The sequence below is a fragment of the Cibotium barometz genome, chromosome 21 (assembly GCF_041138505.1).
Source record: "Cibotium barometz isolate CiBa-2024 chromosome 21, ASM4113850v1, whole genome shotgun sequence".
NCBI classification, from domain to species: Eukaryota; Viridiplantae; Streptophyta; class Polypodiopsida; order Cyatheales; family Cibotiaceae; genus Cibotium; species Cibotium barometz.
The window spans coordinates 15,879,314-15,951,402 of NC_141066.1; the positions used below are offsets into that span (position 1 = coordinate 15,879,314).

Consider the following 72,089-nt stretch of genomic DNA (forward strand, 5'->3'; position numbering starts at 1 on the left):
TTTAAAATCTACAAATTAGATTTAGAATATGTGTCAAGTATCATCTTGACCTACACTACCAAAACTGTTTCATGTCAAAATTATATATCTAGAATTTGTTTTTTTCTATGAATGAGTTTTCTTTAATATTTTGAGAAGTAGGATTGACTATTCAACATATTGAATTGTTTGGAAGTGGGATCGTCTAGGAGTTGGATTGATGTATTTTAAAATTTACAAATTAGATTTAGAATTTATTTGTCGAGTATCATCTTAACCTACTCTACCACAATAGTTTCATGCCGAGATTCATGTCAACATTCTATATCTAGAATTTGTTTTTTGTTATGAATGAGTTTTCTTTAATGTTTTGGACAACAATATATAAAATGTATGATCAAAATATATCTAGAATTTGTTTTTTTACTATGAATGAGATTTCTTTAATGTTTTGGATGACAATATATAAAATGTATAATTAAAATATATATAATGTGCTTTCTAGATTGTCCATATAAGATCTTAGATTATTGCTTTCTACATTGCACAAATAAGGTTTCAAAACTTACGCGTGTTACATTATAGTTCAAACTTATAAGGCAAGGCAATTCAACTTAGAATAGGTAGTAGAATGAGATAAGTGGACATCAATATCTGGTAGGTTTGTGAGTCCAAAAACGTTACTAGATATGCGAATGTTATCCACTCCATTGCAAATACGATCTTGTATTGGTCTTTGGGATTTATGAATACTTAATTGTACCCTAAAAACTTGTCTAAGAAGGTATAACCTTATTTTCTTGATACTCCTTCAAGCACATGTTTAGTGTATGGAAATGGGTAATGGTCTCTCATGATAGCATTATTTACCTTTTTCAGTGTACACATATGTGGATAGTTTCATTCTTCTTTCGTACTATGACCACTTGTGACACCCAATTTGTGTGCTCTATCTCATATATGAAACCTACAAAGATAAGAATGTTGACTTCTTCCTTAATGGTTCTGAAATAGGCGTCATTGTAAACATATGGCCTCTATTTGACTGCCTTACACCATCCACAAGTGGAATTGTATGCTAACAGACTTCTGGAGAGACTCCTTTTAGATTAGATTTGAATACATATCTCTGTATTCCTTAAGTAGCTATGTTTATTTGGTCTCCTCCTCAAGGGTTAAGTATCTAGAGATCCAAACCTTTTTAGGTTCTTCCCTAGGTTACTTAAGTCTATTTTCTAAGCATCCTCAGGTTCATGGTCTCTCCGTGTGCACTACTTTTATGTTTTCACAACCTTTGTAGTTCCTAAAATGTGAGAGGACTTCTTCTTGGTCACCATCCTCGAAACTAAGCTTTTGGGATTTTTTTTGGATTCATCCATCATGTATGGCTTTATTTCATCTTCTCTATCTAGACTTGGATGCCTTTTTGGAGTCAACTTAGTCTGAATCCCTGGGATTATCATATGCTAGGGTTTTATCAATCTCAAGATCCATTCTCAAGGTTTCAAAATTTGTCTTCTTCATGAGATTCTTCCAGCTAACTCATCGGTGGATTTCAAGGCTTTGACGTTGTGAGGATGGTGGATGATGGCCTATATAACACAACTAGCTCACACACAAGAAGAATATGTAAAAGGATCTAAACTATGGGACACTAAATTCAAGCTCCAAGGGCACCAATCAACTCTGCACCTATCCTCATCCCTTTAATTAACACCTTTAGACAACTATACACACCCCAATCCGACTCAGCTAATTCCTCCAGCTATCCTCCCAAGTCAGGTCTAACTTTCAACACCTCTGATTTTTAACCTATATACCCCAGCTGACTTTCTCTCACAGCAATAAACTCACCTGAATCATTCCCAACTGACAAACGGCTGACTGTAAACTGATTCAGAAGGCTTACGTAGACCCCAGTCCAATATGAGTCCTCCTAGTTCTTCTATTATACTCCAACGTCAACTAATGTTAAACCCACAATCCTATAATCTTATTGAACACTTTGATGACCTTTTGCTGACATGTGTCTGACTGAAACTGACTCAATTGTCTGAAACAGACTCAGTCGATTTCAGCTGCCTCAACCAAATACAATTTTTTCACTTATGTGGTGTCCTCTGGCACTCCTTGACTCTCAAGCTACTCTAATTTCATAAAGATATAACATTATAGACTCTCAACTGACTATAGTAGACTCAAATTCGACTGTACTGACTGAATTATCTTAGCTGATTCAGCTAAATCATACTTCCTCTCCTCTACGTCCCTTGACACTTTTAGACTCTCAAAACACTCAAACCTTGCATGGATCCGACACTATGGATTCTAAATTGATTACAACTGACTCAAATCTGACTCCGAATCACCATTCAGTCCACTAACCAATCTATCTGACCACTGACAGCCTGCTAATTGACAGACCTAACCCAAAACCACTTCCCTTCAACCCATATAAACCAATCCTAGTCCTCTACACCTTTAGTTGATTACATTTGATGCTTAATTGACCTTATCTGACTCTATATCTTCTCATTTGACATTGATTGAGTCAACTCTGACTCAGCATCAGCTCCCCAAACATCAAATTAATACTCACAAGTGTTCCATTTCCATGAACTCAATCGAAGCAACACATTCACCACAACTAAAACATCAAATTTAAAAAACCTTTCATCCATTCAATACAAATTCAATCCAAACTCTCTATCTTCATCAAGTAGATAAAAATATATCAGTGTCTCAACATCCTTGAGACATGGGATCAAACATTCGAGAATAAGAAAACCAAAAAAATTTGGGATCCTCCACACAAGCAGACCTCAAAAAAAATTCTTCATTAAACCATCTTCACACCCATAACCTCGAACCTCACTGAATCCACAACCACAAACAGCATGTCTTTCTCACACACCAACCAACCAACTTTCATCTGACAGATAACATGTACAATTGAGCAAGTATTAGATAGACTAAGCCAAGTCTCAACAGAGATGTCGCACAGAGATTTTAGGGCAACCACATCCTAGCTAATTCTATGGTCCTTAGCACACCCTTCGATTGACTCAAACAAATCTACTCACACTATCTTGATCTTCTCTCTGCCACCTTTTTTTTCTGTAAAATCTTTAGCCCGCAGCAGACAACCCCTCTTTTGTAGTCTCTCTACTCACTCCTCCTTCGAAAACTTCTAAAATTCTCCCTCTCTTCAACCCGCCCTGCCACCTTGCCCCTCTTTTGTAGTCTCTCTACTCACTCCTCCTTCGAAAACTTCTAAAATTCTCCCTCTCTTCAACCCGCCCTGCCACCTTGTTTCTTCTAGAATGTTGCGCCACCCGACTCCCTCGATTGCCCATACTCTTTCCTTTTTTTGCACTTGTCATATCCACTCGGCTACCATGCGCTCATTTTGCCACCAAGGATCCACTTCACACTATCGTATACACTTCACATCTATCTTTATTTACAACATAATTAAACTAGGCTCCAAATTCCTCTCACAACATATTACAGATAATGCTCTTCATCAAGGCTTAGTGGTTCTAGTTTTAATCATACTTATTTATTTTATTTTATTTAGGTGTGCTTCTCTCCTCTTGAGTAATTCTTCAAGGAGTCCCTGGTGACACTCCCTCATCCTTCTCATCATTGTTTACCCATCTTGAGGTATAGCTTGGTTAAAAGCCTTCACTACACCCTCTTAGACGGGATGACCATATCCTCCTTAGAAGCATGTTTGGAAGAATGCTTTTAGGCACACAACAATCCTAAAAATGGACGATCTAAGAAATGTGGGACGATTTGGATCCTAAATTATCTAAAAGTCATCATGGAAGTCCCATTAGGGGAGGTAAAAGAGGCCAAGAGGAGTGTAAATCCCTCTTATTTGAGCCCTTTCTCTACTCTCAACCTCTAAGGCGGTTACCCTTCCAATGGCAATGGTTAAACTAGGAAGCTTGAACCACACTCCACTCCACTCTAACTCAATCACTCTCTCACTCAAGCTACCAAGCATGCATACTCTAATCACATTACAAGCAATCACACAGGGATGCATACCACATGCAAGCAAGAAGGTAAGAGCACAAGAAAAGAATAAAATTTTGCACCAAAGAAATGATTGATTCTCCCCATTCACATTATCAAAATTTGTATATATACACAAGGGCTTGCATGACTGCCCAACTTAAAAGGGTGCCCATAGCCTATATCTATTCATACATACAAGTCTTATGGCTAGGCAATTATTATATCAATGGGGTCCATGGCCATATATATAATATGAAATGTTCTTAGGCTAGAGGAAGGGATTTCCAATGTATGGAAAGTGTGAACAATGTAAAGTTGGTCTCATCTAACTTATTTTCACAAAACTGCGGTGGCCAAGCCCTTGTTTGCATTATTTATAGGCTGAGCCATTTCTCCAAATCTACTACCACATAGCCACTTACAAACAGGCCTTGTATAGAGCATGTGCTTTGATACCATGTAAGAAAATAAGGCTCTTATGCATGTGTACAAAAAGTAGAATATTTCACAAGACAAAGAACTTATAGTAAGAGATATGGAGAACAATGTTGAATTACTATTGGAAACTTTAAATTGATGTTATCTGCCCACCCGTGCATTTTAGTAAGGAGTTTTAATGGTGATCTAGGTAGATTTTGAGATGAAGAATGTCATATACTAGTAAGGGTGCACAACACATTGAAGAAAATTGCTTATATTAATATGACAGAGGAGGCTATCAAACTCATCTATATGGTACCCAAGGTTGGTCATATTATAGGTGAGGCACATTTGCCACCCTACGTTTGGTCTAGATAGACCAAACCAAATCACATCACTTGACTTAGGTAATATAAAGCCAAACAAGAGACTATAGGTTTTGGCACAACTTCTAGGCCCATCTAAGGATGTTCTTACCAACGACCCCCGTAACTCAAGGAGTAGGTGTTCTCGGGATGATCTTCTTTTACCCTTAAATGTGTTCTATCAACTTGCACTCTCATGCATCCTATTTGGCATGGTAAAAAATCTACTTTAGCCATTTCCTAACTAAATGGCCAATTCTAGTATCTAAACTTGGGCAATGCTGATGAGCACTTAGGTAATTCTAGTGTCTAAACTCGGCACTATTGAGCATCTAAACTTGGGCAATGTTGATGAGCGCTTGGCTAATTCCAATGTCTAAACTCGGCATTGTTGAGCATCTAGCCAATTCTAGTGTCTAGATTGGGCACTGTTGATGAGCACACCAACTATTGAGAGTCTGGACATGCTCAAACACAAAGTGGCTTCTCTTCATAAAGGGACCTTTCAAAATGAGCACCCCATTATTTGCATAGTAACAATAATGAGGGTGGATCATTGATTTCTAACAATTATGAGGGTGAAGCATTGATTTTTAACAATGTTACTATTTACATACCTTTGATCGATGGAAGTTAAGTTAGCATTAGATTACACTTGTATTTTCTCCATTGAGATTATTAAACTTGTATTACAAATGTTGGAACTTTAATTGTATTATTGATAGTTTGCCTTGAAATTTTTAGTCCATGGCACATGCTATAAAGAAAATAAATGATAGAGATCTTAAAAAACTAGAGGGAGAATTTTGTACACATGCATAGTGTCATAGTTAGTGAACACATTTGAAGCTAATATTATGCATGTTTTTGACCCAACCAAGAAAGATAAGATATCAACTTCAGTAGATCACTTAGCAACTATTGCTTGTAGATTCTTGTGCAAGAGGTGGCCCAAGTTTAAAGCTTGAACATAGCTTTTGAGTGGAGGCCAATTGCATAATGAGAATTAAATGATCTTTGGGTATGTAGTAATCTTTTGACTGGGGAGGCCAATTGCACAATGAGAGTTATATGATCATTGGGTATGCAATAAACATTGAATAGGGGCCAATTGTAGAGTGAGAGTTATAGAGGAGTTATACGATCATTGGGTATGAAATAAACATAAACCAGAGGTCAACTACATAGTGAGAGTTATATGATCATTGGGAATGCAATACACATTTGATTGGAGGCCACTTACATGATCATTGGGTATATAGTAATCAATTGTTTGGAGGCCACTTACATAATCACTAGATATGTGATATTACATGATCAATAGGTATGTAGTAATCATTTGGCGCTTTCTTCTTATGAACTTAACATAAGTTCTTGTTTATGATATTTCTTAGTACATCTTACCAAAACTAAACTTATATATGACAACATGATAAATGTTTTAACAACACCCACTATCTTACCAACATTTTTTCCATAATGTTGTTAAGTGAATAAAGTTTATGTGCTTCATAGCACCCATGGCATATTTGGGATTATTTACCACACACCATGTACAACATCAACCATAGTCACTTGCAATGCTTACATGCACCAACACAAGTTGTTCTAATTCATAACATGTAAATCTTATCACACATAAAATTACATGCATAGATGTGAATGAGTACAAAACATTGTGCATGTTCACATGTAATTTGAAACTCTCTGATAAACTTGACGATACTATTTCCATCCATCAATTTCGGCTTAATGAAAGCCATTTTTCTAATATCCATAAGTATTTAGTTCAATGTGTGTGCTACACAAGGATGTGATCTTAAGATATTTTAGTTCAATGGCAAGACCTTCACATTTATAATAAAATGCATTGCCCGAACAATATTAAATTTTGATGTCCACCAACATGCACAATTGCTCTTTCACTTTTCTTCTCAATGTACCTCAATGTTTTCTCTTTCAAAGATGTGCACCACCAACATGCACAATTTCTCTTTCAATTTTCTTCTCAATATACCCCTATGTTTTCTCTTTTAAAGATGTATCGATTGCCTCTAAAAAATTATGTCTATGGGATAAATGCCTCTAGGACAAATACACATGACATTAATCAAAGGTTTAAGAGATAACTTGTCTAGCCATCCATAGCAATAATACATCAAAAAATGGGCACAAAGTCAAACACAATGTGCTTTAAACTTTCATGAAATGTTCAATTTTCTCCAAGTAACTCTATGCACATTTTATTATAGCTAGGCAAAGAAAAACCAACCTTAGCAATACTCGTCAATGCATCTTGAAATACACGATTATAAATAACTGAAAGGCATGCCATAAAAATCTTGTGTCTACTTCAAATGCAATGCAACCACATTAGCAATACTCATCAATGCATCTTGAAATATATGGTTTAACTAAAAGCCAGGCCATAAAAATCTTGTGTCCACTTCAAATGCAATGCAACCACATTAGTAATACTCATCAATGCATCTTGAAAGAGATGGTTATAAATAACTAAAAGGTAGGCCATAAAAATCTTGTGTCCACTTCAATGCACCACATTTTGCTTATTATCAAAGATGACCCTTCCTCACTACCATATAGTATTACATTCATTAATTTTTATAGTTTCATCTTTATTCCTTGACATATGATTCTATTTCCTTAAATTGGGAACATTTATTTGACTAGTTACACTAGTTACATATAGTGGCCGTAGCATAGCTAGTAGGTAGAATATATAGCTAGTAGGTAGAATATATAGGCACAACTTGGGGTTAGTTGTCTATGGGGAAAATGCTTCTAGGACAAATGCACGTGACATTAATCAAAGGCTTAAGCTGATAACTTGTCTAACCATCCATAGCTATAATACATCCAAAAGTGGGTACAAAGTTAAACACAATGTGCTTTAATCTACTTCCATAGAATGTTAATTTTTCTCCAAGTAACCCTATGCACATTTTATTATAGTCAGGCAAAGAAAAACCAACCTTAGCAGTACTCATCATTGTATCTTAAAATATAGGATTATAAATAACTGAAAGGCATGCCATAAAAATCATGTGTCCACTTTAACTGCAATGCAACCATATTAGCAGTACACATCACTACATCTTTGTTTTAACAATCCTAATATGGGATTGATCATGGTGATATACACAAGATTAAGCATAAGATTAAGGTGGATTAAACCACACAAGAAACTTCATGATGAGAGAGAGAGAGATTGCACACTAAACACAAGTTCTCTATTGCATTCATAAAATGAACCATACAATGATATAGGCCTTCTAGCCTTATCCCACTTTACACATCATCATCCATGTGGCACTCTCTTTTCCACTCTTTTGGTCAACACTCACACACCATACAATATAATATGTGGCATTCTTATCTTACCACAATAGCTTGCACCTCTCACAATATAATATGTGGCATTCTTATCTTACCACAATAGCTTGCACCTCTCTTGCACCTCCCACACTCAACCAAATAACCCGTTCATTTTACATTGCACATTTCAACACCCCTCCTCAATGTAAACTTGGGTGTGTGCATACAATCTCTCGATTTGACCAACTCACCTCTCACTCCCATCGATTCGGCATTACCAATCTCAACACTCCCCATCAATGCAAATTGGAGTGTTAAACAAGTGTGTGTACGTGTGCCAAGCCAACCTAGGCATGAAGTCCTAATAACTCGTTCATTTTACATTGCACATTTCAACACCCCTCCTCAATGTAAACTTGGGTGTGTGCATACAATCTCTCGATTTGACCAACTCGCCTCTCACTCCCATCGATTCGGCATTACCAATCTCAACACTCCCCACCATCAATGCAAATTGGAGTGTTAAACAAGTGTGTGTACGTGTGCCAAGCCAACCTAGGCACGAAGTCCAAATAACCCGTTCATTTTACATTGCACATTTCAACACCCCTCCTCAATGTAAACTTGGGTGTGTGCATACAATCTCTCGATTTGACCAACTCGCCTCTCACTCCCATCGATTCGGCATTACCAATCTCAACACTCCCCATCAATGCAAATTGGAGTGTTAAACAAGTGTGTGTACGTGTGCCGAGCCAACCTAGGCGCACGAAGTCCATTTTGATCCCACTCGCTCACAACGGAACCATTGAGTCCAATTTAAACATAAATATTTGGGTGGGAACCAACCTATGAAGTGTGACGCCTATGTGTGCATAACTCAACACACACCACATTACATTCCTTTTCAAGCACACATGGGATTAGGCAGGGGACCCTCATAACATGGGCGAGAGAAAATACTCTCTTTTAGGCTCTTCTTTTTGAGAACTCTAATATGCAACTCCTTTTTGTTGCAACTTGCAACTCCTCAACAAAGCCTCCTTCATATGCGGTTCAATGTGACTACAAATTTGGCCTCTTCAAGCTCTCAATTGAGCTCAAAACTTGCATGCTTCTCCTCTTTGCATGCTAAACCTTCAAGGGTTTCTCTTGAACCAAAGGTGCATACCATCATGAATGCCATCAATAGCTTCCACACTAGTTTACTCATCTTCCATGAGCGAATTTGCAGCACTACCCCTTTCTTTTGCTGTACTCAAGATGAGCTCCATCCTCAGCCCATAACCACTTATCCCTTACTTGGATAAGCCTGCACACCTAGTTATGCTCTTTGCCAAATGCAAGAGCCGTAGGAATCAAAGTCCTACCACATAGCATTCCTTCACAAATACGAGCATTGCTTTGTGTGCATGTGTTTTTGGGTTTGTAGAAATCACGATGACCTAGCACATCATAGCCAAAATTCCCTATGCTATAGTGAAATCTCTATTTCCTACTTCTCCTCTAAGTGATATCTATGTTTCCTACTATTCCCCCCTCCCTTCTCTCTTGTTATGTGCTGTCTCCTTTTTGCTTCTTCTTTTTTGCTTGAATTTTTGAGAAGTGGAAGCTTCATAAATGCCCACCATAATCGAAGAGACCTTTATAGATTATCAAGGTTGTATCACAACCGTGGTGAGGTCATCGTTCATATGCCGGTTGTATTTCCTTCTCTGGTGTGTCCTTACCTTTAGTGTGTACCCTAATTTTCAAACAACCTCTCCTTGGCCTAAATGTTCATTTCTCTTTGTTTTCCCTTGCTTCAAAAGTGAGGGATTTCTACTCTAAGTCTATCAAAAAATCCTTATTTTTTTCTATAATTTTTATTTCATGCTTTCTAGTATAACATACCTTTTTATGCATTTTTTTGTTCTCAAATTCTAGATTTTTTGTACTTATTATATTAATTATTATATAAATTTATAGAATTTAATGTAATTATTAAAAGTAATATTTTAATTATAAATTTAATATTTATACATGTTTTTAGAGCATGTGAAGCCCCTTATTATTTTGCACTGGCAAGCTTTTGATACGAAAACCATAAATTTTGAAGTCGCAAGCGTCTGTTTTTTCCCCCCCAAAAAATGGAATTAATACATTCTTCAAATGTGCTCTGAATGTTGTAAAATACATTTTTACAATCTTGAAGGGTTAACATTAGGGAATTTTTAGAATATGTGCTCTGAATGTTGTAAAATACATTTTTACAATCCTGAAGGGTTAACATTAGGGAATTTTTAGAATATGCCACTTGTGCATTAATTCCAAGTGTGTGGCATGGTGCATTTCTCTAGAGTTAACTCATTATTATATTTAGCAATTCTAGTTAAATTATTGGTGCAAGTACGACGAGGTGGGCCATCAAGGAGAAGGGTTGGGGCCTTCCAATATTTTTTGTTTATATATATATATATATATTGCAAGCTATTAGGACGCACTAATCCAAAAATATCATATTTTCCTAAATATATATTTTCATCCATGGCCATGGTCCCCCCTCCCAACGGAGAGCTCCCTTCGTGTGATCTATGAACACCTAGTATACTAAAAGCCCTCTCTTTGGCACAATACTACATATGTAAGAGCTACCAATGCACAAGGATTGCATTGCATGCTTTATTGCTTATAAAAGCCATTTTGTAAAGGCAATTTGCTCAAAAAAGTTTGAGAATTGTGTTTCATCGCAACATTGTAAATTACTTTGTAATTAGAATGATGTATATTATTGTTTAGCACATGTAGTATTATTGTTTAGTAGATGTAGTTTTTGTCAAAAAAGTTTGAGAAGTTGTGTTTAACTGTAGCATTGAAAATTACTATGTAATAATTTATTGTTGTTTACAGCACTTGACAATTACAAAAGCTATTTTAATTACAATATTTTAATTATCAAATAGATAGTGAGGACTAGTTTCCTTTTTAAAATTCAATAAATTAATAAAAAAATTGATTGATTATTTCTTCAACTGGCCCAACGTGTGATGTACTTGATGAATGTCCCCAATTATGTGGGCCAAAAAGAGGAGTACTTTCATCAAGTTGTTTGAATTAAGAGGAAAAAACTATCAAGATTAGATCAGTTTATCAACAAAAAGTAAGAAATATTTAATGTACATTTTAAAGAGATTAAAGGGGGCTTTACATCTAACATGTCATGAAAGTTGTAAGTAGTAAGGTGTAATAGTCATTAGGCTCTTAACTTCATATGGATTTGCTAAAGCTACAAAGCAAATCACTTAATTAGTCTGTTGAATCTAAAACACATATTATCTATAGGTTGAATTCAAAGTTGAGAGCAACAAATCATACTTGAATGCGTTAACTAAGCTCGGGGATGCACTGCTCATACAAGGATCTAAATCATGAGTGTGATTAGTGTGAAATGCTGCTTGTGTAAGGTGAGCTAAATCATGAGCGTGATTAGCATTATGCTAATTCCTTGATTGCTTGATGTATAAGTGCTTAGCCACTTCTCACCTTTGCAAATCAAGTTGGATTATATTTGTTAGACATTTCCACATCCATGGCCATGCGAGAGCTATCTGGTATCCTTGGAGATAACATTGGACAAAGATTCAAGAAAGGGGTTGTGCATTGTGTCGAGCAAAGTGCTGCTAGAGGTAATAATGATAATCATTACCATTTGCACTGTGTTGAGCAAAGTGATGCAAGAGAGGTAATGATGATAATCATGTGATTATGAGCTATCAAATATTTAACTACATGTTCTTAATTTGAACCAATCGAATGCTTAAATCTCTTTAACCGTAAGCATTATGTCATGAGTTTAATGGAACATTAAATCTTTATAATTTTATTTTTGAAATGCGAGCAAGGGTATGTATGCCATTTAATGGAATATTATATCCTTATAATTCTATTTTTTTGATGTGAGCAGCAAAGGTATGCATTGCAGCCTACGTGCAGGCAATAGGTTGTCCAGCATAGGTTGTCTAGCATCCTATTCCTTGGAGAAAAACTTGGCAGGAACATTCTCCACGTGCTAGCTTGTTTCCATAGGGGTTTACTACGACCAAGTTAACATAGCCATGGGGCCCACATGCTCACTTTTTACAATTTTTTTTTTTGGCGAGAAACACAGGTTTATATATACTACTCACACACCAAACTCCGTTTACATGGGCACACATTCCAATTTCCCATATGGAGAGTTATTTATGTCAAATAGTGACCCAGTTTTGCAACGCAAATGCAACTAGGCAATGGCAAGCTTAGTAGCTATAAATAAATTATTCCCATATCATGTGCAAGGTTTGCAGAGTGACCATGCCTTCGGATTGTAGACTTTTTTTAACTTCCAGCAGCACTGAACTGAAGCTAAACGGGCGACATGAAAGGCGAGGCGGGAAGCTCGTCGGAAGAAGAAGGGCAGAAGGGCGAGGCAGGTGAAAGCTCCCAGCAGCAACAACTGCAGGAAAGCTTACAAGCACAGGACGAGGAGGAAGACGAAGGCAGCAAGAGTGGAAAAAACACACAGTTGAAAGCAGGCACTGCACCCTTTGAAGAAGAAAACCTATCAAAAAGAGGAGGAGGAGGGGCTGAAGAAGACGATGAAGATGAAGAGCAAGGGCAGGAGGGAGAAAGGCAGAAAGAGGACTTCCTGCCGCGCCTGTTCCAGAAGTTTGCAGAGAAGCCGATCAAGGTTAGGGTACACGATGTGAAGATCCAGGGCAATCTGCGCACCAAGGACCCTGTCATTGAAGCAGAGTTCGAGCAGGTCAAGAAAGTGCAGACCTCTCATGAGCTTCTGGAGGAAGTGGCCCTTGCCATTGGTCGCCTTGAAAGCCTGGGCATCTTCGAGGACTGTGTTATCTCGCTCGAGCCCGGCCCAGTTGAGCTTCCAGGCACTGCCAATGTTGTCGTGGATGTGAAGGAACCAGACACTGTCTACTCTGGTGGCGTCGGCATCTACTCCAAGCCTGAGGTATTGTTGCTTCATCTGTCCTTATGGGTATGTATCGACAAGTCTAAAGAAAGTGTGATTGCCACAATGGAATATTGGCAACATTGGCATCTTTTCCAAGCCAGAGGTAGGGTTTTGAGTGTTGCTTCGTGTGTCCCTTCAGCCCCTAGGTCGTGGTAGCTTCAGTTAAGGTTTTTTAGTTCGTTTTCAAGTGGGAGGTAGTGTTGTGTCATCTGTCCTTCAACCTCTTTATGTAGCAGTGGAATTTGGGTGAGACAAGATCACCTTAATGTAGTGCTCCTTAACTAGTAAGTGTGCCAACCCTGGCTCTTTTTCAAGCTGGATGTAGGGTTTTAGAGTGTTGCTTGTGTCTCTTAAGCCCCTTTATGAAGTAGTGGTATATATGACAAGCCTGAACGAAATGTGATTGCTTAAATGTAGTGCTGGTCAACCGGTAGATCTTGGTTATCATCTTAACACCTTAATTTGGTGATGATATCATCTAAAGCTTTGGTTGAGGTTTTTTCAAGCCTGAGGTAGAGTTTTCAAGTGTTGCTTCACTTGTCCCTTGTGCAGTAGAGTCTGGAATTTACTGACAGATCCAAGCGGAATGCAATCACCTTATTACAGTGTCTCTTAACCAATTAATTAATGGTCTTAACATTCCAATGTGTGACCAGTTTGAGTCAAGGTTCTTTTTTTCTTCTTTGAACCGGTAGGACCTAGGTCATTGCAATAATCTTAACACCTATTGTGGTGATGATAGCATCTTTCGAAGCTTGGATTTAGGTTCTTTATTTCTTTTCTTTTACTAAAGCTGCTTTTTAGTGTCGTGTCATTTGTCACCTCAGCTGTTTATTAGTACTGGTTGTTTTGACGAGTTGAAGCAAAAGTCACCCGAACATATGTACTATGTAATAAGTCTAACCAGAATGCCATGGTAATCAAATAATTGGATGTACTATGCCATGGTAATCACCTTAACATATGTGCTAGATAGTGCCCTTTAACCAGTAGCCATGGTAATCATGTCAACAACTCTATGTGGTGATGATGGCATCATTTTCAAGCATGAGGTAGGGCGTCTTCCTGTAACAGGGTTGTGTGAAACTTGGAACGCTTATTACTTAGACCTTATACTTGATTAAACACACACCATTCCAAATGAAAGCACAAAATCCACTGGCACAATAGTACAATACACCATACTAGGGGCTGAAGACTGACATCCCTCCCCAAACCCAAAAAAGGTATGTTTATTGCCAAAATGAGTAGAATTTTCTTGTACAAGATGTGTGTCCGAGAATCCCTGCACCAGCTAACATCAGAAATTCCAAGTCCATCAAAGGTATGAAAACAGGAAAACAAAAGGTCCATGTGACCACCAACCACGAGACCAAGAAGTACTCTGGAGTCTGAAGTCTATAACCACCAGTCACAGGACTTGCATACTCACATGTGTTTATGACAGCTTGTCACAACCCTCCAATGCTTCCAATGTCCTCATAGGCAGCACGACCTTGCTTCTACCTCGTAGGAGTCCCATGCTTGCCTAGTGCAGTGCTGAATTCAGCCCCAACCTCTTGGGGGAGCTTTGACCACCAAAAACAGGTTTGACTTGCATGTTATGCTTTGACTAGCATGTGTGAAGTAGGAGTGCACAAGAGAGCTTGAACAAGCCATACAATTTTACAGCTGTCCGTACAGGTCAGATAGCAGGAAGAGCAGTTCCAACGGAGAAAAATGATGACCAGCTCAGTTTCTTTCTGATATTTTTCATTCTTTTTATAAACTGTTTTATTGTTTTTCTCTCTTTTTGTTTAAGACATATACTGAGTTTTTCAATGTCCAGCTCCCTAGTATGCTTTGATACTCAAGGAGCTCTCTTTCAAGTTTCAATGGCGTATGGCTTTTGAGAAACTCTTATGTCTCGTTATGCTTGAGAACATAAAAACTTGGAACACATGTTAGGGTTTGATGTCTGTTGCCTTTGCATTTGTTTATACTATGTTGATTATATCCTTGTGTGACTTGTAGACCCGGAGCTGGACATTTGAAGGGTCCATAAAGTGGAAGAACCTGCTTGGATACGCTGAGACTTGGGACAGCACCGGTAGTTATGGCTGGGATGGTACAACGGAAATGAGTGCTGGACTCTATTATCCCAGGTTCAAGAAATTGCCAGCTGCTTTGGTGACTCGGGCCTCTATATTCAATCAGGATTGGCAGAAATATTCCTCTTACACAGAGCGGCTTGTGGGACTTTCTGCTGGATTGGTAACGGATACACATCATGATCTCAATTACAATCTTACATGGCGAACCTTGGAAGATCCTGATCACATGGCGTCTCGCTCAATCCGCAGACAGTTAGGACACTCTCTGCTTTCATCTATCAAGTACACTTTCAAGATTGATGAGCGGGACTCCGCCTTTAGGCCAACCAGGGGTTATGCTTTCAGATCAGCTACCCAAGTTGCTGGCATCGGGCCTGATAGTAAGCTGCTACGCTTTGTTCGTCAGGTTTGCAGCTCTTGCTACTCCTCATAAACTTCTTGCAGCTGTAGTTTATGTCTGAATCTAGAGCTAATGTGAAGGGCTGCTTAGATGATCATTGATAAGGTTTGGCCATTAGTTACAACTCCATGTTAAAATGTGTGGAGTGGAGTTCTTTTGTCTGAGTATCTTTATTTAAGATTTGTTCAGCCACTTTTCACGCAGTGGAGTTTTTTTAGACTTGTGACTTGACCATGGTAAAGCAAGTCGAAGTGCAAGAAAATGCTTCTACAAGCTAATCATTACATCCTTGGCATGGATTGGCCATGGGATGAGGTCAATACTCTATGCGTTATGCATTGTGTAACATGGGTCAGCAGTTGGTTACCGAGGGGTTAGAACTTAGGTAATAAGCCCATAAAAGCTAGGATATCAAAAATGCCTGGGGCTGCAGTGTATGGGTGAAGCCCTTGGTAGTGTTACAACCACGTGTAGCCACTCATAATCCACACACGAGGAACATATGGAAAGCAGTTGACAGATTGACTGACCCAACCATAGGCCCAACAGCTCTGGAGCACCCCGGAGGAAAGTAGAGTTAGATTGGGTGATGCACCCCAGGATGAGCACAAGCCACCTTGCCTATGAGGTGCACACTTAGCAACCAGCCAAGCCAGGGGCTAGGATTGTGTAGCTATTATAAGACTATTGACGGGATGCAAGCATTTGACATAGGGAAAAAACAGCTGTGGAAGACTGAAAACACACAAATACAAGCACATCCACTAACCTACTACTGGTCTCTTATATTATTGTGTGAGCAAATGCTTCAAATTACAAAGATCAAGATTAACCTCAAGAAAAGGTTGTCAATTGTTGAAAAATGCCCAAGTTGGTGAAACATAGTTGCTTCCCCCAAATATTCGCTAACTCTGTAGCTTCCCGGCTTCTAATGCATGATTGTGAATGCTTGCTTGATGTCATGTGCATCACCGTTGTGAGTACCTCATGGACATGATCAGCATTAACAGACTCAAAGGCAGATTTATGGGCAGAATCGGGACATTTTGGGGCAGGTTTGACAGCCTGATAGGCGCCTCATAAGTGTGTAGGTCATCCACCTCTGATGCATCCAGAGGTGGGACATCGTTTGAGCAGAGTATGAACACAATCAATGACTTTATTGTAATATTTTTGGTTTTGAAAAGTGATGGCCGATCAACCTAGGACCATCCCTAGGAACCTATAAAAAGGTGCTTCATGGTCGTTATCCAAATACCTGGTGCTAGATTTGCACCGTTCAAGCTAGTAGTTGTAGTAGTAGAGGCAAGAGTTGGATTGGTAGGAGAATGTCACATGCGCCTTGCACTGTGGTGCTATGTGACACAGTGGCTCTTCATCAGTACATCGTTTGTACAGTAGAATACCTTTTTAGGAGATATTTTGTCGTATGCCATGGCCCCATTGTGAGCTCTAGTCTGGGACATGTTAGGCACAAGCTATGTAGGTTAGTCTCCCAAGCCTTAGAGAGTCTGCATGTGTCAATTCTCCTACCCACTTGGAGAATTCAGCATATAGTGCATGTAGATATGAGCCTCAGCATTATGTATTGCATTAGAAAGCATGTGCATATAGGCCAAGGAGAAATCCCGATGTGCAGATCTCATCTGGCACGACTCTTGGGATAGCAGTACCCTTTTGTTCATGCTTGGAGCATTAACGCTAGCATGATAGGAGTTGGGATTCGAGTCCAGATCCCAGATTAGCATTGTACATATTTAGATTTTGCAATATATACAATAGCTTAGGTCTATCTTCTTGTTTGTGTGTGTATTTGTAGACTCAGCGATTAAGTCTTGTGATAGCCCCCCATCTTCTGGTCGGCTGGTTAGTTGGCTGCCCAACCTATTGCCAACCTGCCTGAATAGGGTGCCATGTTCACATTTGTGTGTTTGGACTATTGGTCCACATTTGGACATCTGTGCACTACTGTCCGCTTGTCTAGTGCCCCGGGCCGCCTGCCCCCATGGGAGCTGCCCGGCCTAGGGTTCTACTAGTCTGTAAGTGGGTCACATTCTCCCCTGCTAAAACTGCAGCAATGTGGTATCCATATGGGTGCCATGCGCAGGAACTAAAAAACTCCAATCACCCAAAGTATTGGATGATGTGTGATTTGTCAGACCACTTGCGTCATGTTCTTAAGCTAACATTGTGCCTTGCCTTGTCAACACAATGCAAATGTATATTTTGTCAAAATTGCATCCTGTGCTGAAGTAACGGACAAAGAGAGAGAGAATGTAGAGATGACACCAGATTGGGTCCTAACCTACCCACTTAAGGGTACCCTCCCGCAAGTAGGAGTATTTGCTTTATTGCTTTGGAGAACTTCTTTAATGCCGAAAACTTACTGAAGATGGTTGGCGAGGAATGCCAAATGCAAGGATGATGTGTTGGTGTGGAGAGCAAGGTAGCAACACACATAGAGATGCAACAAGCAAGGAGAGAGATGAAAGCACAACACTCAAAGTAGATTGATAAGAATGAGTGAAGTACATGTGAAGTGACATGATAAGGTCACTTACACACTCATAAGAGTGTGTACATACGGTCGGGGAACAAAAATCTCCTAAAAAGGAAAAAAGTTTTCCATCTATTATTATTAGCCTACGTCCACACATCACTACCATATCAACAGTTACAAATCCCTCTTGTAGTGATGATGTGAACATGTACAAAGATCATGTGGTTGATCAATCCCCAAATGGCAATAAGCCCAAAGCTTTGCGAAGCTACAAGCTTCTCTTGTGAGAGAGCCTTTTGCCACATAGTCATGTGTAGAGACATAATCTAGGCTAATCTCTGCAATGAGCCTCCTGACATAATGATAATGCTTTGTGTGAGCATGAAACATTGGATTCCTTACAATGGTTGATACACTCTGAAATTTTAATGTTATAAAAAATGGTTTTGCTGTAGGTTAGTTTTTTCGTGGAATAAAGAAAGGCTACGTGGAGTGAAGTAGAGCGCATCTACGTGGACGGTGGGGTGGGTGTGTACAGCCTGTACCCTGGTCCCAGCCGGCTGATTTTCAATGTAGCCGGTTGTTGCTGTGGTGCCATTCATGCACACAATTTGTGCGAAAATAATTTTCCAAAATGTTTTTGGGAAAAAAAACAACAATTAAAAAAAAAAGGATTCATACTCGCGACCTCTTTCCTCTTACTTGCCAAAAAAAATGCAACCTCATGTAACCTGCAATAAGCCGTGTACAAAGAAATTTGCAGTGTAATCTTACCTCAGCCTCACACAACCTGCAAGCTGAGAGGTCACTTCCCTTTTATACCCTCTCATGCTTCCGGTTGGTCAGCTTCCTGAAGTCGGCCTGTAGCATATTCTCCACGACCAGCTAAAATAGCATTAAATGCAATTAAAACCCAACGTTTCACACCATGTAATGGCTGGCCACCCCAAGCACACATGCTGGGCTGTTAGACAGCCCATGTGCTGGCTGTGTGGGCTGCCCCACACCTGGCCGACAGGCTGTCTAGGACCTGGGGCCTATTGGTTGTTTGGCCAGAGCCCCTAGGGCTGGCCGATGGCTCTCCTAGTCCAAGCCAAGGCTGATGGGCACAGCCTGGGGCCCTCCTGGCCCCTTGGGGGTGGTTCTACACCTCCCCCATGCCCGCAGCAAGAGCCTTAGGCTCTACTTTGGGGTAGGCCTATGGGCTGACCCCTTCTCTACATGCATCTATGGGCCAGGTGGGCTGCCCCACACCTGGCCGACAGGCTGTCTAGGACGTGGGGCCTATCGGCTGTCTGGCCAAAGCCCCTAGGGCTGGCTGATGGCTCTCCTAGCCCAAGCCAAGGCTGGTGGGCATAGCCTGGGGTCCTCCTGGTTCCTTGGGGGTGGTTCTACACCTCCCCCATGCCCGGAGCAAGAGCCCTAGGCTCTTCTCTGGGGTAGCCCTGTGGGCTGACCCCTTCTCTACATGCATCTACAAATGTCTCGCAGACGAGATACTCAGATCACTTGACATCATTCCTAAGGGAGACTTACAGTACGGACTGGCAGTGCTCCATGTGCAAGACAATGCACACCTGACCTCGGATGCATAGTGTGGAACCTTGGCTGACTCGTCCTGGTTTGTGCTCACATGGGACTAGTTTCCACTGCAGGTCCTGCACCTTCTTGTTTAGATATGTCGACGTGGCATCCAAGTGCAGGATGCACGTGACATCCCCTTCTGCTTAACTTGACGGAAGCTGCATAGTCTTCGATAAAGCCTAATAGTCGTCGAAAAACTCTTTGTCAAGCCATACCGCTTCGTGGGTCCCTCGGTCTTGAAACTTCATGAGGAACTATCTTTGTCTTCGGCGTGAGCCATGCTTGAAGCGATGCAAAAGGATCTGTTTTGGAACCATCACCTCAGCTTCGTCAACTATATCTAGTTCGGCTTCATCTTTCACTTTTGAAGAGATTGGACCTGCATACGGTTTTCGCCAACTGACATGAAACACATCGTGCATAGTCCAGCTCGGAGGTAGCTTCAACTTCATTGAAACCTCGTTGATCTTTCTCTGGATAGAAAAAGGTCCGAAGCTCCCGAACGATAACTCTGGACATCGCTTGTCCATTTGTTTCAGTCTTTGCTTCATGATCCGAAGATAAACCGAATCTCCTTCTGAAAACTTCACATTTCTTCGATCTTTGTTGGCCTGTCGATTGTAGGCCTCCTGTGCTTTAGCCAGCTTGTCTTTCACTGACTCCAAAATCTCTTGGTAAGACTCTGTCATTCTGTTCGCTTCAGGTACTGAAGACCAGGTTTTGGTCAATAGTGACTGGAATGGTCTTCCAAACGCTGCTTCATATGGAGTCTTGCCAATAGCTGAAGAAATGGAATCATTCAAAACAGCTTGAACTAAAGGCAAATATGATTTCCACTTACCTTGCTGATCGTGGACATAACGCTTCAGCACATCAAAGGCCAACTGGTTGTAGATTTTTGTCTGGTCATGAGTCTGTGGGTGAAATGCACTAGAAAACTTCAATTTAGTACCAAAGTTATCAAACAATGCCCTCCAAAAATGACTGGTAAACTTGGCATCGCAGTCTGACACTATGGTCTTAGGAATCCCGCCAATTGGATATCAATGCTGAATGAACAAATGGGTAACCTCTTTGGCGGTCACATTGACCCTGCATGGGATAAGCATAACAAATTTGCTAAATCTATCAACAATAGTTATGCACTGAGTATTACGCTTATCCGGACTGGGAGGTAGATTCGTGACAAAGTCCATCGATATATCTTGGAAAGGTTCCTTAGGAATTGGTAAAAGCTGTAGCAACCTTATCTTCTTCCCACGAGGAGCTTTCACTTTTTGACAAATGTCACAGTGTTGCACATGTGCAAACACATCTCGCCTCATTCTTGGCCAATAATATTGCTTTTCTAACTTCTCCAAAGTCGAATTCATGCCCGGTGACCACCAATGGTGGCATCATGGAGAAGAGCTGCCCTGAACGACTTCATGACACAAAGTCGGCCTTTGTAGAAAAGCCAACCATCGTGTATCAAAAAGTGGCATGGTCTTGTGGCATCCAATGCCTGTTCCCACTGTGTACTGAATTCCACGTACGTGTGCTTCATGTCATCTAGTCTTGTATCAGCGAGGTCGAGTCTAGTGGTCTGAATCAACATCTTTTGTCCCCTTTTGCTCAAAGCATCGGCCACTCGATTGGCCTTTCGTGGAAGGTAATCGATCATACCACCAAAATACTGAAAAATTTGAGACTAGCAATGTTGTCGGTCACTCTACTGTGCACTTGGCATTGTCTAAATCCAGTGTAATGCATGATGGTAAGTGTGAATCTCAAATTCACGGACATAGAGAAAATGATTCCAATGTTTCAGGGCGTGAATAACTGCGAGGAGTTCTCGATCGTAGATTGAGTAATTCTTTTCCGCGAGCAGTAACTTACGAGACATGTAAGCTACTAGATGACCATTCTGTTGGTCATGTCCACTCTCGGTTAGTTCAGGTGTGAACCCAGCTTACTCACGGGCACTTTTTCCGTGTGACTGGACACAGGTTTTTTCCCCGTGTGAACACACTTATGTGTGTTGGGCGCTTTGCCCTAGGCCTTTTAGTACTCACTTGTACTTTCATTTCATATCATTATTGAGTACATCTTTTCCAGCACTCACGTTTCTCTGTGCTTGAGGTTGTGTGTGTGTGTGTGTGTGTGTGTGTGTGCAGGCTAGCTTCCCTCCTACCCAACATTGGTATCAGAGCTTGGTTAGGGTTAGCATTAGCATTAGGGTTTGCTCCTTGCTGCCCTTCAGAGCTTGAGCCTATTGCACACATCAAGGCATTAGGGTTTTGCTGCATTAGGTTAGGGTTAGGGTTTTGCCTTCAGCTGCCCTGCAGCCACCCTGGCGCCGCCCTCAGCTGCCTTTGCATGTCGCCGTTGCTTTGTCCGTACGTTGTACTGTACCGCCTTGCCGCCGCCCTCAGCTACACCACACCGCCACCGTTGTCATCGGTCCTGATCTGCTTTGTGACGCCCAGCCGCCCCAGATCTACTTCGGGCTGCTTGGCCGCCCTAGATCTGCTTCGCGTTGCCCTGATTTGCTTCGCGTTGCTTGTGTCGCTCCAGATCTGGCGCCGCCCGTCCTCTGCGCCGCCTTGCGCCTCAGATCTGGGCGCCCTGCGCCACCTGCAACAGCAACTGTCTGCACCGGCCTCGATGCCATCGCCGCCGCCTGTGCCTACCGGCTTGAGCGCCGCCACCTCTGTCGTCGCCCTCACGGGTAGCTGCCGCTTGCGTTGCCGTCGCCGTCGCCGTCGCCGTCCTATACCGCTGTACGACTGCACGACTGTACTTGCTCTGCACTGCCCAAAGCAACTTCAGATTCACCTTCAGATCTACCCAAAATTGGCAATGTTTGAGGGATTTGCAATTTTTTGACCTTAAATTGCACATTTTGCCTGTTAAAAATTAGGGCTTTTCACCATTGAGCCTGCAATTGCAACATTGACACACATTGGCATTGATTTCAACAGATTTGGTGCATAATTGCACTAGAAATTTGGGGATTTTGCATAAATTGACTCAATTTTCCAGAAATTCACTTGATTTTGCAGAAATTGGCACTATTTGCAGGCAATTTTGGGTATTACAGGCACATTTGGTTGGCATTGGGGCATTTTTCCCAATTTTTTGGGTATTACGGGCACATTTGGTTGGCATTGGGGCATTTCCCCCAATTTTTGGGCATTGCAGCACAGGTGACAAACGCATTAGCAGATTTACAGGTGAAGATCCGGTTCAGATTTGGTCTAATTGGTTGCCTAAAAATTAGGGCTTTTCTACATTGAGCCCATTTTTGGAGCATTCGACCAATTTACATTTGATTTGCCAGGATTTGAGCACTTGCAGCTCTTACAGGTGTCAGCTGATTGTGTTTTTCACGGCACATGTATACATTTGTGGTTTGTTGCAGTATATGGATGCCATTGTGGACACTTTGATAGATTTGCATCATCGTGCAGTACACTTGCAGATTTGGGACATGCATATGTATTTCTCATGGTGAAGGAGTTCCCTTTCAGTCCATTGGTTATCCTGCTATTTATCTCCCGCATTCTTACAGTTTTGTTGGGCATTGCATACTCGTGGTGACTTGTGACAGATTTGCTGTGCTAACATGGCCAACAGTAATAATGACCTCTTTGGAATCCTATCTCAAGAGGACAAGCTCAATGGGGACAACTACCCTATGTGGGCTTATATAATGCGTCATGTTTTGGTTGCCAAAAATGTATGGTTGTATGTGGATGGCACTGAGGAGCGTCCTCTTGCACCTGCTCCAGCGGAAGGTGAAGTGATTTCCGCTCATCCTCTTGCAGGTCCACCTCCTCGTCTGCCTCCTACTCAACAGCATCGTACTTGGGATGCTCAGGCCCATGCATTGATTGCTCTCTCGTGCCGCAGGCATTCGTTCTTGCACCACTGCAAAGGGTGCTTGGGATAGATTGGCGGCGTTGTATTCAGGTTGCAATGAGGCTCGTGTAGCTTACCTTCGAGGCAAGCTTGAGACTGACCACATGCTTGAAGGTGACTCTATCGATCAGTACCTTAGGCATGTGAAGGACCTACGAGAGCAGCTCATTAACATTGATGAGGTCTTGATAGATAGCTATCTTGTTCAGATAGTTTTGCGCAACTTGCCTGACTCTTATCAGACATTTGGCACCACTTTGCAGTTGTTGGTTGGCAATGCACCTAATGCGGTCACTTTTGACAACCTTGTGACTCTCTTGCGCAGTGAAGAGTAATCTCGTTCCAACAGGAATAACATGATGTCTGCTGAGTTTGCAATGGCTGCTCCTTTTCGTGGGAATAGATTTGGGCCTAAACCTAGCCCATCGAATCCTCCCAAGACAGAGGACAAGCCTGAAAAGAAAAAGCGCTGTAACTATTGCAGGAAAGCAGGGCACACCATAGAGGAATGCGGGATGCGGGAAGCGTATTGAGAGTGAAAAAAAGAAGAAGCTGGCATCTTCTTCCACAGGTTCAAATCAGGCCAATTTGGCTACACACGTGTCAGCCTTGACACTTACATCTTCATTGCCTGCAAAGATGTCTTCTGATGCCATTGCTTTTGATGACTATGCTTTATAGTCTATACTCCATGGTATGCATTGTCTGGCAGATGCATTTTAGGGGGGGATTCTACTTGCCCACATGCAGTTGGTGATGCCTCATGGTCACTTACGCTTGTTGACCCTTATGCTGGTCTATGCTAGACGCTTTCTCTCATGTGATGTCTACTGGAGATCATGGCATCGTTGAGAGTTTACCTATCCTCTCATAGCATTGGCTGATGCCTGCCTCGAGCCCCCACTTTCTCTCCCCATTTTCAGCTTTTCCCATTGCTGAATTTTTACTTATATCAGCCCTACCATTGCTGATTTTTCCTCATTGGATCCTCCATTGATGAGTATCACTTCTGCAGCTTACATTGCATGTCTCACAGGCACGACTTCTTGTCATGTGCATGATCAATGCCATGTACTTTCTTACGGCTAATCCAGAAGGGGGTAGCTGGTAAAAGAAGAGTAGAACCAGAATTTAGGAGCCTCAAGTGCAGAATCTGTGGTGGACTTGGAGCAGGGCATGGGGATCATGGAGGAGGATGCTGTCGGCTGTTTCCAGAGAGACAAGGGGCTGGAGCGCATCAAGAAAGACAAGGCGGCTGATGAAGGGGCTTGCGTTTTTGTATTTATGCCAAGGCTGCTGGCTGATGGTCGGCCAGCCCTCCAAGGGATCCAAGGCCTATAAATAGGCACTCATGCTCATTGTTCTAGCCATTCAACCCTCTAGGGGTTTGGGTCACTAGGAGTCCCATAGGGGGACAGTTTTGGGTGTTAATCATATTTTATTCAAGGCAGCCTAGGGTTGTGTGTAAGAGTACCTTTTTGTACTATAGCAATATACTGAATTTCCAGCACATCTCTCTCTCTCTCTCTCCCCTCTCTCTCTATATCTGCGTTCTGCATCAGCATGTTGCCAGGAGTGTTTAGGGCTGAAAGAAGACTCCCAGAGCTTCCGCGTGTTACATTGGTATCAGAGCATCAGGCTCAGCAAAGCTAAACACTGATTCAGTCCCATATGATGGTGTATAGGTCCAAGGTACAGGAAAGTACATGGATACGAAGCCCAAGGCAAGGAACACAGAATCGGGAAGAGCTCCCAGGAGGTTTGTTGGTGGTGTTCCACAAAGCCAGAGGGGATGGCAGTCCTATGAGCTAGATAGGTTCTCGGGCAACGGTCCCAAGGGAGGTTTATCCTCCAAGGGTGATGTGAGAGTGACAGACTCATTTCTCAGGAATGAAGACCAAGACGGTGTTTAGAGTCAGGGCAGGAATGGATTGTGGACTAGATGGAACAGATGCATAGATCTTCGTCTGAGACAGAGTGGTTTGGAGAACAGGCCGGGCTTTCAGAGAAAAAGGGTTGCGAGGGATGGATGGATGACAAAGGGACTTCGGGAAAAGGATTGGGATGATGACAGTCATCCAAGAGCAGGTTGGATTCCCGTCATCAAGTTTAGCAGAGGGGCCCCTTGTGAGAGGAGGGGTATGGCAGATTGACAAGGGTTGAGACAGAGTTTGGACAGCATATGTATGTATGAGCTGAGATGATGTATCATGCACTTGAGTTATGCCAGATGTATGCTCATGGCTGCCCTGCTTAGTGGTCTTGGCTGATCAGAGGGAGGCACATTGTGTTATTTGGAGACACAGATCTGTGTGCATAGATCCTCTGTGCTAAGAAGGATTTGTGGGCCGTCAGATTGGACATACAGGTGTAATCTCTTGGCTGATTTTTGTTGTACTCAGCCATTCATATTATTTTAATTGAATAAAGAAATACCGCAAGGGGCGCCAAGCTTTGGGACCAACAGGTGTCGCCTTGTTTTCAGATTTGGGCACTCTAGCTCCAATCTGTTTTGTTTTCACATCTAGACTACAAGTGGACGGGTGACTGCTAGTCTACCGCACTCTGGTTTCTATCAGAGGCCGGTTTCAAGGTTGATTTTTGTTGTACTCAGCCATTCATATTATTTTAATATGAATGGCTGATTTTTGTTGTACTCAGCCATTTATATTATTTTAATTGAATAAAGAAATACCGGAAGGGGCGCCAAGCTTTGGGACCAACAGGTGTCGCCTTGTTTTCAGATTTGGGCACTCTAGCTCCAATCTGTTTTGTTTTCACATCTAGACTATAAGTGGACGGGTGACTGCTAGTCTACCGCACTCTGGTCTCTATCAGAGGCCAGTTTCAAGGTTCCGTTGCCGGGAACAATCATCAACTTTCTGAAGGGAGTGAGCTCGTGGTTGCTTTGAAGAAAGCCATTGCTGAAAATTCAGCAAACATGTCTGATACAGAGGATGAGTACTTCTATCATGAAGAAGAAGAGCAAGAGACTTCTCCTGAAAGAGATGTATTTGAGGATATTTTTGCAGGAGAACAGGCTGCAGATGTTGAGCCCTATGAGGATGTAACACAACCAGAAGATGTGCTTGGCTAGTGTTATGGATACTTTTATGCAGCTCACACAGAGTGAGAGATTTGCTGAATTTATGAGATCTCGCACAGAGCCCCGCACAGAGGGCAGCAATCTTACGAAACCACTTCCATATGATAATCTAACGCCTATGGGAAAGGCGAAGGATTACAAGGAAGGGGGAGCTGCAGTGAAGTTTGACACATTCAGTGGGGCCAAGGATAAACTCAAAGCACTTACCTTTTTACAGCAGTTTGATGCTGCTTTTTCTGGTGGGAATTACACAGAGTCCTCTAAGGTGAGGAAAGCTGCCACTTTTCTCAAGGGCAATGCTTTGCAGTGGTGGTCTACTCTTCTTTTGCAGGACATAGCACCCACCACATGGGTCCAATTCAAACAGGTTTTCTCTTCCGTATGGCTCACATCTACATTTGAGGTGGATGTTATGACCGCATGGCACAAATTGGATGCTTCAAAGTGTGATAGTTTGGAGGATTATAACAAGAAGTTTTGGGAAGCTTTACTCCCAGTGACTTCTTACCGTGCCGTGTCATTATTTGAGTAGGTAGAGAAGTATTGTTGTGGGCTGCCCAAGGAGGTACGAGATTATTGTATAAAGACAAGAGTAACGAACATGTCACAGATGATTGAAAATGCTATGACAGCTAATGCGTTACTCACAGGCATAGTTGTTTCTCGTACGCGTACGAACCTGTTCGTACGTACGAGTCGTACGGTACGATACCGTACGAATTCGTACGATATCATACGGTACGAGTTAGGTTTTTTTTTTTCCTAATTTTTTTTTCCTTGAAAAAAAAATTCCAAATGCTAAAAAAAAATAGAAACCCTGCTTTACGAAGATCCCAAATGCTCGCAATACTTCGCAACTTTCGTGTCCACTCAGTATTCCATATGGGGTTGTGGAGAGACCTAAAAAATCTGGCGAGGTAGACTGGTAGTGTACACTTGATTGGTAGGATGAGAGAATCTTGCTACATCACTTGGGGATCCCTGGTATAGGTAGGCTAGACAATTAGATTCTCAAGTTATGCACAAGGGAGAACATTTGGACATGGCCATTTTGATCTAGAGAGGAGTCCCTAAACTTATCACCCTAGATGCACTCCTCGTATTTGTGCAAGGATGGTCCCTTAGTCATAAATGCTACACTGGGAGACCTTTGGTATTGCATTACCCATCCAGGTTCTTTTTTGGAGACAATCGGGAGATCCAACCGGGAGAGACACATATCCATGTACTGGTTTCTCAAGCACTGTAGACTCCTCCCCTCCCAACCTTCCCTCACATTCAAGCTTGAAGCTCCATAGCTTGTAAGTGTAAAAAATAAAAACCGTATTTTATCGTACCGTATCCCAAAATTTCATATCGTACCGAATATTCCCGTACGGTATCGTACCGTACGGTATCGTATTTTCGTACCGTGATAACTATGCTCACAGGTGGTTCATCTGGGTTTAAAGGCAGTAAGAAGTTGAGCAAGAAAGCTGAAAAATTTGGGCATGCTTCTCGTGATGCTAAAGGGTCTACAGAGACAAAGTATAAGAAGTTGCCAATGCCCAAAAGGACTTCTGAGGAAAGACAGGCTTTGAGAGATGCTCAAAAGTGTTTTTACTGTACTGAAGAGGGACATATGTCATTCAATTGTCCCAAAAGAAAGTCCCAAAAGGACCCTGACAATAAAGGAGAGCCCAAGCCAAAGAAACCAAAGCCTTCTACAGGCTTAGTTCCTGATCTTGTGGGGGAGCAGCTAGGTGGTGAAGCTACAAAGTTGTGCAGGGCATGGGGCAAAGTGAGAGATCAGAATGCTTTGATCTTCTTTGACACAGGTGCTAGAGCCAACTTCATTTCACCAGATTTGGCTAGCCGATTGGGGATTTGCGCAGAGGAGATGGGGCCGTTACATGAGGCAAATATGGCTTGTCCAGGGTATGCAGAACCCGTTACTCCTATCATCGGGAAGCTTCGGCTTCATATGCAGGGTTATGTGGACAGCGAAGAGTTCTTCATCATGCCTTTGGATGGCTGTGATGTTTTGTTGGGGATGCCATGGTGCCACAAGGTACATGCGGTGGTGGATACTTACAATAGGAAAATTACTCTGACTCATAGAGGGAAAGAGCATGTATTGGATGTAAAACTCAAAGGGGAATCTGTTCCTATTGTATCCGCTTCGGCGATTTCATCAGTAATGAAAAAGCATCTTTCCGCGTACTTGATCTATGTAAAGGATGCACAGGATGATGAGTCCAAGTCTAATTTGTCTATGTTAGATACGGACAGGACTGATTTCTTAAGTGGGTTTCAAGATTGTTTTTCCGAGTCATTGCCAGGAGAATTACCTCCTGAGAGGCCAGAAGATCATGCCATAGATCTGATTCTTGGTAGTACTCCACCGAATAGACCGCCGTACCGTGTTAGTGCAGCCCAACAGGAAGAGATTATGAGTCAGGTGCAAGAGCTTTTGAATAAAGGGTTGATACAGCCTAGCTCATCACCCTTTTGCTCACCTGTGCTCTTAGTGCAGAAGAAGGATGGTTCTTGGCGCATGTGTATTGATTACAGGGCGCTGAACAAGAATACCATCAAGAATCGATTCCCCATACCGAGGATCGATGACATCTTGGACCGCTTACAGGGCTCCACAGTCTTTAGTCGTATTGACTTGAAAAGCGGGTATCATCAGATACGCATTAGACCTGAGGATGTGCATAAGACAGCATTCCGAACCACGTTTGGGTTGTATGAGTTCTTGGTTATGTCCTTTGGTTTGACAAATGCGCCTGCCACATTTAACAGAATGATGGACAGGATTTTCAGACCTCATAGAGAGTTTGTGGGCACATTCTTTGATGACATGATTGTGCATTCACAAATTGAGGAAGAGCATAGAAGGCATTTGGCCATTGTGTTTGCAGAACTCAGAAACCATAGGTTGGTGGTTAATGGCAAGAAGAGTGAGTTTTTCTTGCAGGAGATACATTTCTTGGGACATATTGTGTCTGGTCATGGAGTCCGTATGGATCCAGCAAAGGTAGAAGCAATACTTAATTGGCCAGCTTTGAGGACCGTGCATGATGTAAGCAGTTTTTTAGGATTGTGTTCCTATTACAGGCGGTACATATGGCACTTTGCTGAAATTGCTTCGCCTCTTCATGCTTTGACGAAGAAAGCAACTCCGTTTAGATGGGCTGATCGGGAAATTATAGCATTCAAAAAGCTCAAAGCAAAGCTTACTTCGGACCCAGTATTGGTGTTACCGGACCTCTGAAAGGCTTTTGTTGTCGAGTGTGATGCATGTGGAAGTAGCATTTCGAGTTCTCATGCAAGAGGGACATGTCATAGCCTATGAGAGTAGAGTTTTGCAAGATGCTGAGAAGCATTTACAGGTGTATGAGAAAGAGATGTTGGCTGTAATTCACGCTCTTTCTACTTGGAAACACTACTTGCTTGGGGCTGATTTTACTGTACAGACAGATCATCAGACCTTGCGTTATTTCCTCACGCAGACTAAGCTTTCAGAGAAGCATATGCGTTGGGCAAACTTTTTGTCAATGTTTCACTTCCAGATTGTGCATGTGGAAGGCAAAAAGAATGTAGTGGCAGATGCTTTGTCACGCAAGCCACAGGTCTCTGCAGTTTCACTTGCTTATCATCATGAGCTTGATGAAATGAAAGAGCAGTATGCCCATGATGAGGATTTTGAAAAGTTGTATGATCAGATGTCTGAGGGTCAGCGGCATGAGCACTATACTCTCAGAGATGGGTTTTTATTGATGCATGGCAGACTGTGTTACCAGGCCATTGCGACTCAAGGTTATGATTGAAAGTCATGCTCCACCGTATGCAGGTCATAGAGGTATTGACGCCACGGTCAAAGCAGTGGAGATTTTCTTTTATTGGCCAACCTTGAGAAGAGATGTTGATGCCTTTGTGAGGCAATGCATCGCATGTCAGAAGGTAAAGTTTGACCGTCAGAAGACACCAGGGTTATTACAGCCTTTACCTATTCCGGATAGACCTTGGGAGAGCATTGCCATGGATTTTGTATTTGATCTTCCACGGACACAAACGGGAAATGATGGCATCTGGACTATCATATGCAGGTTCAGTAAGCAGGCTCATTTCATTCCCGTGCGGAAGACAATTAAAGTGGATCATATGGTGAAGTTGTTCATGGCGAACATCTTCAAGTATCATGGCTTGCCTACGTCTATCATTAGTGACCGTGATCCACGGATGACGAGTTTGTTTTGGAGAGGGTTGTTCGACAACATGGGTACAACTCTCAAGTTTTCATCGTCATTTCATCCACAGACAGAGGGTCAGTCAGAAGAGGCTAACTCTACAGTGTTGGACCTTCTCAAGTGTTATGTGTCAGAGCACAAGCAACAATGGGAAAAGTATCTTCCTTTGGTGGAGTTTGCATATAACAACACTGTACATAGCTCGACAGGCAAGGCGCCTTTTGAGATTGTAGGAGGAGGGAAGAAGGTACCACCCATTTTGCATACAAAGGATAAGATCTTTGAGGCTGATCAGTATGTGGAGAGCTTGGATGAAGCTTATCGGAGAGTTAAGTTGGCCCTCCAGAAAACTCAACAGAAGCAAAAGAAAGCCGCAGACCGTCACAGACGTGATTTACGGTTTGCATTGGGTGATTGGGTTCTTTTGCGCTTTGAAAAGGCTAGACTCAAGAAGATGAAGGGTAAAGAGCGCTTATTCCCTAAGTTGAGCATGCGATATTATGGGCCTTTTCAGGTTTTGGAAAAGATTGGTGAGGTAACCTATCGTTTGAAGTTACCAGATCACTGGAGGATTCACAATGCTTTTCACGTGAGGCTTCTTAGACCTTTCCGTGGGGATGTGCCTGAGGATGTATCAGATGAGGCTCAGCCGGAAGTTGAGGAACTTGATGAGGTTCTGATTCCAGAGCAGATACTGGCACATAAAGAAAGGAAGGTACGAGGTAAAGTTTCCCGTCGCTATCTTGTGAAGTTCAAGAACTATTCACCGATGGATGCGAAGTGGATGGAGGAAGGTGACTTAACAGATTCACCTCAGGTTTTGCAGCTTTATCTCGATGCCTTAGTTAGAGCCGACTCTTATTGTGGCTCATTCAGGTTCAGCAGAGCATGGGTCTGGAGCACTACCTGATGCTCAAGAGGGGGGTAGCACCTCCACTCCCTTGATACAGACAGGCTCAGATGACATCTAGGGGTCGCTTGGTGCAGTTTTTATCTCACCCGAAGGTACTGAGGCTGACAGTACATCTGTTTATGGGACTTCTATGATATATGTGTACTAGTCACATGAGATTTTTGTGGATATGTATAGTTCACAGTGGTATACAACTTGGACTATCACTATGCCATTGGTTTGCAGTGAATGTCGATACATGTGTATGGCTTAGAGAGATTGGGACGCTGATCTTGCCATATTGTATATTTCACTTTGGATATTTTGATGCATCACCAGAATGCAATCGAGGACGCTTGCCATTTTTCAAGAGGGGGGTATGTCATGGCCCTGTGAAAATGGAACAGTACAAGTGTGGGCATGGTGGTTGCAGAGTCAGGATATTTTATGATTCACATGGGGGGTGCCCGGACAGAGTTTAAGATGTGTGGACATCCCTAGGTGTGAAGGGGGGGAACTAGAACATTAAACTTTAATGTTTATTAAAGTTTGCCCCTAGGCCTTAGTGGCCCCTAGGGACTTTTAAAGCTTGGGGCCCTAGGGATTATTTTGCGGAGGAGGGCCACTCCACTTTTGGAGTGTTTCTCTCTCCTCTCTCTCTCTCTTCCCTTTTGGGAGTCGTGGAGCAAAAGTGGGAACACAAGCGTGGAAAAGCAGAGGAAACTCTAGGCGGCTGCTGAAGACTGGTTTTGTTGCTGTTTTCTGTGAGCTGTGTGTTGTAACAGGCCGTACAGCAGCCGTACAGTGCTGTACGACTGCAGGTATTGCTGTGGACAGAGAGGCGCAGAGCTGTGGGACAGAGATAGGCGCCTGCGACTGCTGAATCCAGGCTGTACAGGCTGTACGACTGCAAGTACAGCTCTGTACTTTCTGCAGGTACACTGTACGGGAGCAAGTCAAGGTGCTGGGCAATATTGTTGCAGACGGCGCAGGCGACCAGCAGCAAATCAGCAGGCGACTACTTCTGGTTTTCTGCAGAAACAGCCCGTACCGTCAAGTACAAGCAAGTATAGTCAAGTACAAGCAAGTACAGTGCTGTTTTTCAAATCTGTACATTCAAAGTCAGCATAGAGGTGAACACAAGGAGGAGGGTACCGACAAGTACATGCACAAATGTGAAGCAGGGTTGTTGATACAAGTGCCTACAAGTACAGATTGGTACCGTTGCTTCCTCCAGTACTGTTTCACGAGCTGAATTTGGTAAGCTCCGTTTCTGTTCATCTATCTCTCTTTCTACTGCTTGATGTCTGTTGCAGATATGAGTTATCTGGCCCCTTGTGAGAGGAGGGGTATGGCAGATTGACAAGGGTTGAGACAGAGTTTGGACAGCATATGTATGTATGAGCTGAGATGATGTATCATGCACTTGAGTTATGCCAGATGTATGCTCATGGCTGCCCTGCTTAGTGGTCTTGGCTGATCAGAGGGAGGCACTGTGTGTTATTTGGAGACACAGATCTGTGTGCATAGATCCTCTGTGCTAAGAAGGATTTGTGGGCCGTCAGATTGGACATACAGGTGTAATCTCTTGGCTGATTTTTGTTGTACTCAGCCATTCATATTATTTTAATTGAATAAAGAAATACCGCAAGGGGCGCCAAGCTTTGGGGCCAACAGGTGTCGCCTTGTTTTCAGATTTGGGCACTCTAGCTCCAATCTGTTTTGTTTTCACATCTAGACTACAAGTGGACGGGTGACTGCTAGTCTACTGCACTCTGGTTTCTATCAGAGGCCGGTTTCAGCTGCTTTGGGTATTGAAGTGGAGGACATGGGTCCTCAAATTGAAGCAGGGGCTGTCTTTGTTGGTAGAAAAGTGCAGGTCATGCCTATTTTTGGCAAGTTGCGCATACACATTCAAGGCTATGTGGATCATGAGGATTTCCTTGTGGCGCCTTTGAATGGCTGTGATGTATTGCTTGGAAAGCCTTGGCATACACGTATTGATCTGTGCAAGGCTTACAAGACGAACAGGATCACCTTCATGCATAAAGACCGAGAACATGTAATTGATGCTGGTGAAGAGGGTGATACCATTCCCCTTGTATCTCATGTACAAATTATTAAAGTAATGAAAAAGAGTATTTTTGCATACTTGATTTTTGTACGAGATCCTATTGAGGAAAATGATGTACATGTAGACACTCTTGTAATGATAGGCTGAAATTTTTGCAAGAGCACAATGATTGTTTTGCTGATGAGTTACCACCTGTACGATCGGAAGATCGTCGCGGTGATCTTGTGCCGGGTAGCTCACCACCTAATAGGCTAGCCTATCGTGTAAGTGCATCCCAAAAAGAGGAGATCATGAAGCAAGTAAATGAGCTTCTTGAGAAGGGTTTGGCTTAGTCAAGCTCTTCCCCATATTGTTCACCCGTCCTCTTGGTTCAAAAGAAGGATGGATCCTTTCGTATGTGTGTGGATTATAGAGCTTTGAATAAGCTTACCATCAAGAATCGGTTTCCGATTCCACGCATAGATGACATCCTTGACAAGTTGCATGGATCGGCATGCTTTAGCCGAATTGATCTCAAGAGTGGATATCATCAAGTGCGTGTAGTGCCTGAGGATGTACACAAAACTGCTTTCAGGACAGCATTTGGGCTTTATGAGTATCTTGTTATGCCTTTTGGTCTTACAAATGCCTCGGCTATGAATGGGAGAGAGAGTTAGGGTTAGAGTTCATGTGGGAGACATACACAGAGAGAAAAGGGAGAGAGAGAGAGAGAGTTGTGGGGATAAGTCAACTCATCAAGATGAGTGTGTGACTCCCCTATCACACATGTATATTGCACCAGTACACATAGTGCACTTAGTACATTAAAAGTACTAAGTGTACTATGTACTATAACTTATGGGCTTGTATACACTATAAGGGTGGGCATAATGCCTTTACCCCAACAACCTCCCACTTAAAGGCAAAGTGCCCTTAAATGAAGGAAAAGAAAAATCAGCATGTACATGATAATATACAAGGCCATATCAAGGCTGAAATTGGCCTCATCCAATGCCCATCAAGTGTCTGCAATGAGCAAATTGCTCTGGAGGCAAACTCTTTGTCAACAGATCAGCCGGGTTGTCATTCGTATGAATCTTAACAAGCTGAATTTGCTTGTTCTCTATCACCTCTCTGATGAAGTGATACTTCACATCCACATGCTTCGTCTTTGCATGAAAGACAGGGTTCTTTGCCAACTGGATGGCACTCAGACTGTCACAATGCAACAATGGAATATCTCCTATATAACCCAAATCAACCACTAACCGAGATAGCCATAATGCCTCCTTGCAAGCCTCTGTGGCTGCAATATACTCGGCCTCTGTAGTAGATAAGGCAGTGCACTTCTGCATCCTGGATATCCATGACACAGCACCTCCTGTGAATGTAAACACATAACCGGTAGTAGACTTCCGGTTATCTGGATGACCGGCATAATCCGAATCCGTGTAACCATGCACTAATGCATCCTGTTTGCCAAAACAAATGCACATATCCTGTGTGCCCTTCAGGTATCTCATGACACCTTTCACTGCTTCCCAATGCTTCTTGCCAGGGTTGGCCATGTATCTAGAAACCACTCCCACTGCAAATGCAATGTCCGGCCTAGTAGCAACCATGGCATACATGAGACTGCCACAAGCTGAAGCATACGGAATCTTGGCCATATCAGCCCTGCCACTATCTGACTGTGGGCTGTCCATGTATCTAGAAACCACTCCCACTGCATGTCCGGCCTAGTAGCAACCATGGCATACATGAGATTGCCACAAGCTGAAGCATACGGAATCTTGGCCATATCAGCCTTGCCACTATCTCTCTCCATTTTGCCCCTTAAGGAGTGAATAAAAAAAGACTGGCCTAACCAATGAGAGAGCTGGGATTCTAGATCCATGCCATAAGGCTGAAAAATCATGCCTGGTATCTCCTCTAACTGTGGTATATCCATAGGGATATCTTCTGCCATCTCTGGCTGTCCATTTGGACCATTTTCAGCACCATTTAAGGGCTGGTTTTGCTGCTGTAATGGTTGATTTATAGCCCTTTGTTGTTGTCCATGATGTCCATCATCATCAAAGATGACTCTGCTAGGCTCCTGTTGCCTTGCAGGCTCCTTATACATGCATGTTTCATCAAAAATGACATCATTGCTGCGTATAATCTTTCTATTCACGGGATCCCAAAGTCTATACCCCATTTCACCTCTGTCACCATATCCTAGGAATATGCATTTGTGAGACTTAGGATCAAGTTTGGTGCGCATTTCCCTGCGTATGTGCACGTACGCAACGCAACCAAACACTCTCAAGTGCTTGTATGACGGAGGCTTCCCTGTCCATACTTCTTCTGGCACTTTCCCACCAAGCCTCGTGTTAGGTGACCTGTTTATAAGATGAACGGCTGTCATAACAGCTTCAGCCCAAAAACCATGAGGTAACGCAACATGTGACAACATAGAACGGACCTTCTCGTGAATGGTCCTGTTCATCCTCTCTGCTGTCCCGTTTTGTGGAGGATCATAAGGAGTAGAGAGCTCCCTCTTGATGCCTTTAGCATCACAAAAGTCCTGAAACTGTTTGGACATATACTCTCCACCATTGTCGGAACGCAAAGCCTTCAGTGTTTTGCCAGTTTGATTCTCAACATGAGCAACAAACTTCTGAAACACTGAGAATGTATCACTCTTCAAACGAAGAGGATAGACCCACACCTTGCGTGTGGCATCATCAATAAAAGACACAAAATATTTTGCCCCTCCCAAAGAAAGCTGAGGCATCTCACATACATCTGTATGCACAAGCTCTAACTGAGCATCTTTCTGTCCAAGAGCTTTCTTGTGGGGGCACTGTAGTTGTCTACCATATATACAATGCTCACAAAACTGAAAACTTGAAAACTTTAGAGAAGGCAAGTAACCCAAACGAGACAATTGCTCCATTCCTTTGATACTCATGTGTCTCAACCGGCTATGCCACAGAGAGATTTCCGGCAGCTCGGTTGCATTTACATTAGCATGGTGACAAACACCTGCATGCATAAAGTAAAGAGTGTTCACCTTAGAGCCTCTGGCAGCAACCAGTGAGCCCTTACTAATTTTCCACTTTCCACGACCAAATGTGGTAACATAATCAGCATCATCAAGTTGTCCAGTAGAAAGCAGATTCTTCTTGATCTTAGGCACATGCTTGACATCATGGAGCATAAGCTGTGAGCCATCTGAAAACACAAGCCTCACATCACCTCTGCCAAGAATCTTGCATGCATGGTTATCACCCAAATAAACCACTCCTTCATTGCCAGCAGTATACTTGACAAACAAGTCTCTGCAACCTGTGACATGAAAGGAGGCACCTGAATCAATGATCCATGAGTGCATACCATGACCACCTGTAAGAAGTGAATGGGCATCAAGTGAAGACGTGAATAGGACCTCATCCTCACTGTCACCTGCATGTGACACATTGATTTCTTCAATCTTGACTCCACTTTTGCCCTTTGGCTTTACATCTTTGGCTTCATCTTTGTCTTTGTCTTTGTCTTTGCCTTTTCCCTTTTCCTTTTGATCATTTTTCCATTTGTAGCATTGCTTTTTGATGTGTCCCTTCTTGCCACAATAATGGCATTCCAAGTCCTTTTTGGAGCGGGACTTGCTCCTTCCCCGTTCCTTGGCTTTTACCCCTTTGCTGGGATCTCCCACGTGCATTCATTGCATTGGACTTTCCAACAGAGTTGTTTTTCCTGTTCATCTCTTCTTGAAGAAGAGCACCCTCAACATCTGCATATGACAGCATAGCATTCGAATTGCTAGTGGCTGTCCTGAATGTGTCCCAACTCTCTGGCAAAGTGCATAAGAGAAAAGTGGCTTTAAACTCATCGTCCATTGCCAACTTTTGATTTATAACGTGGCTGACAATACCATTAAACTCATTTAAGTGGGCTGCCATAGACGCCCCTTCCTTCATCTGAAGACCTCTGAGTTTCTTCAACCAATACACTTTGCTTGAGGCACTTTGCTGGGCATACAAGTCCTGCAATCTTTGCCACATTCCCCAAGCTGTCTTCTCTTCACGAATGTTGAAAAGTAAAGAGTCTGACACAGACAACATGATAGTGGATCTTGCCAGCTCATCCATATCTTCCCACTCTTCAGCAGTAAGAGAAGCGGGCTTTACACCCCTTTCTTTGATAGGCTTGTGCTGCTTCTTCTGGAGCAACACATTATAGCACTGGGTTTGCCAAATATCATAGTTATGTGAGCCTTCAAGCTTCTTGATGTGAAGCAATGAAGAGCTCTCACCTGTGGTTGCCATAGCAATATGCAACTTGTCAATGCCTGACTCCCTCCAAAATGTGCAAACACTGCACCAAAAGCACACAAAGTGCTCACAGTTGTTCTCCCAAGCTTTATCTCCCACTGCGGAAGCACGAATGCAACTTTTCTCCCACTTTATGTGATGAAATCACCAAAATCTGGTTGCTGCAGATTTAGGACAGCACCTTAAATGTGCTCTGTTGCCCTTCCAAAGTACTGTACAGCAGTACTAAGTGCTCACCAATGATGTACCAAACCTGTACCGGCAAGTACAGCAGCTGAAATTGAACCTTTTCCTCACTCAAATCAGTGTACAGCCATGCCAAAACTTGCACAAAGCTGTGCCAAATCTGTACCAGCAGGTACAGAAGAAATAAATGCTCTCCTGGCTGTCCAAATGAGTGAAAATCAGACTTTTACAGTCCCGAACACTGCATACAACAATCCCGAACAGAAATTGGGCAAAAGCCCCTTGACTGCAAGCTGATTTCTGAGGATTCAAGGCATAAAAGTCTTGCCTGCTGCTTTGCCAAGCTTAACAAGCATAAAATCTTGAAAAGCCCCTTGATTTAAGTTCAATTGCTGATCATACATGGTACATTGACGCACATGAAGGCATCCAAAGTCTTCACGGAGCTTCCCCCTGGCCACATATACATCCAATACATGAAAGCCCCTTGATTTACAGGCACATTGAGTGCTTGACAGGCATCAACACATTGCCCAAAGCATCAAATGCGATTGCCTGCATGCAAATCAATCCAATCGGCACAAAAGCCCCTTGATTTGCACTGCAATTTGCTGCAATTTTGCCCGAATGTGCGATTTCTCACATCATACAGCATGTATGAATGCTTAATTGCACAAATACATCAAAAGCCCCAAATTTCGACATCCAATTTTCTGCAAATTGATCCTGATTGTGACCAATGTCACCCAATTTTGCCAATTTTGCTCAAAAATTGAGCAATTCGGCACCTGACCTGCTAAATTGATGATTCTACCTGCTCAATTGCAAATTGGACATGCAAATTCCAAAAAATTGAAACGAGTACCTCAGGTAATTTTTTGATTTTTGTTGCAGGAAAGAGGGGAGAGCTTCATATTTGCTGCTGTGCAGGTGGGCAATATGATCCAGGTGCTTGTCTGTAAAGATGAAAGACGAACACTTCTCCAGCCTACATACAGTCTGTGGTGGAAGCCAAAACAGCGTGCGATTGAACTAGTTTCTGTCCAGCGTGCGATTGAGTTTTTTGTGCCGGCTACGTTGGAGTCAAGCTGACAGGCGACGGAGTCCTCCTCTACGCCTGTGTTCGCTCGCTGCTTTCCCTTCGCGCTAAGCGTGTAGACGCCTGGCTGTGCGCTTATTGGCTGTAGGTTAACTGTGCTAGGCAACTTGGGCAGCCTTCTACGAGCGCTCCCCAGAAGCCCGCTATGCCACCCACCACGTAGGCGTGTCGCCTTCGCCTACTTACGCAGACCACCACCACGTAGGCGTTGCAGCCGACTGGACGTGAGCGCGTAGCCAACGACGATCTTCGTGCTTGTGTTGTCCATGTCTTTTCCGGCCTGCGGGTTTGGATGGACTTCTGCTGGCCTTCTTCTTCCTCTGCCTTGCCCCTCTCCGTGCCCGAGCTGCCACCTCTCTCCGCTTCTGGACGCCCCGCTTCGGCACTCTCTGAGTGACCTTTTAAACTCTGTGAATCAAAGCGCTGCTGCTGCAGGTCGGGTGTCCTTCTACATGCAGAGCATGCTGGGATATCGTCAACAGCGATGGAAGCATGCTGTTCTTCACCGGTGCAATACTTCATAGGGCGGCGATGGCAGCAATCGGCAGAGAAAAAGAGGAGAGACGGGAGGAATGACCATAGCTCTGATACCAGTTGAATGGGAGAGAGAGTTAGGGTTAGAGTTCATGTGGGAGACATACACAGAGAGAAAAGGGAGAGAGAGAGAGAGAGTTGTGGGGATAAGTCAACTCATCAAGATGAGTGTGTGACTCCCCTATCACACATGTATATTGCACTAGTACACATAGTGCACTTAGTACATTAAAAGTACTAAGTGTACTATGTACTGTAACTTATGGGCTTGTACACACTATAAGGGTGGGCATAATGCCTTTACCCCAACAGGCTACATTCAATAGAATGATGGATCGCATATTCCGTGGGTACAGGAAATTTACAGGTGTCTTCTTTGATGACATCCTAGTCTTCGCGAAGACCGAAGAAGAGCATAAAGTTCATTTGGCTATTGTTTTTGAAGAGCTCCATAAGCATAAACTCTTCATAAATACAAAGAAGAGTGAGTTCTTCTTGTCAGAGATACATTATCTTGGGCATATTGTGTCCTAAGATGGAGTGCGGATGGATCCTGCAAAGATTGATGCAATTCGAAATTGGCCCGAATTGAGTTCGGTATATGAGATCCGTAGTTTTCTTGGATTATGCTCTTACTACCGCAGGTTCATTCGGCACTTTGCATGGATTGCTTCTCCTTTGCATGATTTGACAAAGAAGAAGGCCGTGTTCAAATGGACTAATGTAGAGAGAGATGCATTCCTCAAATTGAAAGATGCAACTACTCATGGTCCAGTGTTGATCGTTCCGGATTTGCAAAAGCCTTTTTGTGTGGAATGTGATGCATCTGGAAATTGCATAGGAGCTGTCCTTAATCAAGAGGGACACGCCGTGGCTTATGACAGCCGTAGGTTGCATGATGCGGAGCTATCTCTTGGCATATATGAGAAAGAGCTCTTGGCTGTAATTCATGCACTTACTATATGGAAACACTATCTTCTTGGGACTGATTTCACTGTGAAGACAGATCACCAGAGTTTGAGGTATTTTCTTACTCAAACTAAGTTATCAGAGAAGCATATGAGGATGGCCAATTTCCTCTTTATGTTTGTTTCATTTTCAGATCTTGCACACCCCGGGAAAGAAGAATGTAGTGGCCGATGCATTGTCACGAAAGCCGTATGTAGCAGCTATCTCGGTTGCCTCTCATGGGGACTTGTCTACCATGCGTGATTTGTATCATACGGATGCTGATTTTGCCACTATTTGGGCTGATTTGATGGCTGGTCATGCACATGCCTCATATGTGATCAAAGAGGGTTATCTCATGAAAGATAATTGCCTATGTGTGGTGTCTGATATGAGGCAAAAGGTTTTGGATGAGTGCCATGCTCCTCCATATGCTGGTCATAGAGGCATAATGCCTCCTACGCACATGATTGAGCGGCATTTCTTTTGGCCAGGTATGCGGAAGGACATAGAGGCACATGTACGTGCATGTATCATCTGTCAAAAGGTCAAATTTGATAGGCAAAAGGCACCAGGTTTGCTTCAGCCATTGCCTATTCCCACGCAGCCATGGAAAAGTATTACAATGGATTTCATTATGGACTTGCCACGTACCCAACAGGGTAATGATGCAATTTGGACAATTGTGGACAGGTTTAGCAAGCAAGCTCATTTCTTGCCGGTCAAAAAGACCATCAAAGCTGAGCATATGGTTAAAATATATCTTGCACAAGTGTTCAAACATCATGGAATGCCGAAGTCCATTGTGGGGGACAGAGATCCCAGGACTACAAGTCTCTTTTGGCGGGCCTTATTTGATAATATGGGCACCAAATTGGACTTCTCATCAGCTTATCACCCTCAAACGGATGGGCAAAGTGAGGCTACAAATTCAGTCGTGTTGGATCTCTTGAAATGTTATGTGGCGGATCAAAAGTCTTCTTGGGAGAAGTACTTACCGCTTGTGGAATTTGCATACAACAACACAGTGCATGCTGTTGGGTTTTATGCTGTGTATGCACCCAGAGGAGTGCTAGTGATCATCAGTAGGTTACTGGGGCACTTTTTACTTCAGTTAGTGGAGGTTTTTTCCCCCAGTTTAGTTCAGTTTCACTTATATGCAGTTTATAAGTGTTTTGGTCCACCCGGCACATTTATGGCCGGACATGTGAACACTTATCCTTTAGGGTCACTATCATGTGGCTATTGTACTTGATTTTTTCTATCATTGAAGCATACAACAGTCGTGTTCTCTCATCTTGGTTTCCACGCTTGCTTGCTTGAACCTGTGTAAACCCTAACCCTAACCCTTGAGTGTCTTCAATTGGTATCAGAGCATTGAAGCTCTGCATTGCTGCTGCCCGTACAGCATACGTACACCTTGTCTGCGCCAGCTTCAATATACCTTGTCAGGCGCCGGCTTCAGCATCTCCAGCCCGTACACCCAGCCAGCGCCGTCTTCAGCTGTAAGTGTGCGCTAGCTGCCCGTACATTCAGTACTGCACGTCGCCATCAGTCGGGTACAGTACGCCGCCTACAACTACTGCAAGTAGCCTTCAGTCGGGTACAGTACGCCGCCTACAACTCCTGCACGTCGCCTTCAGTCGGGTTCAGCACGCCGCCTACAAACTCTGCGCTCGTGTACCAGCCAGTCTGCGCCACCTGCCCGTGCCTGGTCGCCTTCAGTCGGCCTTCAGCCCGTACATCTGTGCGCCGCCTGCATTGCCTTCAGTGACTGTACCTGCCCGTACAGTCAAGCGCAGCCATCCTGACGTGTACCTGCTCACACTTTCTGTATCTGGCGACTGTACCTTCAGTGCAGCATTCAGTGCTGCGTACCTGGCGACTGTACCTACAGAGATACGTCTGTTTGCTTTCGTACCTGGCTTCCGTACAGAACCAGTAGACTGTACAAGCATAGTACAGTCAACAGTACCTGCAGAAATAACACAACCTACACAGTCATTCGGTGGTAAGCATTAAAATTCAGTTTTTGGGCATTTTTATTTTCTCTGTGAAAAATATACAGGCACAACAGGCAGATTTTCTAGCAAAGAACTATACAGGTTTTTTGCACAGTTTGGGTGCAGCAAATTTGGGCATTTTTGGGGCATTTTGGCATTGTGTACGCCATTTGCTGCTCTACTCAGTCATTGGTGCATTGAGCTGCACATTCAGAGGATTGAGAGTGCAGGCAGATTTGCGTGAACTGTATTCAGTGGAGTACAGTTGTTATCAGGGTTTTTTTGCTATTGGGTTTTTTGGTAAACAGGTACAACATTGTGCGTAAAGCATAATGGCAAATCAACAGCAAAGTGATGTATTCACATATTTGTCTAAGGAAGACAAATTGGATGGCACGAACTACTCCTTGTGGAGTTTTATGCTGAAAAATGTGCTTGTGGCAAAAGGTCTTTGGGATTTTGTTAGTGGTGATGAACCACGTCCAGGTCCATTGGCTCCAGAGACTCCTCCCCAAGGGGGTGCTCGTGGACGAGGACAACAGGTACAGGCTCCAGGACAGCCATTGCCTGTTCAGAGAACAAATGCTCAAAAGACATGGGATGCCAGGGATGCACAAGCTTTGTCACTCATTGCATTGTCAGTTCAGAGGTCCATTATACCTCATATTCGTTCAGCTGGCTCTTCACAGAATGCATGGGTGACTTTGGAGCAGATGTATGCTGCTCGTAATGAGGCTAGGATCTCATTTTTGAAAAGAGAGCTGGAAAATCAGAAGATGAATGAAGGAGATGATATGTCTAGCCACTTAAACAAGCTGCAGGATTTGAGAGAGCAACTCATCAATGTGGATGAGATTATTCCTGAGACACAGCTTGTGTCCACCATCTTGCACTCTTTGCCAAGATCTTACTTGGCTTTCCATACCTCTTTGAACCTCAGCATGAGGAATGCTGTTGAACCCCTCAAGTATCAGGAACTTGTTGCTCTCTTACTACAAGAGGAGCAAATGAGGAAGAATATGAATATGAACACAAATGCTGAACAAGCATTTACTACAGGTCAAAAGGGGAAAGGAAAAACTCATCCAAAGAGTGCAAATCAAAACTCAGGTGATGGTGGTTCTTCACAGGATACCAAGAAAGGTGATGGACAGCCCAAGAAGAAGGGCAAATGTCATTACTGTAAGAAGCCAGGTCACTACATCACGGAATGTAGGAAGAGGATTGCCAAAGAGAAGGCAAAGGAAGCTGGGATGTCAGTTAATGATACTTCTAAAGCTCCTCCAGAGACTGCTTCTTTTGTTGAGGACATGGATTACTGTTTTTATACATGCAGCTATGATGCCTCTTGGTCTTCACAGGCACTCAGTTTGACAGAGCATGCATGTACTTGGTATTTTGATAGTGGTGCTTCAAAGCATATAACATCTCGCAGGGATTTGTTTAGTCATGTTGGCCCTGCCCCTGTTGGCAAAACTGTTCAGTGTGCCAACAATGCTTCATATCCAGTTTGTGGCATTGGGGAGATTCAGCTTACAGCCATTGATGGCTCCATTCTCCGCCTTACAGATGCCTTATATGTACCAGGGATAAAGAAGAATTTGTTGTCCATTTCTTCTTTAGCACATTGTGGAATGCAGGTCTACTTTGATGATGATAAATGCATGGTCAGAGACAAAGCAAATGCCTTGACCTTGATGCTTACTGGTACATTATGTCATGGACTTTATGAGTTGGATGCATTTCAGCCAGTGGATCAGTCTGCTTATCATGCATTCACTCTTACTCTAGCTATGGTTGATGCGGAGTTATGGCATGCTCGCATGGGGCATGTAAATTTTGGTAGTCTTATGCTTATGCAGCGACATAATATGTTTACAGATCTACCTCTCATGGAGAAGCCTCCAGATCACATTTGTGAAGGATGTATTTTGGGAAAAATGCACAGGTTTTCCTTCCCACGTGATCAGGCTCTAAGAGCAACTGCAAAGTTGCAACTTATACACAGTGATCTTTGTGGTCCCATGCAGACGAAGTCATTAGGTGGTTGCTTTTATTTTGCAACATTTATTGATGACTTCTCTCGTATATGCTGGGTCTATCCTTTGACACAGAAATCACAGGTATATGATGCATTTTTGGCCTTTGTAGCACTTGCTGAGACAGAGTCAGGATGCAAGGTGAAGACTCTCCGTTCTGACCGAGGGGGGGAATATATGTCACATGTGCTGAATTCCTTTCTTGGGAGTAGAGGTATAAAACATCAGTATACTACTCCTTACACTCCATAGCAGAATGGGGTTGCAGAAAGGAAAAATCGGTCACTCATGGAGATGGCCAGATGTATGCTAAAGGCAAAAAGACTACCACATATCTTTTGGGTGGAAGCAGTAATGTGTGCTTGTCATATTTCCCACAAAGGCATTGGTTTCTATTACTCCTTTTGAGGCTTGGCATGGCCGCAAGCCTTCTGTATCGCATTTTCGTATCTTTGGGTGTCTTGCATATGCACACATACCCAAAGAGTTGAGGAGGAAGCTTGATGATAAAGCCACAAAATGCATTTTTGTTGGGTATAGCCGTGAGAGCAAGGGCTACAGGTTATATGACCCACTATCCAGGAAGATATTCATCAGTCGGGATGTGATTTTTGATGAAAAATCAGAATTATCCATGGCTGGTTATGAGGCAAATCAGGCTGAAAATGATGTGTTTGAAGGTCTACTACCCATGGAGTTTCATTCCACAGTTGGTGATCCAACTCATGAGGGTACTGGACAGCCAGCAAATGATGTAGGTGGTGCAGAAATTCAGCAGCCAAATGAGCCAGAAGCTGAACCAAATATGGGACAGCAGGCACCACAGGTCAGACATATACCTAGATGGTATTTGAGGACATTACAGGACAGCCATTTAGAGGGTCCTCTTGCTGGTCGTACTCGTAGGGAGACAAGGACCAATGAGCATGCACACATCATGGATTTGAATTTGGTTATGGCAGCCAGTTTACAGGATGATGATGAGCCTGATTCATTTGTGGATGCACGAGATAATGTGCATTGGAACAAAGCCATGCAGGATGAGATTGATTCTATTAAAAAGAATCAAACATGGGATTTAGTTGATCTGCCCAAAGGCAAGAAAGCAATTGGTACTAAATGGGTCTATAAGTTGAAAAGACATGCAGATGGATCCATTGACAGGTACAAAGCCCGTCTAGTTGCAAAGGGCTATGCACAGAAAAAGGGCATTGATTATGAGGAGACATTTGCTCCTACATCCCGTATGTCGACACTTAGGTGTGTCATTGCATTGGCTGCACATCGTGGTTGGGTTGTTCACCAGTTGGACATAAAGACTGCATTCCTACATGGGGACCTCGAGGAGGAAGTTTATGTATTTCAGCCCATGGGATTTGCAGAACATGGTCATGAGGGGAAAGTATGCAGGCTGAAAAAGGCCTTGTATGGTTTGAAACAAGCTCCACGAGCTTGGTATGCAAAAATAGATGCTTTTCTACTCACTCAGGGATTTGTGAACAGTCCATCAGAGGCCACTTTGTATGTGAAGAAAGAAGAGACAGATCTGCTGGTCATCAGTCTTTATGTGGATGATCTCTTGCTCATGGGATCAAATGATGACAAAATTGCAGCTTTTAAGGAGATACTGCAACAGACATTTGACATGTCTGACTTGGGCCTTGTACATTACTATTTGGGCATACAGTTTGTGCAGGATAACAGAGGCATTGGGTTGTTGCAATCACGCTATGTTGCTAAACTTCTGGAGAAGTTTAAATTTCAGGATTGCAAGCCTATTAGTACTCCTATGGAGCCTGGGATGAAACTGTCACTACAAGATGACAGTGTTTCCTTTGATGCCACTACATATGCTCAGGCTGTTGGGTGCCTCATTTACTTGTGTAATACAAGGCCAGATATTCAGTATGCAGTCTCTCAGTTGAGCAGATTCATGCACAGCCCACGGTTCACATTGGCAAGCTGTGAAGCGTGTATTCCGTTATTTGCAGGGTACCTTGTCTCTTGGGTTGCTTTATCCTGAGGGGGGTGACATGCAGTTACACGCTTACAGTGATTCAGATTGGGATGGTGACTTTGATACCAGACATTCCACTAGTGGAAATTGTTTCTTCCTTGGCGCTTCATGCATTTCTTGGCTAAGCAAGAAACAGACCACAGTGGCCACTTCGTCTTGTGAGGCAGAGTACAGAGCAGCCTACACTACTACTGTTGAGTGTGTTTGGCTGCGTCGTCTTATGACTGATATGGATATTTCAGTGGAGGAGCCTACACCTATCTATACTGATAGTCAGAGTGCCATTGCTGTGGCCAGGAATCCTGTGTTTCATGCTCGCACGAAACACATTGAGATTCACTATCATTTTGTTCGGGAGAGACTCCAGGCAGGAGATATCAGTCTGATCTACTGTCCTACAGATCAGAATGTGGCAGACATCTTCACCAAGGCATTACCACGTCCGAAATTTGAAGCATTCCGCAATGCTTTGAATTTGTTTCCTTTTGGTGGATGATGTACAGTGATCACATATCACTCCAGGGGGGTTTGTTGGGTTTTATGCTGTGTATGCACCCAGAGGAGTGCTAGTGATCATCAGTAGGTTATTGGGGCACTTTTTACTTCAGTTAGTGGAGGTTTTTTCCCCCAGTTTAGTTCAGTTTCACTTATATGCAGTTTATAAGTGTTTTGGTCCACCCGGCACATTTATGGCCGGACATGTGAACACTTATCCTTTAGGGTCACTATCATGTGGCTATTGTACTTGATTTTTTCTATCATTGAAGCATACAACAGTCGTGTTCTCTCATCTTGGTTTCCACGCTTGCTTGCTTGAACCTGTGTAAACCCTAACCCTAACCCTTGAGTGCCTTCACATGCATCTACGGGAAAGGCCCCATTTGAGATTGTTTATGGTAAGGTGGTTTTGCCACCCATTCTTCGCACAAAGGATGAGATATTTGCAGCTGACGAGTATGTAAGAGACTTGGATATTGCTTTTGTTCAGGTGCGGACAGCCATTGCAAGGTCACAAGACAAGCATAAAAAGGCTGCCGACAAGCATAGAAGGCAATTGGATGTTAAAGAGAATGATTGGGTATTGCTGAAATTTGAGAAAGCAAGACTTGCAAAGAGGCCTCGCAAAGAGGGTGCATATCCTAAGCTTGCAACCAGGTACTATGGGTCTTTTCGAGTGATTGAGAAGATCAATGAAGTGGCTTTCAGATTGGCAGTACCTAGTCATTGGCACATACACAATGCTTTTCATGTGAGTCTCCTTCGCAAGTATGTAGGGCCGGAGCCCAGTGAAATGGTCATTGAGGATCCACCGGAAGTGGATGAGCTTGAGGAGATCTTGCAGCCAGAGCAGATTGTCTATCACAAGAAATGTAAGCTTGCTGCAGGCAAAGTTGTGAGGCGTTACCTTGTGAAGTTTAAGAACTATCTTCCCATTGATGCTAAATGGGCAGATGAAGAGTTCTTCAAAGATTGCCCGCATGTGCTTCAGACATATTTGGATGCATTTCAGTTTTGCGGACAACTGTTTAGAAGCGGGGGGGAATGTCACCATTTGGCCGCCCGAATGGTTCACTCTTGCTTTCACACTATTTACATATTGGATTGGTGTCCATGGCTTATGGAATGTGCCTATGCATGTGATTGACACGTGTCATGCTGTATAGTTGGATATGATATTCCGCTGGGACTTGATGTTATCATGCCCGGAATATTTGGAGGACTTGGCTTTCCGCTGGGACTTGTGCCTTTGTGTACATGCCCGAAAACGCCTGGAGGATTGGCTTTCCACTGGGTCTGGTATCGCATATACTTGCCTGGAAACGCCTGATCTTATATGGTTTCATGAACGGAAATTGCTCATGCCAATGCTGCATTGCATAGCATCTTTATGTGCTTGCCTGCAAATGAAATTGCATGCTATTTTCATGCCTGCATGATCTATGTGTAGTTCCGGGCTAGGGGACGCCCGCCCGTGAACCGTGCGTGTGAAACTGTCTGCTGACATGGTTGTGTGGCATGTGAACAGGTGGTAAGTATTACCCAATCTAGGCTCAAATAGCCTTTAGGACTTGGCCAATATTTATAAGTGAGTGCGTTCCCACTTCATTAAAGTTTGGGCGCCCAAAAGTCACTTATAAATTATGACCGCTTCCAAGTTCACACTCACTAAAGTCTCGAGGCGGACAAGACTCAACGTCCAGGACCTGATCCTCCCTTTTTACTCATAAATGGGCATCTCCCCATGTCCTCTCACCTGATTGGATCCCAATTCACTTACTTATTAAGAGAAAATTCGTGTTTTCTCTTCATGAGGATTTTTGGAGGCTGAAAACTCTGTTTTTCCACCATTTCTCTCCATTTCCAAGCTCTCCATAGCCATACCCAACTTGCTAGGGTGTTTTCCAAGCTTCCAAGAGTGTTTCCAAGTGCTAATCACTCTCCTACTCACTCCCAATGATTGAAATCCAGCAAAACAACTCTCATTTTTGTTGTAATTTCTAGTCTTTTTGCTGAAAACCCTAATTTCAGCCTTCCTTTCTCAAATTGAACCATAGGGGAAGCTTTCCCAGGGTTCCCTTCATCCTCTTGAAGACTTTTGTCGCGAAGGATTGCGGCAAATCAAAGATATCAACACTTCTAAAGCTTCCAACGCGAAGGCTTCCTCTTGCAACAACTTCTATGAAGACTGGTAAGCTAATTGGACAATGTGTTGTCATTACTTATTCAGTAGAAGGGTAGGACTCCTTGTTTAGCCGCCCTGTGTAGTATTTCTCTTGTCCTATGTGCTCTTGAAGATGTTGCTACCTTGCTTGGTAGAACATAGAGCCAATGGTAGAGAATATGGGCACTGAAGTTGGGTCGGGCATCAAGGCAGCTCCTTGGTGATCTACATCGACATACCATTGTTTTCTAAATGCCGAATTTTATATGCATTGGCATGGAGGATTTGTCAATGGATGCCCCTCTCTCTCTCTCTCTCTCTCTCTCTCTCTCTCTCTCTCTGTGTGTGTGTCTCTCTCTTGGAGGGTGATAGGTTGTAGGAGAAACAGGGGGGATCTGCGTTGCTCGACAGAGACAGCCGATTGTTGATTTCTCTCTCTTTTACAGGCTTGTGGGCGGTGTCAGACGCACACCGGTTAAAACTCCTCTTCCTTCTGGCTCGTGGGTTGTTTGGGAGTGTCTTTCGTGGTCCCTTGTGAGAGGAGGGATTTACAACCTAAGAGGGCAGAAACAAGAGTAAACTTAGCATGTTTTTGGAGGAGTTTACGGGGTGATGTATGGCTGTGTTTTTGGCTATGTGCATGTGCCAATTGGATGCATAATCGGATGTATTATCTTTGGAGATTAGAGGTGAATAACAGTGTGGTGTTTTGGGCATAGGGCTGTGTGAAACCTCTATGCTAAGAGGTCCAGGGGATTGGCAGTTTGGACATGCATATGTATAAGCCATGTATGGCCATGATGTATTTAGTTGAACTCTTCCATGGAATGTGAATAAAGAAATATCGAAAGGGGCGTCAAGCTTTGGGGCCAACCGCTGTTGTTGTTTTTGTGTAGGAGCACTTTAGCTCCCTTTGGTTTGTCTTATTTATTGATTTACAGCTGTGTTTGGGTAACTGCTAGTCTACCGCTCTTTAGTCTCTACTAAAGGCCGGTTTCACCTCCAGTATGTCAAGGAGGATTGGTCAACATTTGGGGTCTCTTCAATTGTGGATGGATGGTTAGATGTCTGCAAAAGAGGGATTCAAGGAATTTTGGGTTGTTGCAGAGTGATATTTCAGAGGTGGGCAAGTCTGCAACGAGACTATTTGAGCTTTGGGCAGAAGTAGTGCAGGTTGTAGGGCCAGCAAATGTGGTGTAGATTGTGGGGAATGGTGAAGCATCAAATAGGGTAGCTGGAAGTCTACTTGCAGCAAAATATGCACACATCTACTTCACTCCCTGCATGACACACTGCTCTAGTAATCTTCTTAAAGATCTTGCGAAGATGGAATGGATAGCTCCTCTCATAGAGCTCGGCAACAAGATTGTTACTTTTATAACCAATCACCATTACTTACTTGTTATGTATCCCAACTATACGTCAACGGAGCTTCTTAAGTACTCATACTCCAAGTTTGCATATAAATTTTTGATGTTGGAACGCTCGTTTGAGGTAAGACTAGCATTGAAGAAGCTCTTTATCTTTGATGAGTGGCGAATCTCTCCACTTGCAAAAACAGAAACAAGTATGGATGTTTACACAAAGGTGCTAGATAATGAGTTTTGGGACCAAGTGGATCGTTGCGTGCAAGTAACAAAGCCCATAGTCACAATGATGAGATTAGTTGATGGAGAGGAGCCATGGGAAGGTATATGCGGGATGTGACAAGATGATTAGGAGGATGGTTGAGTTTGAGCTAGATGCAACAAGGAAAGAAATTTACATAGATCTTGCTGGTACTTGTTGGCAAAAGCACTACAGCCATCTGCAGGGTGCAGCTTACATGGTGGACCCAAAGTTTCAACATCGACGATAGTACATGGATAGAGAAGTTGTAGCGGGTTAAGATCATGTTATTCAGTGTTGGGTTCTTGATGATGAGAAGTGGCGTCTAATAAAAGAACAAGTGGGGCACTATAGGATGGTTAGATGTCCGCAAAAGAGGGATTCAGGGAATTTTGGGTTGCTGCAGAGGAATTTTGGGTTGTCATTCCTCACCATGTCAGCACCTTTGGAGTTCATTTGGCAATCTTGCCACCGAAAAGGGAAATCGACTTGCATTTAAGAGGGTAACTGATTTAGTGGAGGTGAATGCCCATCTCCGTTTGATGGAGAGGACACATGTGGGGTTCAAGGGTTTCAGCTTATGTAGGTTGGGAGGAGACCGAGGAAGAGGAAGAGGTGAATTCCAGTTCCCCGAGTGACAGATCAACCGAAGACTTGGAGTGATTGTAGTGCAGTGCAGGTTGTAGGGCTGGCAAATGCACCTGTTCCTTCTACACAAGAACAACTCTGATGGGATGCTAAATATGGGCAAGCTCATGCCTTGATTGCTCTCTCGTGTAAACGGCAAGTCATACCTCATATCTGTTCATGTACTTCTTCTAAAACTGCATGGGATATACTTGTCTCTTTATATCAAATCCACAATGAAGCTCATGTAGCTTATCCACGGAAAAAGCGTGACTTGGAGTAGATGATTGAGGGTGATTCTATAGATGGATTTCTTACCCGTGTTAAGGATTTGCGAGAGCAGTTAATCAATATTGATGAGGTGATACCTTACAATTCACTTGTCTCTACGGTTCTCAATGGTTTGCCTGAATCGTATCAAGGATTTGCTACCACCCTTTGTCTCTTGACGAAGAGAAATACAGATTTGTACACATTTGATGATTTGGTAGCTCTCTTGTTACAAGAAGAGCAATCTTGTCAAACTGAAACAACATGATTGTTGCAGATTAGGCTTCTGCTGTCTCCCATTATGGCAAATGAAAATCTGGGGTTGGTTCTCGTGCTAAACCTAAGGGCAGAGCACAAGCCCATTCAGATCCTCCTAAGTCCAAGGAGGAGAAGACTATCACATGCACTCTGCACTGTAGTGCATGGTGACAAGATGGCTCATCATCAGTGCATCATTGTACAGTAGTAGGACCCTTTAGGATATGAAAATGTCGTATGCCGTGGCCCCATTGTAATCCTCAGTCTAGGATATGTCAGGCACGAGCTACGTAGGTCATTCCTCAGCCTTAGAGTGTCAGTCAGTCGGTCAAGTCCCATAACCCACTTGGAGAGAATCATTCATGCATGTAGAGTCAGTAGAAGCCTTAGGGTTTGCATCAAAGCACGGTTTGCATTTGCATAGCATTCATTCCATATGCATATAGACCATTGCAGAAGCCTTAGAATATTATTCAGCATTATTTCACATTTTTAACATTATTTTAGCATTTTATCACATTATTTCAGCATTTATCACATGATAACAAGTTGTGTATGCTGACCAGCTTCATGTGCATATAAATAGCATCAATAGCATCATTCCATTGCATCTCATCATTGAAGCAAAAGCTATTCAGCCCTCAGCCTTTGGGAGCATCATCGCTTGGAGCATGTAAGCATTCATCATCACCAAAACACATCATCAGCATTCAGCCAAGGAGAAAGTGCTTCAGTCCCTTGTGTTTTCAGCATACATCCACTTGATCGTTTGCTCCAGCCATCAAGGTGAAGGTAAACGCAGCATGTTCATTCATTCATATTGCATATTCACAGCCTAGAACAGTCCCAACACAGCCCATCTCTCAGCCACAGTTTACAGCCTTCCTACAGCCCCTTGAAAGAGTGCATTGGCCTTGAGATTGGACATCATTGGTGCTTCTACAGCCGTGTACAGTTCAGCCTGACTCTTGGTCTTTCGAAGGTCTTGTGTTTGGCTTATCTACAGTCAAGTGAGTCAAACAGTTATTCTCTTCAAAGTAATAAAAGCAAGTACTCCTAGCAATAGGAGGGGGCCCTTTAGTGTGTAATTTGGAACCCAGTAAGGTGTAATTGATATCTCTCTCTCTCTCTCTCTCTCTCTCTCTCTCATCTCTTAAAGTGTGAAGTGATAAAGTGGATTTCTAAAGACTCGCGAAACTCAGGATAAAGAAGGCGGTGTAAGACTTTGTGTGATAGGATTCTACATCTACGCATAATGCCGTTGCATGTTACATTGGTATCAGATTCAACTTGTCCACACACACCGCATCCTAGCGTGAGAGCATCCTTGGATGGTCATACTTCACTCCGGCATGACCACTGATGTAATTTGGTTGAACACAATGCTAATCAATACACTTAAAAATACACCAAGATTTAATGGACAACATGCTCAATACAAGAAGTAATTTGCTGAATTGACAAGAGACGTGCCGGCCCATTGTGTGTCTCTTGTCAATTCAACAAATTACTTCTTGGATTGAGCATGTTGTCCATTAAATCTTGGTGTATTTAAGTGTATTTAATAGCATTGTGTCAACCAAGCTACAACCGACTTTAGTAAAATGTCTATAGAGGAGAATGCATGTTAGAAGGAAGATGTCTTCCTCGAAGGAGACCATGCTCTTTCACCAACAATAGAAACCATAGCTCTACTCTGAGCAAACAACCAGCTTCTCATGGAGCATCTCCAACTCTTGGAAGCTAACAGATCCTCAAGATAAAGTCCACGTAGCGGCTCTCCCCACCTTACGGATGAGGCAGTTACTTGGTGGCAGTATTGGTCTAATCTACATAGAGACGAGATCACAGGTGTCATTGCTTTTCGTTGGGATACCTTTGTCCATGACCTAAAGACCAGATTTCTCCCTCCCCAGTATTTGACCAACTTGGCATATGAGTTCTATGGACTCAAACAGAACGGGTCACCCGTGCTTCAGTTTTTCGGTAAGGTTATAACTTATCACTTTAGCACAACAATCAAGGTTATCTGAGCAAAGGCTAAGACCAATATCTTCCTCAGAGGATTACAATGGTGGATCTTCCGTGGGTGAGGATTTTTGGCTTTCATGATCACCAATGGCACATTGACCCTCTTCTCGCCAAAGTGGCCGAGGACAATTTCTCACATCTATGGCTCTGGGAGAGCCATCTTGAAGTGGGATCTGTGCGAGTGGGAATGGTGGGACCCCTCCAGCCTAAAGAGCCTGATTACCCCCTTTTTTCATTACACGGTGAGGATGGGTCGCTCAGATTCATGACATTGATGGCACCCTAGTAGCAGCAGACCATTGGGCCTTTAGAGCATTTCCCCCGCTTCCTCGGATATTTTTCGAAGCGACTATGGTGTAGGAAGGTCACACTCTTCCTCTGTCAGTTAGCCTTTGCAACCTCGCTTTCGGCACTTGGTTGGACATTGGAGGATGGTCGGCACAGTGTGTGTGTGTTGCAGCCACCCCACGGAGTCACAACGGCATTGCCTTTGGGACTGTCCCAAAGCACAACAGATTTGGCTGAGGATGCTTTGCCTATACGCGATGGTGCGGTCTGCGCTGCATACTATCACTTGGGAGACAATTACTTGAATGATGGTGGTGGAGCAGGTGGGCAGGCCCTCCGACTCTCACTGCAGGATCGATACAGTTTCCTCCCTCGACAGGTCAGCAGAGCCTAGTCTCCGGGCAGTAGGCAGAGATGGGAGATTATCAGCCGCATAGCTGCATGGCATAGCAGCGAGGCTATCGAGGCGCCTCCAGCAGAGTCCATTTGCTTCATTTGTGCTGACATCATTCATACCCTCCGCGGTATGTGGGGGAAGCTTCAAGGCGGGTTGGATCACATGTGTAGATGGCGAGAGGCCTTCCTGTGCACATGGTGCATGGGTCCCTTTCTCACTGATTGAGCCGGTGAGATTACTTGGCATTATAGGCCTCCGGTGTGCCCCCCCGCGCCCCCCTCCTTCCCTTGTATGAGGTTGGTTTCCCTCCGAGAGCGGCCAGCCATGGAGGGCACCACCCCTCAACTCATCCCGAGAAAGTAGTGCAGAAGACAGAGATCAGTCATCTCAAACTCCTCTTGTGAATCTTCTTCTCATAGTTTCCTGCTGTGATAATCAAATCATCTTCATAAAGTATAATTCGCACATGCATATCCCCCTTTGAATAAGCATAGAGGTTCGCATCAACATTGCTATTCCTGAAACTAACATGAAAGAAGAATGCATTGATGCGATGATTGCAGGCCCTTGGGGCCTGTTTCAGCCTGTACAAAGCTTTATACAATCTGTACCTTGCCTCTTAACTACAACCCTCATCAGTGTTTTGGAAATGCCCTGTATGAAACACGTTTCTGAAATGGTTCCTACGTTTCTTATTTTAGAAATGTTTCATATAATAAAAAAGGGTTTTTTAAAAGCATGTTATAAGCCTTGTAAATACAAAAAAGAGCAATTTTTTGTGCATACCAACATGTAAATAGGTTTAGAAGTGCTGCCAAAACACTGAATCAAACCATACAAGTGCATGAATCCAAGATCAGAGCATGCTTGAAAGTGTGAATGATTTGCGTTTGACTCATCCACTGTTGCATGATATAGGTATAAAGTCATAGAGGAGTAATACTCTTTAACCCTTGGGTGAGCTTTTATGAGGACCTTGAGATGAGTTTGTTCTTGATGGGATTGGTTAGGTTGCTTTTCTAATCACCTTCAGCATTCTAGCTGTAAGGAGTTTGTTTCTTGGAGGTGGTTTTCTTCGCTTTGCTATTACTGCCTGTTTGGCTGCTTTCTTACTGCTTTAGGCAGTCTAGCAGATGGGGGAGGCTTAAACCCACCAAGTTGAATCTTATGTACTTTGAACCTCAAGGCTGTCATTTTACCACTTTGTTGCTGTATATCTATGAATGGCAGCGGCTGCAGATACCTGTTTGAGTACATGGTAGCTTCTTAAACTTACTGAAGAGTGCACTTTATGGCAGGAACTAGATCTCAGGTGTGCCATTCCTTTGGGCTTCTGCAATGCAGCTTTGAATCTGGGCATCTCAGGGGGGCTGATCATGCCTTGGGGTGAAGGTTTTCGCAAAAAAGTGACCCCCATCAGTGATCGATTCTTCATAGGTGGACATTCTTCTCTTGTTTGTGACATAAATGGTCCAGTGACAATGCCCGGTTTTCACTCCAGAGGAATTGGACCTATGGAGATCAGGAGAGCCACAACTGCTTTGAAAGACGGCACTGGAACTACAGAAATGAGAGATACCCTTGGGGGTGACCTTGCAGTGACTGGTTTTGCAGATCTGTCCTTCAATTTGCCATTGAATTTTTTGAGGGAGCAGAACATACATGCCCATTGTTTCATGTGTGCAGGCAATCTCATTGGTCTTCCTGAAATAGACCGTCAGTCCCTCTCTTTAGAGAAGTTTTGGTCTTCTACCAGGGTTTCTACAGGTGCTGGCATTGTGATTCCAACCAAGCTCTTCCGCCTTGAGGTCTCTCTCTCTCTCTCTCTCTCTTTCTTTTCACACACACACACACACACATACACACACAGCCTGTCTCTGCATGCGTACAACACACAAAACTTCCCCAAACACCCCATGCTGGCATGTATGCACCGGCACACAGCACAAGAACTCATGCACAATTCACATGCATCATCATTGGTCTCGTGGGCTTACTCCCCCCCCCCCCCCGCCAACCTGCATCCTGGGAAGATGTTAACCTGTCTGTATGTGGGGGCTTGTGTGCATGAGTGGTGTGCGTGCATGTGGGTGGGTGTGGGCATGTGTGTTGGGGCTGAGGGGCTGGATCCCATCCGTTTCCATGGCCGTTTCTCGTTTCCCTAGTGATATTGTCACAGGAAACAGCCGTTTCCACCCCTAAAAACTCGTTTCCCCGTTTCCATTCCTCGAACGATTCCATTCCTGTTTCTCGTTTCTGGTGACTATGGTGGAGTGTGTGCGTGCAGACCCACAAAAGGAGTGCAGGTGTACAACTACTGTTTCGTTAAATTTTCTTTTGTTTCATGTGTCCTTATTGAATGATTATGTGATTGCCAACTATGCAGGTGAACTTCTGTCAAGTTTTGCGGCAGTTTGACAGCGATCGTAGCAAGAGAGGTTTTCAGTTAAGCTTTGCATCCCCTCGTTGACACTTTAGCTTGTAGTAGAGCACTGTCATTTTTGGGAACATTACACCAATACACGCGGCTGAAAAGCAACATTTTCATAGCATATCTACTGAGCTTTCAACATAGTGGTGCACAGCTTCTTAGTTATCTGCAAGGTTCCCTGCACCCTTTAAAGAGGTTTTGAATCGAGGCATTGCTCACAAGAAATCTGCAAGGCTATATACTGAGTTTCTGAGCAGTAGTTTTTGTATGCCCCGAGGCTCTAGTTCTTTTTACTATGGAGAAGCTTATGGAAGAGGTTTTTTTTTTCCACATAATAGAGAGCTTAAGTGATGTCTCAAATCAAGCTGCTATCTTAGATAAAGCGTCTTTTGAAAATTATGCTCTGATTGCAATTAGAAGTGGGGTCCAGGATGGGAGCTCACCATTTGAGCACTGTTGGGGACCTTTTTTTCATGGAGGATATTCCCGAGGTTACATAAACAGTATGTGCTGATTCTCAGAAACCATGCACATCGGCTGTTTGTGTCTCTCTCAAACTTGATACACCACTTGCCTAATTGTGCTTTGCTTTTCATAATGAGATAATAATTAAAAGCTATGAGAGAAGTGAAGGCCTCTATGTATGCATAATTTGGCCTCGTTTAGTGTTAGTCATGAGAGGAATATTCATCTTGTTGAGTTGCAAACCTTATTGAGCAGTTGAGGTTTTTATGTATACACCTGCTTTATTCAGAGTCTTGCTTGTCTGATGTTCTCTAGTGTATGTGCTTCATAGTTTACTGCCAGTCTCTCATCCGTGCCAGTAATTGTGTTACGCAACGAAACTTCTTACACCTCCTAAACCTCTCCCTGTCTGCCTTTCACCTTATGAAATGGATGGCATGCGTGGTAAGGATTCATTCTTTATTATGTGAATCACCCCACTCTCTTGAGTAGGTCTTTATGTAGTCGCAATTTGGTACCTGCTCGAAGGCTGCTTGATCTTCCCATCCAAGTGCGTTACAACTTCTGGTCGCAAACCCGCCACGATACCGAAAAGGGTATAGTGGTTGGTACATTAAGTACATGGATTGGTACAGTAATAAGTACAATGGTTCGTATAGTAGGTATAGTGGTTACATAAGTGTAAATGTTGGTACAATAGGTACATTGATTGGTACATCAAATACAATGGATTGAAATCATAATACAAAGATTAAATATTTTTTCCTGCAATATTTCTTTGCGATGGAAACCTTCAAAATAGTCTCCAACAATCGGTATACTTTGTGGGCAGCCTTGGAGAGAGAGAAAGCGAGTAGCCAGTATTAGGGCACCTTGTAGAGGTGATAGAGAGTCATAACCTTGGAGTAGATAACTACCAAGAAGAGAGAAGAGTTGCTGACATGATAGACGCTAGTTTACAGTAATAGAGCTTGCTCAAATAAAGAGAGCGTGCCAATTTAGAAATTTGTGGCTCTCATGAGTTAGAATGGCAAGTAAAAGCTATAATGACAAGTGGAGAGTTGAGGTGTGACAAGTGTGAGGTTACTTGTCTCACTTTGATCCATTGTTATGCCATATGTTCCAATTTAAGAGATGGTTCCCACCATAAACTTTATCTTTAAAAATATCTCAACTTGTAGACCTTCTGTCAAAGCTGCTCTAGGAAGTTCCTCTGTTTGCTTAGCTTACGGATGTAATAACGTGAATGGAATTTCCATTTGGGATTATTGAAAAATAGTAACTCTTAGATTTTAGAAAAGTGATCCTTTGTATTTCACCTTATTAGAAATGTATGTGAGCACCATGTAGAATCATCTATGTCCAAGAAACCACTTAAGTGCATAGATTAAGCTTAAGGTACGAGGTCTTTTGTATTGGACAATCTCCCATTCCCAAAGCTTGTACTCTCTAAAATATGTAGATGTTTAGAAATCCACTAGATTTGTTCAATACTAGAAAATGTCCAGGCTAGTGACATCCTCCCTAGCTTCTGAAAAGTTGTCCGTAACTTTAAGCTTCAAGCCATATATGCGAGATATAATCATGTCTCATCATGACGAGATAGTCTCCCAAGATAACTAAAAGAATCCATGTCCAAAATAAATGGGTGAGACAAAACAATCCCATAATTTCGGACATCATAATCATGTCCTAAATAAATGGGCTAGACAAATCAATCCCACAAGTCGAGATATCATAACCATGGCTCAAATAAACGGGTGAGACTAATGAGTCTCCATAATACAAATATCCAAATCATCTCTTTGTCTATATTCCAAGTCGAATCCACCAATTCCAAGGAGCAGTTAACAGTTACTCGTTTCCCAATCCTTAGTGTCACGTAAACTAGCGCGTGCAACTCTCCATTGGCTTCCATGGCTACACATGCAAACACTATGTTGAGAAGTGAAAGACCAATCGACCTTGCACACGGATGTAGAAGATCCACTTGATCTGAGAGCAGATATCAAGTGCCTAGCATACGAGATTCCACTCTATTGACACTTGGCGTAGACACAAGTTCCCCTGTCACAACAGGCTATTAGTCCACATGACCCTTGTTGTAGACATAAGTTCCCTACCAACATGGCATCATGTTCACTCTACCACTTGCACTCCGTGTTGGTACTTTGACCACACACCTAAGAAGAGATGTGGGCTCAAGGGTGTAACATAAGATAAGAATCAATCACATGCATAGATATCTTGGTGCTTCATAAACATATAGTTTATAGGCATTTTGTCCCCACTGATAGTTTTACATGCATTTTGGTCGCCAACAATAGAAAGCCATAAAAAAATCCTCAATCCATGAGTTGTCATGTGCTCCATGAATCCAATGCATCTTAGTGAAGTGAATCAGAAATCCATATGATAATCATGTATACCATAGATATTAGGCTTTTCAACCATTAAAAAATGTTTCCTAGAAACAACTCAAGGCAAACAACCCTTCTTGTATGTGTGGGTAAGCGCTTATCGAAATGTATATTTCTTAAGCATAAAATAACAACTCAAGGCAAACAACCCTTCTTGTATGTGTGGGTAAGCGCTTATCGAAATGTATATTTCTTAAGCATAAAATAAATAACAATGAAAAAGTACTTATCTCTTGTTTGTCAAGTTCGTCATAAGTTCGAAAAAGATTTCTATGGGCTTAGATAGAATAACCCAAATATCAATAAACATGTCCAAGCATAGAAGCAAAGTCTGTGCTTCCAAACTAGATTACAAGAACTCATATATCCGTAAGCATAGAAGCAAAGTCTGTGCTTCCAAACTAGATTACAAGAACTCATATATCCGTAAGCCAAAAATTCTTTTGCTCATGCTCATGATGCATGTCTGCTAGGATAGCCTCACATTGTTTAACTACACTAATAGCCAATGTTTATACTCCGATAGGATCGTCTCCACACGAGTGTGAAGAATCAAAGCTTTGATACAAATGTGAGTCCGTGAGTAGGCATAGAAGGGGATTTTACAAATGCAATTAAACACTTAAATTGGCCACGACCTTCGAACATAAGCCACTTAATTCCACAAAAATGTAAAAGAGAGATGTGCACATCTGACACCACATAGAGGCCGGAATGGGTAGACTCCACCTCCCCCGAAGTATTTTATTACCCAAGGAGAAAAATGTCATATATAAGCTTCGAGAGCCTTAGAAAAAAAAGTAAATATATTTAATGGCCTTTGAAAAGTTGTTTTCTTTCACCACAAGGTTGAGAACAAAAAAAAAACCGAGAATAAAGAGATCAAAGTCTCCATTGATTGATTTTCTCTTCATGCCAAGAAATGCATAGACGTGTGTAGGAAGATTATGTTGAAAAAGAGAAGATAGAACAATCTTAAATAGTTGCGTAAAAGTATCCTTGCTAGCAATGAGGTCATCATAGCACAAATATATAAGGGGTAGTCTGATGGAAAAATGACCAAGACAATTAACCCCACAATTCAATTGTTGTGGTGCTTCATAATGTGGCAGTTGGGGAAGCAAGAGAAAATTCCATTATTAGGCAATACTTACAAGGTATTCAATAATATGTATGTGTGTGTGTGTGTGTGTGTGTGAGAGAGAGAGAGAGAGAGAGAGAGAGAGAGAGAGAGAGAGAGAGAGAACTAAAAAGTTGTACTTTAGATTTCAATATCTTTCATGATTCCTTGCTGGATCCATACTTGCAAATAATTGATGCACACTATGTATAGTCCTTTTGGCAGTCCTTTTGGCCACTATGAATCTTTGTTGACAATTTATACTTTTTAGATCGTTAGATATATCACACTCTTTTTTTAGTGAAGTCTATTTATATTTATGTTACAGTAAGCAGTCCCTAGAAAGAGGACATGCAGCTACAATATCAAAAGATAGCAATGTATGACAAGTATGCAGGGTAATCCAGATCATGGGCACGTAGACAGTCGAAGAGAATGATTGTCGTAGAGACGCCAGAAAGCAGTGGTATTTAGCTAGAGGCGGATCACCAAAATACTCTATGGTTTTTGTGTTTCCATAGAGTCGAAAGAGCTTAGTAGCGAACCCAAGTAAAAAAAAAATCATACCCTTGCCTAGCAGGGAGAAATCCAAATAGCCAATAAAGCTTGTCGAAGGAAGCACCGAGGAAGCGTGCCTACAGAAGCTGCTAAGAAACTGTAGGAAATCACGAGTTGATGGACCAATGTGTCTACGCGCCCAAAACCTGTCCAATTGGGAAAACCCCAGGCATGACTTGCCATAAGAAAACTCGTTGGCGAAGCGACAGTTTGCAAGCCCAGAGATGCTGCAATCTTCTTCGCCACCAACGTGCATCACAAGTCATAGACCAAATGCGATTTGCATGATCTGAATTCCAAGGGGGTGGCAACAAAACCTTATGCAACTTGGCTACCATAACATCCGCCAATAGCAGAACGGACGATAGCTCGGATCATCAGAGTAGAGGGACTAGTCCTTGAGTCGATGCGTAAGCTCAAGACGGGATACCATTTGAAAGTCCTAGAGCATTTGTGAAAGTGCAAGCCAAAGGGATCGATAGTGTAGGCCCAATCCAAACTGTCTGATTTCTTGGAAAATACAATGCATTTCTTGCATCATCAAGCACATCACCCACAATATGGATCCCTTTTGATTGAATAAAATATGAACGTCTGGGCTCTTGCAAAGCCAGTGGAAGTACAAACATCTTCGACCAATGCACGCTCTCAGCATGCAGAGAGTTCCCATCAGGAGTGTCACGTCGAGTCCATTTAAGATGAGAGAGAACGTGTTTCCAGTCAGAAAGCATACGGGTCACAAAAGGGCATCCCTTAAAGTTGCCATCAATGTGTCCAAGAAGGAAATCCCACTAAGTTGGTTGCCAGTGGCCAAAGGCATTCGCAGTCAAATGTGAGAGCAAATGGTGCATCATGAGAGCCCAAGGCTGATCACCTTACATCATTTCCCCCTTGTGTGCCAGAATGTGAATGTGGATATTGAGAATATTAAGTCCCTTACCTCTTTGGCAAACATAGGTGCTTCATAGAAAGTAACCTAAGGCCCTTACAACCATGCTGCGAGACGACCGCCAAAAAGGCTCTGTAAAGTAGACATGAAGCGGGCTATGTCTTGCTTGCTGACTCATCATCAAAGGCAAAAAGAACCGTATATATGCAACCAAGATCAATTGGACTATGCGCAATTGGACATGCAATGGCCAAGTGGCTGACTTCCAATATTCCAATTTCTTTTTCAGCTTGGCAAAGCACCCATTCAGTTTGCTAACGTCTAGTGACTGTCCACCCCAAAGGGTAACCAAGATGTCACACAAGTTTTGTAGGTGGAACAATCTCCCTAGGCCAAAGAATGTTATGCTAGTCTTTCGCATGAAATGGCAGAAGCCTAGATTTTTGAAAATTCACTTGCAGGTCAACTGCCATACCATACAACGATAAAGCATTCATGAGTTGCGAAGGATCCTCTTCTGTGTTCTTGGGTGTGAAGAAAGAGTCATCAGCATACGCTTATGCAATCATAGTCTTTCTTCCATGCATCTCTAAGCCATGTAAGCTGTAGCAATAAGGTGATCCATGTATTGAAGCATCAGATGTGTAGCAATTGCATATAACAATGCTCTGAGAGGACAACCTTGACGTATTGATCGACGAAGAGTCCATTTGTCAAATAGATCTCCAGACAGAATGCATGCTGCTTTACTATCGTTCGCGGTACATACAATATATGATGTGTTGCATTTTTTTTTGCCAAACTCTAGCAATTTCATAGTCTGCGAGATAAAATCCCATTGTACTGTGTCAAATGCTTTAGCAATGTCCACTTGGAGTAAGAGAACATCCTGCTGAGTATACTTAGCATATTCTATTCCCACATAAGCATTGGCAATATTATCCATAATATGTCTATGGGGAATGAACCCATACACGGCAAGATGCAGGCCATCATGCAAAAAACCTTTAATGCGATTAACCACTATCTTAGCAACCAGCTTATAGATAACATGCATCAGTGTAATGGGTCTCCAGCTTATAGAAACATGCATCAGTGTAATGGGTCTCCAACCAGCAAAAAATTCACACAAGTTCTTCTTGGGGAACAATTTGACCAACCTCGGCATTTGCTGAGTTTTCCAAGCATAATTAATCATATGTAATAATGCAGGTGAAAGAGCATCCCAATACGCAAGGAAGAACTCTACAATGAGACCATCCCAACCCATAGACTTCCATTTACCACATGGCTTTATTGCATCTCCCAGTTTCTCTTCTGTGAAGGGTGTCTCAACCTGCAATGCCTGTTATGGGGACATAATCGAACACACATGCTGAAGAAGCTCATGTCTTGCCAACAGAACATCATACGATAAAAATGCAACTTGCCCAAACTGTCCTGGCATAGTGACTCACGCAAGCCTGGGCCAACTGTACCCGTGAGGTAGTCTAGCAACCATTAGCATCTTTAACTCGACAAATGTTTTCACATTGTCTCATATAGTGTAATCCTTTGAAAAATTCCTTAGACGAGTAGCCCTTGTCAAAGAAAGCTCTTTGCCTAGCCTTAGTTTCCCATTTTTCAACTTTCCTATGATCATTGGTCGGAGACAAATGATCATAAGGAAAGAGGCATACGCCCTCGGTTGGAGACAAATCTCGCATATGTGACTAATTTTTGTCAACTCTTGGCAAGTGTTTTTGGCTTAAACAACAGCCTCTCTAAGATGGCGCATGTAATTCATTCCGTACTCGTCGCAAATCACACATTGCATACAAGTAAAGGTAGTCCAGGCATAATCAACATCAATCAGGCTCTGCGTCTAAAGAGGGGCTATGGCATCAGGGACCATGTCTGTGTAAGTCGCATGTTGCAAATAACTGTTATTGAGACAATGAGAAGGCTTTTGGTGGGCAGCCTGTCAGTTTGCATCTCAAGAAAAGACAACCTCAACCAAAGGGGAGCATGATCCGAGTGCGGGAAGGCATAATCCACCCACATGTGACAAGTATAGGCATCATATTGGTAAGCATTAAATAACGATATATCACCGATCCAAGCGTGCTCGATAATTGGATTGTACATTATGCTGATAGATATAGCCAGAATGCAATGGCCTAGATTCTGTCCAAAGGTCAGCAAGACCCATATGAAGCACTAGCTGAGACCAAAGGTGACGTTTAGAAGAAGCTAGCATATGCGTATGGCCAGATGTATTATCCCTTGGTTGTGGAGCATTATTGAAGTTCCCACATATAAAAGCATGTTGTCTCCAAGGATACTATAGCATAGCCTATCAAATCAAGGCTCTATGATGTGAAGATTGCAGAGCATATACTGAGGCAAACTCAAGAATCTCCCCGTGCACGAGGCATTGCATGACAATCCATTTGCCATCTTGGTCATTAACAGCCACAGAGGGCTGGAGCGCATGTTTCACGAAAACGAATGCTCACCCGCATAAAAAATATCATAACCAGCAAAATGCCCCATTCGGCCTACATAAACATGTTGATTGTGCTCTTGCAAAGCAACTATATCTGGCCCATACCAGCTTCCATTTTCGTTGGTCACACAACCCTTGTACATTGTAGGTCAAGCATTTTATTTGTTCCAGCATATTAATAGGTATGTACATATTGTGCCACACAAGAAAATATTCAAGATTGCATTTTCGCCTCAGGATCCATGTGATGATCCTCTTGATCAGGCATCGACTGTTGTTGCCCAGGAAATACAAGTGCTACATATTCTTCCACTGAAAATAAAATTTGACACTTAGTCACTACAGCCCAAGTAATGCCTATTCCTGAGTTCTCTGTTGGAGTTTGTCCATTGGACGAAGCATCTATTGAAATGAGTGATGCTAGAGTGCCAAGTCACATAGCCAAGTTATCCCACATGAGCTATCATAGCTTTGTGGTACTCTCCTCATTATAAAAGAGGACCATTTCAAGCAATGCAAAATGTAGCAAGCTCTCAAGCCTCTCTATGAGTTACAAGTCTCAATCTTGTAACCTAGTTGTGCTTGAGTCTTAAACTAAATTAGCTTAGTTCATTCATTATGTTTGTTATTAGAGGTATCACCCACCCTAGCTTAGCTTAGTACTAATCATATGTTAATTAGATTAGAATTAGGATCTAATTAGATAGTTGATTGTCATTGGGGAGCTTGATCCATGAATTTCAACATGGTATCATAGTGTGGTTTAAGCTCCCCATTAGCTTAGCTTTGCTTTAACTCATATTAGTCTACTCTCTTCATTAATCACTTAATTAGTTACTAATCTCCTCTTATTGTTTCTTCCTCTTTGTGGCCCAAACTAATCTCATCTTATTGTTTCTTCCTCTTTGTGGCCCAAACTTCAAATCCTTAGCATTGCTTATCATCTTAACCATTAGCCAAGAGTTTTTAGGAGAGTGTTATTAGGTATCACCCACCCTAGCTTAGCTTAGCACTAATCACATGTTAACTAGATTATGATTAGGATCTAATTAGATAGTTGATTGTCGTTAGGGAGCTTGATCCATGAATTTCAACAGCACCTATCCAAGTACGGGATGTAAAAGTCTTCCACAGATAGATATATCTCTCTCTCACACACACACACATATGTATGGATATACACACACACATATGTGTGTGCGTATATCTATATATCCATACACAGAGATCGATAGATATATCACACACACACACACACACACACACACGTATGTATGTATGTATATATATATATTTGTATTTATGTGTGTGTGTGTGTGTGTGTGTGTATATATATATATATAAAGATATATAGATAGATAGATATATAGATATATATATCTATTTGTTTGTATAGGTATATATATATATATATATATATGTATGTATGTATGTATCTATTTATATGTGTGTGTGTGTGTGTTTCTTTATAAATGTAAATAAAAATACATACACATGGATATCTACACACATATTTATATTTAGTTTAATTTATATTTTATTGAAATCTACTTTTATTCTCTCTCTCTCTCTCTCTCTCTCTCTCTCTCTCTCTCTCTCTCTCTCTCTCTCTCTCTCTCTCTCTCTCTCTGTGGCCCCTACACACACTCCCTCTCTCCTCTCACACACAATCTCCCACACATATAATCTCTCTCTCTCTCTCTCTCTCTCTCTCTCTCTCTCTCTCTCTCTCTCTCTCTCTCTCTCTCTCTCTCTCTGGCCCCTACACACACACACACACACACACACACACTTCCTCTCTCTTCTCACACACAATTTCCCACATATAATATGTGTGTGTGTGTGTGTGTGTGTGTGTGTGTGTGTGTGTGTGTGCTATTTGTGCTAGTTTGGGTGCAACTGGCTCCCTATTCCCACCCACCCTTGCTCAGGCCCCAAAGGCAGTAAAGTAGTCATATTCAGGTCCCAAGGTAGCAAGCCTCTTCTCTCTTTCTCTCTCACATGCTCTCTCTCTCTCTCTCTCTCTCTCTCTCTCTCTCTCTCTGTCCAACATGTTTTCCCTCTCCCTCTCTCTTGTTTAGCTTTACTCTGGTGTGTTACTTTGCCATAAATCCAGAGCACAATACACTTAACCTCAAAGTTAATAGAACCGAGTTAGCAATAAACATTGGACCACTTTAATCGGATGAGGAAATGCCTCCAAAAGACATGTTAACTAAGGGAATATTATCCCCATCCAAGGGGCTCATTCTTCTAAGTCTAAGTTTAGATGTACATGCAGGGGTCTTCATGCCTTCCAACAAAAATGTTTGGATGTTTCTTGCATCACTTTATGAAATGTTGATGACAAAGTGAGGAACTTGTTAACAATCCTAATATGGGATTGATCATGGTGATAGACAAAGATTAAGCATAAGATTAAGGTGGATTAAACCACACAAGAAACTCCATGACTAGAGAGAGAGAGAGAGAGAGAGAGAGAGAGAGAGAGAGAGAGAGAGAGAGATTGCACACTCAACACAAGATCTCTATTGCATTCCCCAATGAACCATACAATGAGGCTTCTAATATAGATAGCCCTCATCTCACTTTACATGTGTGCATCCATGTGGCACACTCTTTTCCACTCTTTTGGTCAACACTCACACACCATACAATATCACATGTGGCATTCTTATCTTACCACAATATCTTGCACCTCTAGGATGCATTCACACACTCGAGCAAATAACCTATTCATTTTACATTGCACATTTCAACACCCATCCTCAATGTAAACTTAGGTGTGTGCATATAATCTCTCCAATCAATTTGACCAACTCACGTCTCACCCCCATCAATTTGGCATTGCCAATCTCAACACTCCCCCTCAATGCAAATTGGAGTGTTCAACAAGTGTTCAACAAGTGTGTGTGTATGTGCCTAGACAACACTCCCCCTCAATGCAAATTGGAGTGTTCAACAAGTGTGTGTGTATGTGCCTAGACAACCTGGACATGAAGTCCATTTTGAGTCCACGTGCTCACAATAGAACCACTAAGTCCAATTTGAACATAAATGTTCGGGTGGGAACCAACCTATGAAGTGCGATGCCTATGCGTGTACAACTCAACGCACACCACATTACAAACCATTTTGAGTACCCGTGGACTCAAACAAGGGACCCTCATAAAATCTTGGTGAGAGAATTTTACAAACCTTTTTATGTGCTATGCAAGGGGCAGGGCACCCGTCTAAAAAAAATAATGATCAACATCCATGGCTTTTGCCACCAAAGATGATATTTGCCTACTATTTCAGGGTTATGAAGGGATACAAATCCATTTCACATAGGCAATTGCAATTAGGCAGACATGTTACAAAGCATGTGAATGAGGGAATCCATTTCTAGTGGCATGAATGTACCCTTAATAGCCACCATAAGGTTTTTATGTCCTTTAAAAAAAATAAAAATAATTATGCAATTTTCGATGGCCTTCTACCAAACTACCAGCACTATGATTGTGCACCAAAACCAGGCCCACATTACGTGCCAGAGCCTGACGATATGTCTAGCACTTGTTGCAGGCTTTTCTACTACACGTCTTTGTCTTCTCCACAACCTGTAGTCTGTGTTCACAATAGCCATTGCTCATGCTCTGAGCTTCTATGGTGGCAACCTTCGATTTCAGCATCACACCTCATGTGCGCACTGCATAGCCGTGTGTTTCCCATGAACTTGCAACTTGACAAAAACGAAGCTTAATCTAGCATATATAATCGTTAGCAATACCTTCATTGACCTAGATGGCATCCCCAGTTGCTTCATTGTCTGCGCCTCTCACGGGGGGCTGCACTGTGCCTCAAGTTTGTTCTATTTATTCTACCGCCTCCTTTGGCCGCTTTATGCTTGATGCTAATGTGCTTGAGCTACTGTGGGCGACCTCAACCTTTGTCCATCCTTCTGTTTGTCGATATTGCATCAGATTTGAGGCAAGTCAATTTTGGCCACAAAAGGGGGAAAGAGGAAAGAGCAAGATTAATGCCCTAATCAAGTTTTTTGCACTAATGAAGTTAGGGTTTGACTATTGAACACTAGGAGAGGCTCATGGAGAAAGAGGTGGCTCTGATACCAAATGGACAAAACATTGAAGTTCTAGGTTACTTTAGCTACACTACTCTAACAATTGAAGTTCTAGGTTACTTTAGCTACACTACTCTAACAATTGGTGGAGATATGGAATTTATATTCTATATTACCCTAGATTACCTTGAGTGTAATGTCGTCCTTGGTGGAACTTGGATAGGTGAGTCGTTTTATTCAATAGATGAATCCATGCAAACAATCACCTTGAACACTCCTGCAAACATTGTACAATTGCTTTTACACACGGGAGAACGAGACTATAGAGGAGTTGGAACTTCCAACATATCTTACTGAAAGATCCCTAGGATTCTGGTTGGATTAGCAATTTCAAATAAAATCACCATAGCTCAAGCACAAATTTATCCAACACGAGAACACAATCTCATGACCCTTGAGCTATGGGATTTGTTAGGTCAACCGACACTCACGACACATCCTGAAAGAATTTCCTTTATAACACAAGACCTAAACATGCCATGTTTGGGATACTTTGAATATATAATGTATATTGAAACTAACCCCCTTATTTGCAAGTTTTTTGTGGTTATGTGTTGGAAGCAGATTTGATCTTGGGGCATAAATGGACTATTGCTGCCCAAGCACCACTGTGCTTTGCTAGCGATAGAGTCATCATGATGGGGTCAACAACAAAAAGTTGACAATACCATACTGCAAGGAAGAGAATCCTAATTTAATGGATTTCTATGATGCTGAATGCAAAAAGTTACAAGCCTCTTCCACCACAGAAGCCCCTCTACACAATGACCTACCATCTACGTCTACAACTAACTTCATTAGAGCATCTACTCCTTCAACCCCATCCTCACCTACGAGAAGTTCGATGCCAAAACCTCGTAAATCAATAGCTATTCCCTAAACAATTTCCCACAGCTCAACCATCTATCTCTAACAAGGAACTCAAAGGAAAAGCCCTGGAGCCTATGCATCTTCATCGACAAACCTCACCAAAGGAGACAACCACATACTCAAAGGCCTCATCATCGACAGCCACTCCACAGGAGACTCTAGCCTCATCATCATCAACAATGCCCATGAGTCTCAAACCTGCAGCCTCAGTGCCAACCATAGTCAAGGAGGGCTCCAAACCATCCACATCAACCCAAAAGAAAACTCCACCAACGACAACCACAATCAAGGTATCTTAAAAGTATCAAAATGTGGGTGGAAAAGCAGCTACTTGTAGATCAAGGCTACTATGAAGGTGCCAATCAAATTTGGGTGCCTTGACAGTCAAAGCCTCTTCCTCAACGTAGCACTCAAAGGCCAAGGAAAAAGAAAAGTACTCCGCAAAACCGTCCACAAAAACCTATGCGAGTTCCGCAAAGAACTCCACCAAGTCAACAAGTGTTGGTACCAAAAACACTAATGCAAGCACAAGGGTACTACCAAAGAAAAACCAAAGCTTGGATTCCCAAGCGCATCACAAAGTCCCCTCAACTTGCACAAAGAAGGAAGCCTCAGTACCAAGCACATCTGCCACCTGTTTATAATGTTCATCAAAGATGGGTGGTTGAGCATGTGCTTCAATAACAAGGATACTATGATGGTAATCCAATCATATGGTTTCCAAAATCGAACAATGTGAAGAAAGCCTCACAACTGACTTTAACCCCAACAACTTCACCTAAAGTTCGACAAGAATGGAAGCCCAAGCAACAACAAGCAAATCACTCAACCACTCTCGTGCATTCAGCACCAACACAAGAGCTTGTGTGTTCAAGCAAACAACCAGCAATCTTACCTATTGCCTCGACAACATGTGAGCCAAAAATTCAAGAATCAATTGCCACGTCCGTAAATGGAAACTTATGAGCGCATCAAAGACAAATCACAATGCTCTTGTCACCCCTCTGGATGTTAAGCATAGGTGCACAAGAACCTGTTGCTCGCATGTCATATGCTCTAACTGATCCATAGAATCATTTCAATAAAAATCATCGGGGGAGGTCAAAACTTGCACTTTTAGGGGTTTAGGCCATTTCATGGAATAACCTTTCACGGCCTATAAAAAAGAAACCTGCAAACTCACATAATTCCATCTCACAAATTTCCGTCTCATGGAATCACCTCTCACAAAATTCCATCTCCCGGATTTACCTCTCACAGAATTCCATCTCACGGAATTACACTTCACAAAATTCCATCTCACGGAATTCCAACTCCCGGATTTACCTCTCACGGAATTCCATCTCACGGAATTACACTTCATGGAATTCCATCTCGTGGAATTACCTCTCACGAAATTCCATCTCGTGGAATTACCTCTCACGAAATTCCATCTCACGGCCAAAATACCTGCACTCTCATGGGATTAGGCCATTTCACAGAATATCCCTTCATGGCAAAAAACCCTACAATCTCATGAGTTTAGGTCATCTCACACAAATTAATAGTCTC

At 42.7% G+C, this 72,089-nt stretch overlaps 1 protein-coding gene across 1 annotated transcript; it reads left to right on the plus strand.

The window, feature by feature from the left end:
• Positions 1-12,311: 12,311 nt before the first annotated feature.
• Positions 12,312-57,965, plus strand: LOC147626899 (uncharacterized). The gene is made up of 4 exons (XM_086815442.1): positions 12,312-13,119; positions 15,136-15,621; positions 56,473-56,982; positions 57,561-57,965. Exons 1-4 carry the CDS (start codon positions 12,526-12,528, stop codon positions 57,642-57,644), a joined length of 1,674 nt encoding a protein of 557 aa, XP_086671568.1. The 5' UTR covers positions 12,312-12,525; the 3' UTR covers positions 57,645-57,965.
• The last annotated feature ends 14,124 nt before the right edge of the window (positions 57,966-72,089 follow it).

Bases quoted from the DNA above. Each gene is read 5' to 3' on its own strand.
- LOC147626899 (XM_086815442.1), top strand. From the start codon at position 12,526: ATGAAAGGCGAGGCGGGAAGCTCGTCGGAAGAAGAAGGGCAGAAGGGC. The intron at 13,120-15,135 runs GTATTGTTGCTT...TGTGACTTGTAG, and splicing joins GCATCTACTCCAAGCCTGAG to ACCCGGAGCTGGACATTTGA. The intron at 15,622-56,472 runs GTTTGCAGCTCT...ACTTTATGGCAG, and splicing joins TGCTACGCTTTGTTCGTCAG to GAACTAGATCTCAGGTGTGC.